At 39.6% G+C, this 72,089-nt stretch overlaps 1 protein-coding gene across 1 annotated transcript; it reads left to right on the forward strand.

Moving 5' to 3' along the window:
• The first annotated feature begins 1,031 nt into the window (after window positions 1–1,031).
• On the forward strand, window positions 1,032–58,375 carry adcy1a (adenylate cyclase 1a). Its single transcript, XM_067383480.1, has 20 exons — window positions 1,032–1,796; window positions 6,845–6,994; window positions 13,127–13,245; window positions 15,510–15,621; window positions 28,878–29,005; window positions 31,651–31,809; window positions 31,919–32,060; window positions 33,095–33,250; window positions 37,471–37,665; window positions 40,379–40,476; window positions 40,663–40,747; window positions 41,742–41,831; window positions 42,333–42,586; window positions 42,777–42,903; window positions 44,763–44,879; window positions 48,467–48,613; window positions 48,743–48,841; window positions 52,165–52,279; window positions 53,342–53,466; window positions 55,544–58,375. The coding sequence occupies exons 1-20, from the start codon at window positions 1,179–1,181 to the stop codon at window positions 55,850–55,852; spliced, it is 3,345 nt and encodes a 1,114-aa protein (XP_067239581.1). The 5' UTR covers window positions 1,032–1,178; the 3' UTR covers window positions 55,853–58,375.
• The last annotated feature ends 13,714 nt before the right edge of the window (window positions 58,376–72,089 follow it).

Raw genomic sequence — 72,089 nt, forward strand, 5'->3', positions numbered from 1 at the left:
GAGGGAGGGGAAGATATTTTGATTAAAGATTTTGGAAAAGTGCACAAATAGCCTAAATAATAATAATAATAATAATAAATAGCCTGTATTTCATTAAAAAAGAATAAGAATTGTCAGTTTTGATGTCATGGTAACTAAATAGCAATAACGCTTATGTTTATTAATAATGAAATGATTATTTATGACAGAATTATCTGTTGTCAGAGTTCGCCCCGCGGGGGCCGCGTGTAGAAAGTTGTCAGGGGCCCTAACGACGCCCGTTGTCTATTTCTATTCTGGGTTTAAGGTCCGAGTGGGACTCGAGCGCTCTCTTGACGGGCCATTTAACAGCAGCCAAATGAGCGCAAGAGTCTCGTCATGAATGGAGGAGCGGGCACACCTCCTCAACCCCTTTGTCCCAACGCAAAAATCCACTTAGGCACCCGGCGGTAATCAATTTAGACGCAGATGCGCGAGAATAAAAGATGAATGCGATCTGTAATCCGCAACACCTGCTCCGCTCCGGATCGGTAACGGCACTCCAAACAAAGGCTCGAGCTGGAATTAAAGTGCTTAATTAAAAGGCCACTGATCAGCGTGCTATTTATAGGCGCACGGCGGGAGACTCTCCTGGGTTATATCTGTTTGGGTGAGTCGAAAGGAAAACATCATTCGCTCGTTTCATACACACAACCGAGCGTCATGCATGAAGCCTGCCCTACTGCTCGCCGTTTTTCCATTTAAGACGAGCCCTGTCAGAGCTGCGCTGCTGTCTTGTCTTATCTTTTTTGAGGACTGGGAGACGTGCTTGGTTTCTCAATCTCGGGCTGACATTGCGCATGCGTGATCCGGCCGCGGCGCTGAGATGCAGTTGTGGGATGCAGAGAGGGGAGTCCCGGCTCTGCGTGGTCGATGTTAACCTCTTTCTGGGGCCGAACAAACGCTACGGGTGGTCTGTTCCCTGGAGACCGCCTTGAGGAGGGAGGAGAGAGAGAGCGAGGGAGAGAAAAGAGGAGGCGGGTGCTGTCTGCGCTCGTTACAACAGTCACCAACCTGTGGATGGTGGCGGCGCGTGCTGCGGATTAGATCTCGCGCTGGGGTCAGTGTGCGCGAGCCCGTCTCGAGGCGCGACAGTTGCCGCCAGGACCGCGACAACAAGTGCTGGACATGCGGTGCTTGTGAAGAAGAGCTCTGGTTGTATGAATGGCCCCGCTATGGACGAAGTTCCGTTTCCCAGAGTCCGCACGCGGCGGAGGAAAAGTCGCTGCTTGGCCGGTGCGTGCGAGCGCGAGTTTGACTGCAAGGAGCTCGAGACTCTCTTTCAGAAGTACAACCTGAAGCTCGAGCAGAACGCCACGCTCAAAGCGCTGGCCATCCTCATCCTCGCCGCGTCCGCGCTGGCGCTCGTGGAGCTGCTGTCCGCCGGCTCGCGCTTCACCGTGTCCAAGGGCTCGCACCCGGTCCACTGCGTCATCTTCACCTCACTCTTCATCGTCACCAACGTCAAATATCTGCAGGTCACGCAGCTGCAGCAGATCGCGCGACTCGCGCTGCTCTTCAGCTTCACGTTCGCGCTGCTCTGTTGCCCGTTTCCTCTCGCGCTGGGTCACGGGACGCAGGGCGCGCAGGGGCCTGACGCACCGAGCACAACACCTGAGCAAGGTGTCTGGCAGCTGATGCTCGTTACTTTCGTTGCCTACTCTCTGCTACCGGTCAGGACGCTCTTGGCGGTTTTGTTCGGCATCCTGGTGGCGGCGTCGCATTTCATCGTGACGGCGACGTCGTTAACGGCGCGTAGACCTCGAGTGTGGACACCGGTAAGTTGTGTCATTGAACATTCCGTCCATAACTTTTCCGTATTTCTTTTTTTTTTTTAAATTTGGCGTGTCATATATGGTAAAGCACTGCTGGAGCATGGGGGGCGGTGGGCGCACGCACTGCACGTGCACACAGGTGGCGTGAAGAGCGCGCGAGGGCCTGTTTGACTTCAGCACCAATGAGGATGGACAGCTCCTAAAGAAAGCACAGCGGATGGAGTCAGTCAGAATGAACTTCTTTTGTGGAAAAATAAACCACAATATCATTCAGAAATCATCAGAATCATTCAGGAATAATCTGGTAACTTAAAAATGTGAGATGTGTAACTTAATTATTTGTAGCTTAGGAAACATAAAATGAAGGAGCTATCTGAATAAACTATTGTGTGCATTTTAAATGCATATTTTAACTTTTAATTGCATTGAATTGAATTGAATTAAGAATATCAGAACTGAGGTTATTTGGATGTTTCTGCAGCTTGCAGGATCTTTTGCCAAACATAGTATAAAAATACTATGAAACTGTTTAAAAATTGATTTGATCAGATTTAGCAGTTAGAGTTTTACTGTGAAACCACTGCAGGCTGTCATTTTCTGACATGGCACAACAAATGACTGGAATACCCAATAGCAGAATACCCTTGAGTTTGAATAATATAATTATACATGCTTGGAGATTCATGAAGACATGAACAAAAGTTTTAAGTGCTGTTTGATTTTTTTGAAGTTGGAAATTGTTTTCATTTGAAGTTTCTCTTTGACTGGGACTGTAGTCCTTCCCTTCTTCAAATGACTTTTCCTCCAGCCAGCGTGATAGTGATACAATCAAGCAATATCGACTGTGTACGAGTGCTGTTGTGTGGAATATCAGCACAGCTTTAACACTGATTTTCAGTATTACAATTGTGAGTCTAACATTAGAATGTTTTAAACAGTTGCGTGCAGCTATAGGGATTAACTTTTACCACAAAAGTTAAAAAATGCCATTGTACGTTTTAAATATCATTTTACATTTAACACAGTAAACCTAATGTTGTTTGGGGTTGGAGGTTTTCACACAGACCTTTCTTACAGACCTGCCAAACCTTTTCTTTTTAGTTCTCATCTAGGTTATTTTCATAGCTCAAAAAATATGCTTCACGTTTAAGCATCAGACTGGAACATAGAGATGAAAAAATGAAAATTCTGTCAGCATTTACCCTCATTCCAAAATGACTTTCTGTGGAACATGAAATGATTAGTTCACTCCAGAATTAAACTTTCCTGATAATTTACTCACCCCCATGTCATCCAAGATGTTCATGTCTTTCTTTCTTCAGTCGAAAAGAAATTAAGGTTTTTGAGGAAAACAATCCAGGATTTTTCTCCATATAGTGGACTTCACTGGGGTTCAACGGGTTGAAGGTTTCATTGCATCTTCAACTGGCTCTACACGATCCCAGACGAGGAATAAGAGTCTTATCTAAAGAAACAAATGGTCATTTTCTAAAAAAAATTAAAAATTGATATACTTTTTAACCACAAATGCTCATCTTGCACTGCTCTGCATTCCGCCACGCATTACGTAATCACGTTAGAAAGATTAAGTCAAATGCCCTTTACAAAAAAAGGTAAAACAGCAATATCGGACAATTTTAAACTTTGAGGAGGAAATGACCACGCGTGATCTTTCCAACGTGATTACAGAATGCGTGGCGCATCGCAGAGCAGTGCAAGATGAGCATTTGTGGTTAAAAAGTATATAATTTTAATTTTAAGAAAATGAACAATCGTTTCTCTAGATAAGACTCTTATTCCTCATCTGGGATCATGTAGAGCTCTTTGAAGCTGCACTGAAACTGACATTCAGACCTATAACCCGTTGAACATATGGAGAAAAATCCAGGAATATTTTCCTCAAAAACCTTAATTTCTTTTTGACTGAAAAAATAAAGACATAAACATCTTGGATGACATGGGGGTGAGTAAATTATCAGGGAATTTTAATTCTGAAGTGAACTAATACTTTAATTAAGATATTTTTAGAAATGTGTTTTTATATTCGTATAGTGGAAGTCAGTGGTAACCAAAACTGTTTGGTTACCAACATTCTTCATTACATCTTCCTTTGTGTTCTGCAGAAGAATGAAAGTGATACAGGTATGATGGTGAGTAAATGATGACAGAATTTGTGATTTGACCTATGTTATGTGTTTTTGCTGTGGTCACATTCATTCGAAACAAACAACACTACTGAAATAGATACTAGTCACATTTTTGGAAAAAACAGAGGGATACAGCTTGAAATGACAGCAGTAGGTTTTGAATTAGGTCAGAGGAACACACTCTAAAAAAAAGCTGGGTTAAAAACAACCCAAGTTGGGTCATTTTAACCCAGCAGTTGGGTTAAATGTAACTTTTATTTAACTCAATGACTGTATTGCTGGCTTAAAATGATCCCAAAATATGTTGGAAATAAGTTTAATGATTAATAATTAAACAATAAACATTTATTAAATTGCTTATTAATAAATGTTCACCTTTTGATTATTATTGCTGAGTCTAGTAATTATGTGTCTGATTTTTAATTTCCAACCTATTTTGGGTTCATTTTAAGTCATGTAGTAATTTTTAATCAATAGTTGGGTTAAATAAAACTTCCCAGGAGGTTGGACAAACATTTAACCCAACCACTGGGTTTGTCCATTCTCAACCCAACTTGGGTTGTTTTTAACCCAGCATTTTTTTTAGAGGTGCCCTAGAATTGAAAATTTGAATTTACCTCGGCATAGTTAAATAATTAGAGTTCTGTACATGGAAATGACATACAGTGAGTCTCAAAATCCATTGTTTCCTCCTTCTTATGTAAATTTAATTTGTGCAAAAGACCTCAGAAGAACAGGCGAATCTCAACATAACACCGACTGTGACGCAACAGTCGGGATCATTAATATGTACGCCCCCAATATTTGCATATGCCAGCCCATGATCAAAGCATTAGACAAGCCAGTATTAACGTCTGGAGCTGTGCACAGCCATATCAATAGACTTTATGCAGGTAAGCAAGCAAGGACAACAGCGAAAAATGGCAGATGGAGCAATAATAACTGACATGATCCATGATAACATGATATTTTTAGTGATATTTGTAAATTGTCTTTCTAAATGTTTCGTTAGCATGTTGCTAATGTACTGTTAAATGTGGTTAAAGTTACCATCCTTTCTTACTGTATTCACGGAGACAAGAGCCGTCGTTATTTTCATTTTTAAACACTTGCAGTCTGTATAATTCATAAACACAACTTCATTCTTTATAAATCTCTCCAACAGTGTGTAATGTTAGCTTTAGCTACGGAGCACTATCAAACTCATTCAGAATCAATGTAAACATCCAAATAAATACTATTCTCACATGATCCGATATGCTGCATAACGAACACTTTGTAAAGATCCATTTTGAGGGTTATATTAGCTGTGTGAACTTTGTTTATGCAATGTATTATAGAGTCGCGAGCTCGGGGGTGGGGAGCGTGAGCATTTAAAGGGGATGGGCGCTGACTTGGCGCATTTATAATTATGCCCCAAAATAGGCAGTTAAAAAACTGAATTAAAAAAAAAAATCTAGGGGGTATTTAAGCTGAAACTTCTCAGACACATTCAGGGGACACCTTAGACTTATATTACATCTTGTGAAAAAGCGTTCTAGGGCACCTTTAGAATATGAAATGAGAATAAGGTGCTGAGGCCAATAAGGCCATTAAATGCATTACATCTCAACAGAACATGAAAGTTAAAATGAAACCCAAACCTGTAAGGTTTGATATTCATATGCATTTTTATGCATTGACCTTTCATTTAATCTGGCATACGGACACATTGACACACATGTCAGTTCAGCTCATAACCTCTGCACTTCTGATTTACCAAACGCCGTGACAGTTTCACATGTCTCACTACATACTCGCTGGATGCTAAGTGATGTTTGTGACAAACACTCGCACAGGAATTGTAGCTTCCATCATCAAAAACCAAACCTGTGAGAACAGGGACTGGATTTGTTGACCGCTTAAGCCTGGATTTGTGTGAAAAGACCGACAGAGTGCCTACAATCCAATCAAAATGCTCCAAAGACCTTAAGAAAAGAGGATCGACATAAACTCATTAAAATCACCTGATCTAAAAATATCAGTGTGCCACTTCACATTAAAACAGCAGCATCTCACAGAACACAGCATATACAGTATTTCATTATTGCACTCCAAACTTCAAGAACACTTCACATCTAGACACAAGTGTCACCGTTCACATGCTGAGTTAATGAGGTTTTTTTTCACAACCTCTCACTCAGACTGTCACAGCGTAACCTTGGTGCACATCAGACATTATAATACAGGACGGTCAGCCGTGTATAAGCCACTCGCAATGGCTCTGATTGTGCAAAGCCTTTCAGTGATTACCAATCAATAGCCAATACTCTTTAACCAAGCTGGCCACTTTGTTTATTAGCCTTGTTACCTAATTTATAAGCCTCGTAACCTTGCTAAGGATTTGTAATAATGCCACGGCTTTGTGCTTTTCAGCAAATGGCCTTCACTTTCAATTACAAAGGCCTGTTAAAAGAATGCATAGACCAGTTGAAGGGATTCTGGGTAATCTAATTTTCTGTTGCTCTATGAATGAACAATACAAAGCCCTTAATTGGCGCCTCTTTGAAGTGACATGTCTCAAAAGCCAGGCAATTGCTGATTCTTTCGAGTCACAGAAGCAAATCTGCTGAGATTCTCAGGCTATCTAGCGTGGGGGGTTTGCGTCTGTCTCCATACTCAAGTTTATCATCATCTCAGGATGGATTGAAAAAATGAACTCCCTGCCCCCTCTCTTGGCATCTGTGTCCGTCTCTTCTTCAAGCTACTTTCGCTCTGTGCCCCCGTTTTTCTCTCTCGTTAACACACACACAGTATGCCACTCTTAATTACTGAAAGTTCGTATTCAGTCTCCGAATGTTGCATAATTGTCAGAAGCGATGGTCACACAAACCCTGTAATTTTTCTCACTCTGTGTGTTTGTAGCTGGTAGCGAACGCAGTGTTGCTGGTCGGTGTGAATCTGTCGGGTGTGTTTGTGCGAGTCCTTACTGAGCGCGCCCAGAGGAAGGCCTTCCTACAAGCCAGAAACTGCATCCAACAGCGCCTGCAACTAGAGGACGAGAACGAGAAACAGGTCAGACTTGCATGACACGTGCGTTGGCATACACGCAAACGAGCAGCTGCATGTTTTAGATGAAATGATCAGCTGTTTCATTTTCTCCCTCAAGTTAAAGTTGCAGTTTTGACAGGCAATTACCTTGCTAGATTGCTTTCATTCCCCCCCTGACTAGCTTAAAGGTCAAACTTTCTTAGAAAACACATACGGTTACACGCACACACAGATGCATGTACTCTAAGACACACAAAACAGTTGTGAGATCGGGTCTAAGGTCAGGTGGTTGACTTAGTTGGTATTCAGGCTGTATACAACTATAAACCTACCAAAAGCACCTCAGAGCATTAGCATTTTCATTTGGCTTACTAGCTTCAAATGTAAACTTCTAAACCAACATGACATCAAAATGGACCCTGATTATATTCTTTATTGTGTTATCAGTGTATGTTTCTGAAACAGAAAAAACACAGAAAGTTAAACTGGAATTTGAAATGGAATTTTTTGAATTGAACAGGTATGGCTTTCTGGGAAATTAATTGTTATTCGGTTATAAATCTTTCTGTCTGTAAGACAGTTCAAAAGATTGGGATCAGTAAATATTTTAAAGAAATTAATACTTTTATTCAGCAAGGTTGCAGTAAATTGATCAAAAGTGACAGTAAAGACTCACATTTATACAAAAAATTTTACTTTTTACACTGATAATAATAAAAAATGTTTGAGCAGCCAATCAACATGTTAGAATGATTTCTGAAGAATCATGACACTGAAGACTGGAGTAATGATGCTGAAAATTCAGCCTTGCCATTACAGGAATAATTGTCATTTTTACAATATATTCAAATAGAAAACACTTATTTTAATTTGCAATACTATTTTGCAATACTGTTTTTACTGAATTTGTAATCAAATAAATTTAGCCTTGGTGAACAGAAGAGACTTCTTTCAGAGACATTGAATAAAGTATTTAAATATAAATTAACACCGGCCAGTCTTCACTGTATAAAATAAACATAGATTAATCCTTATTAAAGTTACAAAAACATTTCAGTCAAGATTTTAGTGTGCAGTGTAGCTATAAGGATGATGCTTCCAGGTGGAGCTGAGGGAGGGCGGGGCCGACATGTCGATGGGCCAAGGTGGAGTGACAGGATCGAGGTCTGGAGGCAGAGCCAAGGCATTCCTCTTTACTGGGCAGAGATGGAGACCTGAAGACCCGAGGCTAATCCACACAATAGAGTGGTGTCAGAGGAGGAGCAGAGGGGCTGAAGGGATTCAGCAGAGGTGAGCAGAGGACCAAGCTGATTCTGGAAGAGAAGGCAGGAGAGGGAGGCTGGGCGGGAACTCTGGAGACACAGGAGACTTTGAGCTGGGTGGAACCAGCAGGGACACAGGAGCCTTAGAGATGAGCCGAACCAGCGGGGGCATAGGAGACCTTGAGCTGGGTGGAACCTGCGGGGGTACATGAGACTTTGAGCTGGGAGGAACCTGTGGGGGCATGGGAGACCTTGAGCTGGGTGGAACATGCGGGGGCATAGGGGACCTTGAGCTGGGCGGAACCTGTGGGGGCATAGGAGACCTTGAGCTGGGAGGACCCTGCGGGGGCACAGGAGACCTTGAGCTGGGAGGACCCTGCGGGGGCATAGGAGACCTTGAGCTGGGAGGAACCTGTGGGGGCACAGGAGACCTTGAGCTGGGAGGAACCTGTGGGGGCATAGGAGACCTTGAGCTGGGAGGAACCTGTGGGGGCCTAGGAGACCTTGAGCTGGGAGGAACCTGTGGGGGCATAGGAGACCTTGAGCTGGGAGGACCCTGCGGGGGCACAGGAGACCTTGAGCTGGGAGGACCCTGCGGGGGCATAGGAGACCTTGAGCTGGGAGGAACCTGTGGGGGCATAGGAGACCTTGAGCTGGGAGGAACCTGTGGGGGCCTAGGAGACCTTGAGCTGGGAGGAACCTGTGGGGGCATAGGAGACCTTGAGCTGGGAGGAACCTGCGGGGGCATAGGAGACCTTGAGATGGGAGGAACCTGTGGGGGCACAGGAGACCTTGAGCTGGGAGGACCCTGTGGGGGCATAGGAGACCTTGAGCTGGGAGGAACCTGTGGGGGCATAGGAGACCTTGAGCTGGGAGGACCCTGCAGGGGCACAGGAGACCTTGAGCTGGGAGGACCCTGCGGGGGCATAGGAAACCTTGAGCTGGGAGGAACCAGCAGGAACACAGGAGCCTTAGAGCTAGGCGGAACCAGTGGGGACACAGGAGCTTTAGAGCTGTGCAGAACCGGCGGGGGCACAGCAGACTTTGAGCTGGGTGGAACCAGCGGGGGCACAGGAGACCTTGAGCTGTGAGGAACCAGCAGGGGCACGGCAGACTTTGAGCTGGGCAGAACCAACGGGGGCACAGGAGACCTTGAGCTGGGAGGAACCAGCTGGGATGGTAGAATCGGAAATATTTGTAGAAGCCAGCTGCAGCTCACCCTCATTGGCGGGAGTGTGGGCATGGCTTTCCTTTATGCCCATGAACTCCACAAGCACACCCACTGGGACACATGTTGTTGCCGGCTCACGCACCTTGTCAGACTCACTGTGGGACTCGGGTTCCGAGGTGATGGTTGGCTCAGTCCTCTTATCTGGCTTGTGCATCGCGGCATACTCAAGCTCTTTGTCTGCGGTGAGTCCTGGCATTTGCTTCGTGCAGTCCGGAGGCTATGGGTCTAGAGTGGGGCTGGTGATGTCGTCCTCAGCAGGGCAGATGGTGAATACCAATCCGTTGTTCACCAGCACCCACTCCACAAATCCTTTTGGGGACTGTTAACTGGAAGGCGTGCCTTCTGTAGAGCGAACGGTCTGGATAGTTTGTTAGCCATATCTAAAAAGTCCTGAGTGTGGTCCTCCAGTGAGCAGTCTTTCTGCTCAAAGCGGGGTTAGGTTTGGGCTGCTAGCAGGACCATGGGTGACAGGGAGAAAGAGAAAAAAGTAAAACACAGCGAAAATCTGTTATGTTATGTTACGTGTTGCAGCAATGAAGCGCACGATCATGAGGAATAGAATAAAAACAGTCTTTAATCTTAATCCAAAAATGAAATATGCTGGAGATAACCAGGGTATAACTCACAACAAAACGTTAATGACGCGGAACACAGAAATCAAGCTAAAACAGCACAGGTGTAGAGCTAATTAACAACCAAGGAGAACACAGATGGCCAGACACAGAGGAAAAAACACTCAATGAAAGTAAAACAGAGCATACACGTTACAGTATCATGTTTCATGATTTTATTTTTTTTTTTTTTACAGTAAAATGGATTGCAAATTAAATTCATGTTGATTTTAAAGTAACAAATGTAAAAGTTGTAAAATTAAAAGTTACCTGTAAATAAATGATTTTTATTTTTATTAACCCAATTAATATATTTAATATATATTAATAATATTATTAATATATTTTTAAAAAATCTACCATGTATCTGACTAGATACACAGCACTTCTATAAACCCAATCCTGAAAGAAAACTTTTCTATACTTAGATTAAATGATTAAATTTTTCGCTATATCTGTTAGCATATTTGTGGGATGGACATTTTTGGACAAAACTGCACACACAGCAGATTGTGATGCACTTGTTTAAACACTTCCTTGCAGCAGCAGTCTACCGGAACAAGCAGATCCACCATCTCACTTTATTTCTTAGTGAGACCTTCCTTTAGCTGTCATTGTGGATTATATCAATGATAAAGAATGTGAATCAAATAGCAACATTAGCATAACTTATCTCCCTTGCCGAGCTCTGGTTAGATTGCAGTGGATAATTACTGAATGATTTATAAATGAAGTGGAGAGGGGCCTAAGATGGAAAGATGCAAAACACACTCATACAAACTAAAGCGGAGAGGACACTTTCCCCTTGTTCCTTAGCGACTGAAATTGGTTATAATTGTTTGCACATGACTCATCCACCTCCTACCCAACAAACTCCCTGAATAGAAGGTAACACCACCCACTCTATACATCACACCAGGCTGTACCACACAACTCTCTATCTGATACACAAAATATCACACTCGCTGCAGAGATATGGACCAGTCTATAATCTTTCCATTCGCACATTCAGATGATCTATAATTCACATTCAGCAAGAGTGGCTGATGTATTGATTTCAAAAGTTTGAGCGTTTCCGGGGCAGATGAAATGAATCACGAGGGGGAGAGTATTTGAGATGTATGTTTTGGATTAAATGGAAAAACTAAGTGGGATAGTGGTGACCAGAGAGACTTTATTGTCATTGTACAAACATACGACAAAATTATGGATACACTACTTGCCAACATATACAGTAAAGAATAGGTAAAAGTACACAATTACAAACCAAAATAACCAAAATAAAGTGCTCATGTTACTGCACATAAATGGTTCTTGCATGTCAAGGATTTATTCAAGAGCCTTTTATGTGCAATAACATTAGGCATTTTATTTCATTTACATGCAATATGGCCTTTGCTTATAATTGTGCACTTTTAACTATTCTTTAATCAGCATATTAGAACGATTTCTGAAGGATCATGTGACACTGAAGACTAGAGTAATGATGCTGAAAATTCACCTTTACCATCACAGGAATAAAGCATTTTTAAAAAGTTATTTTTGACCAAATAAGTACATACAGTAGTATAGATATTAAAGCACATATTCAGATATTCAGGAACAGCTAACTTTATATTTTGTCAACAAGGAAAAACATGTTATCTATATGTTGCAGATGCTAATGTTCAATGGTTTTAAATTCCACAGTCAATGAAAGACATTTACAGTCATACTGCTAGTTATACAAAACCCTCAACCCAACTCTCAGCTCAAACGTTTGACCGACCCATTGGGCTTTAACACAGGTGGCATGTCTCGCTGGGGTTTGCTCATCGAGAAGGCATTTATCACCTGCTTTTAGTAACGCATGGCTTGGCAATGAACTGTATGCGTTTCCACGGAAACTTACCTTTGCCATGCCAACCAACTCCAATGCTCAAAACTGTGATCTCTCACAGAAATTGGCCACTTTATAGCTATCAGTAAGTTCATTAGATAAAACTCATAGAGATAACAGAAGTGGACAGTTTTAAACTATACAGTACCCATCATACAATGGCCAGCACAAAACTTTTAATGGTTTTTCTTTTATAAAGATGTTCAATCATGACGTCAATTTAAAGGCCACCCTCAAGGCCATGGATTTCCTTGGAAATTTCCATGTCTGTGGTGAACATTACTTGAAGAGACTTTCACATTTGTTCTATAACATAAATTACATTTTGTTGCATGTCCAATTTGTTATTTATTGGATAAAAAAATTCTCATTGGAGCTATGTTGGAAAAGCATCCTTCATAAAGTTGGTTAAATGAATGTCAAAAATTCATGGAAGCTTGTTTCTATCATTGAATAAAAAATAAAACTTTTGTGTGACTTTTTTCTTACATTTCTGACTTTTTTTTTTCTTGCAATTGTGATTTTTAGATCTGACAATTCTGACTCTCAGAATTTGCAACTGCGAGTTATAAACTCTGAGATATAAAGTCGCAATTCTGAGAAAAAAAGTAATTTTTTCCCCAGTCAGAACTGGACTTTATAACTCGCAATTCTGACTTCATATCCCACAATTCTGACTTTATATCTCGTAATTGGAAGTTTATATCTCAGACTTTTCTCAGAATTGTGAGATATAAAGTCGCAATAGCGAGTTATAAAGTCAAAATTATGTGATTTAATGTCAGAATTGCAAGTTATAAAGTCGGAAATCTGACTTTATAACTCGCAATTGCAAAAAAAAATCACAATTAGCTTTTAAAATGTTTGATTCTGTGGTGGAAACAAGCTTACATAAAAATCAAATAAAGGGCAGCATTTGTGAATAATTTAGTGAGTTTTGAATGGTTGGTCATATTTGGTCACTCCAAAATTTCTACAATTCCATTTGTGTTATTTTGTAGTTTTAATGCTTTATATTATTTTAAAATGTTTTGATGATAGTGATAAAAAATTAGTACATGAACTCTAATGAGTACTATAACAATTTATTCTTTAATTCATATTAAACTTGACTTATGACACTCAAAAAAAAACTTGCTATTTATCCTAAAATGTATTGGACATTTTCAACAGGAACGCCTCCTAATGAGCCTACTGCCCAGGAATGTTGCCATGGAGATGAAGGAGGACTTCCTGAAGCCACCAGAAAGAATCTTCCACAAGATATACATCCAACGGCATGACAACGTCAGGTACAGAAAGAACGAGAGAGAGAGAGCGTTTCAATAATCAAGCCATTCATGTTAAAAACCCATTCCATGAATGAGAGAGAAGAGCACTACATTTATAGGGTTTTTTTTCCCAGACAGTGTCAATTCAATTGTACTTAAATTGTGATTGCGAATACTGAATCAGTAAGTCAATAAGAGTCAACAACTCTCCACTCACGCGCAGTCGTCTAAGTTCCTGAGTCTGGCTCCCAACCAAAGCTCGCACAGCGTGTACGGCGCCCACAGCGCTAGCGCTATCAACTCAAGAGCTGCTCAATTAACCCACGCTGCCCACACATGCGGAGAGACGGAGAGTGAGAGATGGAACAAGTGCTGGGGGGCAAATTCACACAATAGCACATACACACATATGCCATCCCTAAAGACCTGTTCCAGCCAAGCGATTTGTGAGTGAAAGATGATGCATACAAGTAACTTTTCCATGACCAACTAACTGACTAAAAGATGAGGTTAATCCAGGCCCAGCTCCAGAGCAAGGATGAAAGGTGGGCTGTAGCTATGAGCTCTATAAAAGCTGTGTTCGTACTCTAATTCATCTCTTTGGCCCTGTTTACACAAGGCATTAAGATCCATTTTCGTTGATCAGATCACAAGTAGACGATGCTAAACACAGGTGTAAACAGCGTCTAAATCATTTTGAGCTTGTCCACTTTTGACCACTTCCAGAGGTAGTCGAAAACTCATTCAACCGGATTGCTTTCATAGTGTAAAGACTCATGTGGTTGAATGTGTTTGAACAGCCACAGAAGACCACCTACTCTCCGCATACTGACCTAAAGGCACAATATGTAATTTTTTGCCTATTCAGTTTACCTATTCAAAACAAAGGCGTAGCTTGATGACGCTGAGATTGAGCGCAGAATCATGGGAGGTGTCGTCTTTACCTCATAGCCGGTGCAAATTAATCCGACAGGACTCGTGCAGAAATCATGTTCATGGATGAGATTATTAACATTACTGTAGTATGAAGCAGAGCAGGGCTGAAAGCTGTGGGAGCTGAATGAGGAGCTGGAGCGATTGTTAATGAGAGACGAGCACGACACACGCCTTGAGCAGCAGAACTTTTATTATGCCACAGTCGCCACTTCCGCTTCTTCTAGTCAAGCGTATGTGGAGTAACACAGCTCTGTTTATCATATTAGTTATATTTGTTGAAAATGATGTTATAACGTTACTCTGAGCGTTCGCTTGGTGGCTGCTATGAGACACTTGTTACACACTGCTGTAAGATAGATCGATTTTACAATATCATATTAAATGCTGGATGGCTTGTGATGCTAAATGGTATGCAATTAAAACGTATTGTACGATGGATAAAATGCTGTATTACTGTTACTAAAAATAAAGCTGCATCTGATTATGCTATGTTAGCTACTTGACAAAATAGTGTTTTTATCTGAGGCATAAAAACACGGTACTCGCGGAAAATCAAGAAAACAAGATTCAAACAATGAGACTAAATGTGTTGAGCTATATAACAATGATTAATTTTATGTACATAAATGTATTCAAACAATTGTTCACCTATCTAATAAAATCCATAATATATTAAAGCGTCTTTGTTTCTATGGTTTCTACAAAATAAAACAGGAAATCGAGGATAACGCAGATATGACGTCATTGATAGGCTAAAATTGCTTATTTCTCTGGATTTTAACATTCTCGGAAACATATGGGATGATGTAAGTACACATGTCAACAAAATATGTAACACTGTTCTAGTGTTTTTTTGAAAATTGTATCCAAAAATCTTACATATCGTGCCTTTAATGTGTAAACATTGCCGGACGGGATTTAAACTTTGTGGGCTGGAAACGCAAGTTTGGTTTGAAGATGAAAAATGCACCAAGTTCACAATGTTACAGTGTTCAGCTGGTCTTGCGGCTATCAGAGCAGAAACGGAAGCTGATGCTCTCTGTGTGTTTTTCTGTCATCTCCGGCATGTTCACATGTAAATTGCGTGAGCTTATTTTGTCCATTAGATCGAAAGATCTGAAAAAAAAAAGCCATGTACACCCTGGACCCCTGGCCTGGGTTAATCTACCGACTCTAATGTTTTAATGGATAAAGGCTAACAGATGCTGGTTGATTCATATTGCTTTTATAGTCCTCCTGTGCATGTTTCTGATAAAACACAGTTTTTGGCTTGTCTCCAAGCCATTACAAAGAACAGTGTAAGGTCTGTTGTGAATCACCGTAACCTGTTGTCCTCTCATTCTCTGCAGCATCCTGTTTGCAGACATTGTCGGGTTTACCAGTCTAGCTTCCCAGTGCACGGCCCAAGAGCTGGTCAAACTACTGAACGAGCTCTTTGGGAAATTTGACGAGCTCGCTACAGTAAGTAATACTATTGGCATGTATGTGTTGAGAGGAAGGAATGGGGGAGCAAATCACATCAGAAAGCTTGATTCAATGGGCGTATGTGGTAACATATGATTGCTCACAGTCTGGCGGCAATATGCTAATCAGCATTATAATCATAATCCCCATTAGTGGCCACAGCTTCTCATAGAGTCCTTTTGTGCACTCCGGAAGAGAGGAAGCATTTGAGTTAGAAACGCTATTATCCTATAGTATCCAACAGTGGACAAAAGACTTCTGACTGAGAAAAATGCAACACGCATTTTGGTAGAAAAGGATTTGGTAGAAAAAATACCACTTCCTCTAAAACAACTTGCCAACTGTAAAATAGCATAAAAAACTAAACAGGAATACTAGGTATCTGTTGGTGGTTGCTAAAGCATTGCTGTGTGGTTGCTAAAGTTTTCTTACGCTGCATCCCAAATCGAATACTATTTAGTTTGTGAAAAATACTACACCAGCAAAGTAGTATGTAGTATGTAATACATAGTATTCTAAAAAAATTAGGCGGAAAGTACCCGGATGACCTACTACCTCCACTTAGATTCTGAAGTGTGCGTTTGATGGACACTTTACTTTCCCATGAGAGCACGGGAAAGGATTTCTGAATGGCAGTGAAGTGACACAACGAACGCTGGTTGGTCATGTGTCAGTAACAACATGGAGGATGTAGTATGTCTGTATTTCATTCATACCACCCATGTTCATACTATATAGAACATACTATTTTAATGGTCGCAAAGTAAGATCAGATTGTACTTGAATCTGATGAACTTAAAGGGTTAGTTCCCCCAAAAATGAAATATATCCCATGATTTACTCACCCTCAAGCCATCCTAGGTCTATATGACTCTTCTTTCAGATGAACACAATTGGAGTTATATTAAAAAAATATCCTGGCTCTTCCAAGCTTTATAATGGAAGTGAATGGCGCTCCTGATTTTGACGTTCAAAAGTGCATCCATCCATCATAAATGTAATCCATACGGCTCCAGGGGGTTAATAAAGTCCTTCTGAAATGAAGCGATGGGATTTTGTAAGAAAAATATCCATATTTAAATCTTTAATCGGCAGACAGCCTATGCAAATCGACTTACGCCAACAGAGTAACCCCTGACATGACGCACTGACGAACGCTGAAGCACTGAGGATAGAGCAAAACAAAACACAGGTCACAAATTAGAAGTCTGTTAGAAGATTGTTGCCCAGCCCTCTTTTGGCGTAAGTGGATTTGCGTAGGCCGTCTGCCGGAAGCTAGTTAATTTAGTTTATAAAGATTTAAATATGGCTATTTTTCTTACAAAAATCCATTGCTTCACTTCAGAAGGCCTTTATTAACCCCCTGGAGTCATGTGGATTACTTTTATTATGGATGGATGCATTTTTTGGGCTTCAAAATCAGGAGCACCATTCACTACCATTATAAAGCTTGGAAGAGCCTGGATATTTTTTTTAATATTACTCTGATTGTATTCGTCTGAGAGAAGATGGTCATATACACTTATAATGACTTAAGGGGTCCGAAACATTACATTCAGTTCACACTTAAAGGTGCTCTAAGTGATCCTGGGTGGAGTAACTTCTTATTGACGTTCAAAGTGTTGTCAAACAAAACAGAGGCTAGCTAGACCCTCCTCCTCCTCCCCGTCCCCTCTGTGCTTCCTGAAACAGTCACGAACGTGCATTTAAAGAGTTAGTTCACCCAAAAATGAAAATTATGTCATTAATGACTCACCCTCGTGTCGTTCCAAACCCGTAAGACCTCTGTTCATCTTCAGAACACAGTTTAAGATATTTTAGATTTAGTCCGAGAGCTTTCTGTCCCTCCATTGAAAATGTTTGTACGGTAGACTGTCCATGTCCAGAAAGGTAATGAAAACATCATTAAAGTAGTCCATGTGACATAAGTGGGTTTGTTAGAAGTTTTTGAAGCATCGAAAATACATTTTGGTCCAAAAATAACAAAAACTATGACTTTATTCAGCATTGTCTTTTCTTCCGGAATCATTTCCATTGAATTGATTCCACTGAATTGATTCCATTGAATCCTTTCATCTGTCGGCGTTCGTAATGCACTTTTACGTCGTTGTTTTTGGCGATTAGGACATCCGCAACATGCACACTTATGCACCATTTTAAAAAACATAGCAATACCAAAATACAAACAATGTAGAATAGCTTAAATACAGCATGCATCTCCCTCAGACTGAAAACAAAGCTTGGGCGCACCGGATAACATGTCAGCAGCGTCACTGCGGAGTCGTGAACCACACTCCGGAGCAGAAGGGGGCGGTAATGCACCAATAAGCTGGATGCCAACCGCCGTAAAACAGGAAAGAAGAAGAAGAAGAAGCAGAGTCAGAGAAGACAATGCTGAATAAAGTCGTAGTTTTTGTTTATTTTTGGACCAAAATGTATTTTCGATGCTTCAAAAACTTCTAACAAACCCACTGATGTCACATGGACTACTTTGAGGATGTTTTTATTAACCTTTCTGGACATGTACAGTCTACCGTACAAACATTTTCAATGGAGGGACAGAAAGCTCTAAAATATCTTAAACTGTGCTCCGAAGATGAACGGAGGTCTTACGGTTTGGAACGACATGAGGGTGAATCATTAATGACATAATTTTCATTTTTGGGTGAACTAACCCTTTAAAATCATTCTTGTCGGTTATTGGCTGGAGCACTGTTCATTATGTTTTGTGGTCCAGGCTGCACCAGTTTGTTTTTGTTGCCGTTTTTGGAGCTTGTGGCGACTACAGAGACCGCGTTTTTTATGGTGTGTTCAGGGGACAGGCAGCTAGGGGATAGTGAGATGTTTGCTGTATGTGACAAAAATGTTTTGGCCTAAAAACGCATGACATCGCTTAGAGCACCTTTAAGTATATTCTGTTAAAGTATATTATTTATGTAATTAGTAGTTTAGAAGTTCACTAAAATGTACTTCTTATGCCCGTCCACCAGATAAAAACTCTAAGACTGATCTCTCAGAAAAGCATTTAAGTCAAAAAGTATTTGCCCACTTGTGCTGAACAAACCACATAATTTGAGATGTTATCTGGTATCTTTCATGTTCAATAGACAGGTTGCTCATGGAAGTTTGATAGAATGTTAAGGGTTTGTTCAGATCCCTGACAATAGCAATAGAGATGCTTGTCTTAGCGAACACCAGTAAATATTTCAGCAGCCTCTCACAGTAAATGCTAAATTACCATCCTGACAGCTGTAGCTGTTTGCACTTTTCAAAGGTGCTGTCTAAGATCATAGAGAAGTAGCTTTGATGTACTGTAAATTACACCTACAAATTTTACTAGAGGCTTTTGTGTTATTTGGATCCTCTTTGTGGACTGTAATTATTTTCCTCCAATAAGTAAAAAATGTTTAGTGTGCTGGTGTTAGAAAGAGATAAAAGCAGATTAGCTGCAAATTTTCACTTTCATCAGTTTCCTTTCTTTGCTCAGTTTGTCTTTCTGTATCCCCAAGTCAGCAAATGTAAGTATTTATTAAATACAGTCTGTTCCAGAGAAAAGTAAGGCTTCTGTGAAATGCAGCTCTGTCACAAAAACACAAAAATCAAAACTTTTTCCAAGTTCAACATTAGTTTGTAATTCAGGCAACAGTTGGAATTGACTGGCACAGATGGTGTGTGTGTGTGTGTGTGTGTGTGTGTGTGTGTGTGTGTGTGTGTGTGTGTGTGTGTGTGTGTGTGTGTGTGTGTGTGTGTGTGTGTGTGTGTGTGTGTGTGCTGTGACAGGGGGTTTCCCACAGTCTCCTCCTGCCCTGTGGTGCCAGATGGTGCATCTCTAATGAAATAGAGCAAATGATCTGCGAAGAGTTCCTTTTTTTCTGTCTTTCTGTTTGTCTCACTCTCTTTAGTCTAAAGTGTCTCATTGTTTTGTTGATTCAATGTGAGTGGTATTATCCTGATAATGTCTTTGCAAAAGGGCCTATTTGAATCAGTATCTATAGTTCAAGGACCAATTTGTGAAGTGAAAATTCCAGATGTGAGCTAAATCTGACAACGCTTCCTTTTCATTACAACTCAATTGGAAAAAAATGAATAGTGACTACACTACTGTTGTCTCATGCTCACCATAAGGCTGCAATTATTTGATCAAAAATACAGTAAAACACAGTAAAACAGTAATATTGTGACATATTATTACATTTTAAAATACAAGCTTTTGCAATAGGCTTATCTGTTAAGGCCCATTCACACCAAGGATGATAACTATAACAATAACTATACAGTTTTAATAATCATTCTAATATGAGAATAGGGAATTCCATATCACAGCTATAAAGATAACACAGAGGAACAATATTGCTGGAATAACTTTTTTTTTGAGCTGATGAATGATAAAAACATTGACTAATGTTTGGCCAATCAAAATTCAGCCAACTTTAAAGAGCTCAAGCATTTAAAGCAGCAGACGACAAAACTGCAACGCACTTATAATAAACAAAACTTAATTATCCATTGGTGTGTATGGAAGCTTGTTTCCGCTATGGAATTAAAAAATAAAGGATAATTGTGACTTTTTATCTCACAATTCTGATTCACTTTCGATACTGCACTCGTACTGCGTATGGGGAAAAGTCTCCCTTTTTCCCCGTTACGGAAGCCTTTTTCAATAACGCAGTGTAACTGCATCGTCATTGGTTCACTCATAGACAAGTCGTTGAACCAATGACGGCGCGGCATAGCTGCGCGACCTATGGCAAGAAAGTGCGCGAACTTTCCCGCTGAAATGGGCGGGGTAAAGGGCTATATAAGCAGGCGTTTCGCCATAGGATTTCTGTCCTTTCTCCTTCAGCGCTGACAACGCATCTCCTCGCTGATCTCCGCCTGAAGCCTGAGGAAGCTCGCCGCCTTCGAGAAGCTCCCGCCACAGTCTGAAGAGGCCCCGCAGCGGACCCAGCTGAACTCGCGTCCTCGAGACGCCCGCCTCCCGCTCCCGCTTCCGGCCGCCTTCTCAGCGTGTCTCCTGCCGCCAGCCGGTGCGCTCCTTGAGAGCTTTCCCGCGGCTTATTCCCGTTCTAAAAGAGCATTTCCTCAGCGGTTCTGCCATTGGCTGGGTTCTGCCATCCGGGTTCTGGGTCAAAACAACCTTGTGGTTCGTTTCTTAAGGGGTTCTAGGCGATTAAATCCTCCTCGTCCCCTTACTGTTCCCACTTGGGACCTTTCTTTGGTCCTTAGGGCTCTCAAAGGAAACCCCTTCGAGCCGCTGAGTTCAGCTGACCTCAGCTGACCTCAGGCCTTTAACCCTGAAAACCGCTCTGCTACTTGCACTAGCATCAGTCAAGCGTGTTATAACGGCGACGGCATTGCTGCAAATGCCGCGCCACTCTTGTGGCACGTGCAGAGCCCCTCTGCACGATGATGACGAACACAGCGAGTGTGTCGCGTGCCTGGACAAGTCCCACGGCGACGGCGCGCTCGCTGGAGCCTCATGCCCGCACTGCGAGAGCATGAGCCTCTGTTCTCTGCGCTCGCGGGTCGCCTTCTTCACTGAAGGTGATCTCGCCGCTCGCGCCCTCCCGTCTCCTTCCTCCCGCGAGCCGGCCAGGAAGAGACTGCGGGGTAGAGGGACTCAGCGCCCGGAGTTGTGCGAGCTCACGTCGGCCCAGCCCCCGCGTGCCTCGCCTTCTCCCCCGAGAGAACATTCTCCTGTCATGTTCTCCCGACCAGAGCAGCGTCCCTCTGCAGATGCGAGTGACCTCATCTCGTTTGGAGGATCTGACGAAGAGCCGGATGACTCCATGTCTCTTGCGGCTTCTGAAGCGGAAGGATGGGCTGGCGAGCCGGACGAACCTGCTCCCCCGCCTCCTCTGGAGCCCATTGATCACGGCCAGGGTATGGATGCCGAGCTCTTCCGCATCCTATCCAAAGCAGTGGAAGAGCTAGACCTCGACTGGGCCCCTCCGGAGGAGCCATCGCGTAGCCACCTGGATGAGTGGTTCCTGCAAGGCCAAACCTGCCCCATCCAAGCAGCGCCGCCTAAGCAGCATCGTCAGCGCCCTCACCCTGCTAAGCGCCAATCTTCCTTCCCGAGACGCCAGGGACCCCGGCCCAAGATTGTGCTGGACCCGGTGACTCCAAAGACGTCCTGATCCAGCAGGAAGGAAGAGGGTTGGGGAATGTCCCGTTGCGACCGGACCACCTCCAAAGCTCCCTCGTGCAGTCTCCCCTCCGCCTCGTTTAATTCCGGGCGTGGGAGAAACGCTCTGTGTTGTAGCTGGGCCCACACGTTGCGCCCAAACAAAACGCTGTTTTCACGGCGAACACTATTTTACTTCCTCAAAAAGAGAGCAAATTTCCTCTTCCACCTCCCTCGGTGTACGGCCCCCTACCCGGCGGCCTGTCATCCGACATTATTCAACCCCTTGTCACTCGGGCCGAGGCCTGGCAGGCCATCCCCGACGTGTCAAGCTGGATCCTCGGGATCATAAAGCAGGGCTACTCGCTCCAGTTTGCAAGACGGCCCCCTCGCTTCGGAGGGGTGCTTCAAACCTTGGTGAACCCGGACGACGCTCCCGTCCTCCGGGCCGAGGTCATGACCTTACTGAAGAAAGGGGCTATAGAAATAGTTCCCCCTTCAGAGAGCGAGTCAGGCTTTTACAGCCGTTACTTTCTGGTCCCCAAAAAGGATGGCGGCCTCAGGCCCATCCTAGATCTCAGACTTTTGAATCGCTCCCTCATGAGACGAAAGTTCAAAATGCTGACGCTGAAGCAGATCCTCTCACAGATTTGCCACGAGGACTGGTTCTGCTCGCTGGATCTGAAAGATGCATATTTTCACATCCAGATAGCCCCCCTTCACAGACGATTCTTGAGATTCGCGTTCGAGGGAGTGGCATACTAATATACGGTCCTGCCCTTCGGGCTGTCTCTGGCTCCTCGCACTTTTACCAAGTGCATGAACACAGCGCTTTCCCCTCTGAGACAGATGGGAATCCGGTTTCTGGATTACCTCGACGATTGGCTCATTTTGGCCCATTCGCGAGTTGAGCTGGAACACCACAGATCCGTGCTCCTCAGACATCTCCAATGCCTGGGTCTCAGGGTCAACCTAGCCAAGAGCTCACTGCTCCCCAGCCAACACATTTCGTTTCTGGAGACAGTTTTCGACTCAGTCCGCATGACGGCAGTAGTCTCGCCAGAGTGCGCCCTGGCAATACAGCAGCTCTCGGCTTCCATCCAGAACAAAGCTTATCTTCCTCTGAAGCTCTTCCAGAGGCTCTTAGGGCTGATGGCTTCCGCCTCCCCAGTTCTGCAGCTCGGCCTTCTTCGGATGCGGCCGCTACAGTTCTGGCTGAAATCCCGGGTCCCCCCACATGCCTGGCGGCACGGCCGCTTATGTCTCAAGGTCAATCGGGCCTGTCTTTTAGCCCTGAAACCTTGGATGAACCCTGCTTGGTTCAGTCTTGGGGTACCCCTACAGGCGGTGGCATGAAGGACGGTGCTCTCGACGGACGCATCCAACTCAGGTTGGGGGGCTCTGTGCGAGGGCAGACCGGCCTTCGGCTCGTGGTCCCACGAAGAAAGCCATCTCCATATCAACTGCCTCGAAATGTTGGCAGTGATGAAAGCCCTGCAAGCGTTCCAGGTTCACTTCTTAGTCCAATCGGACAGCATGACTGTGGTATCATACATAAATCACCAGGGCGGTCTTCGTCCAGCCGTCTATGCGCTCTGGCGAAACGTCTTCTGGAGTGGGCAATACCAAGGCTTCGGTCGCTCAGGGCGACTCATATACCTGGCAAAACCAACCTGGGTGCAGATATGCTATCACGGAGCAACGTCCCCTCAGATGAGTGGATGCTCCATCCCCAGATGGTTCTCAAGATTTGGGAGCTCTTCGGGAGAGAAGAGATAGACCTCTTCGCCTCAGAAGACAACTCTCATTGCCCAACATATTTCTCAAAGGAAGTCGATGCGCTGGCCCACACCTGGCCCAGCACACTCATTTACGCATTTCCCCCGATCGCACTGATCCCGCAGGTCATCAGGCGAGTCAGGGAAGACAGACACAGAGTCCTTCTAGTGGCCCCGCTCTACACCTCTGGTCCCTCGATGGGAGCCGACTGACCGTCCCAGGGACGTACTAGAGACCATATCTCAGGCGAGAGCCCCGTCCACGAGACGCCTCTATGCCCAGAAATGGTCGGTCTTTGTTGATTGGTGTTCCACACGCAACATAGACCCCGTGGGGTGTGACGTATCTCCGATACTGTCCTTCCTGCAAGAGCGTTTGGACCTGGGACGCGCCCCTTCAACGCTCAAAGTATACGTAGCAGCCATCTCAGCGTTTCATGCTCCTATCACTGGCCAGTCAGTGGGTCGAAACAACCTTGTGGTTCGTTTCTTAAGGGGTTCTAGGCGATTAAATCCTCCTCGTCCCCTTACTGTTCCCACTTGGGACCTTTCTTTGGTCCTTAGGGCTCTCAAAGGAAACCCCTTCGAGCCGCTGAGTTCAGCTGACCTCAGGCCTTTAACCCTGAAAACCGCTCTGCTACTTGCACTAGCATCAGTCAAACGTGTTGGCGATTTGCAGGCCCTCTCTGTGAGCCCTGCGTGCCTCAAATTTGGGCCTAATGACTCTAAGGTCATACTGAAACCTAGGCATGGCTACGTCCCCAATGTGCTCTCTACTCCGTTTAGAGCTCAGGTCATTTCGCTCTCTGCTCTTCCTCCTTCCGCGGATGAACAGGAGCTGGAGTTACTCTGCCCTGTCAGGGCATTGTGGACCTATGTAGAGCGATCACAGCCTTTCAGGCAGTCAGATCAGCTCTTTGTCTGTTTTGGTGGCCGCACCAAAGGGTCTTCGGTCTCAAAGCAACATCTCTCGTGTTGGATAGTCGACGCGATTAATCTCTGTTACTCCTCCCTGGACATTGAATGCCCCTTAGGAGTTAGGGCCCATTCCACTAGAGGAATGGCTTCCTCCTGGGCCTGGTCTAATGGAGTTTCCATTAAAGACATCTGAGAGGCGGCCGGCTGGTCCTCGCCGTCCACTTTTGTCAGATTTTATCATCTGGACGTTCCGGCTTTACAAGCCTGGGTCCTCTCGGTGTAACCAGGCGGCTTCTTCGAGTTCCGCCTCTCGCCGATCAGGAGTTATCTCCTCTTGTGGTGCAACAAGGGTTTACGACAGCTTTGCCTTCTTACTTGCTCTCTTGGTCCCCTCTCGTTGTCCAAAACAAGTTATGTCGTTCCCTGCCATGGCACGGCCTGGTTGAATTCGTTCCCCATACGCAGTACGAGTGAAGTATCGAAAGGGAACGTACTCGGTTACTAAAGTAACCTCGGTTCCCTGAGATACGGAACGAGTACTGCGTTACTTGCCGTGCCACGAGGCTGCGGCTTCAGTGTCGTCGCCTCAGTCGATTGGCCTGAAATCCTATGGCGAAACACCTGCTTATATAGCCCTTTACCCCGCCCATTTCGGCGGGAAAGTTCACACGCTCTCTCGCCATAGGTCGCGCAGCTATGCCGCGCCGTCATTGGTTCAACGACTTGTCTATGAGTGAACCAATGACGATGCAGTTACACTGCGTTATTGAAAAAGGCTTCAGTAATGGGGAAAAAGGGAGACTTTTCCCCATACGCAGTACTCGTTCCATATCTCAGGGAACCGAGGTTACGTTAGTAACCGAGTACGTTTTCTTCTCAGAATTGTGTGATATAAAGTGAGAATTGCGAGATATAAACTTGCAGATTTTAAAAAAACTAAAATATCCCGCAATTCTGACTTTATAACTCGCAATTGACTTTATATCTCGCAATTCTTACTTTATAACTCACAACTGTGTTTATATCACACAATTCTGACTTTATAACTCTCAATTCTGACTTTATATCTCGCAATTCTTACTTTATAACTCACAACTGTGTTTATATCACACAATTCTGACTTTATAACTCTCAATTCTGACTTTATATCTCACAATTCTGACTTTATAACTCATAATTCTGACTTCATACCTCACAATTCTGACTTTATAACTCGCAATTCTGACTTTATAACTCGCAATTGACTTTATATCTCGCAATTCTTACTTTATAACTCACAACTGTGTTTATATCACACAATTCTGACTTTATAACTCATAATTCTGACTTCATACCTCACAATTCTGACTTTATAACTCGCAATTCTGACTTTATAACTCGCAATTCTGACTTCATATCTCACAATTCTGACTTTTTAACTCACAACTGTGTTTATATCACACAATTCTGACTTTATAACTCGCAATTCTGACTTCATATCTCACAATTCTGACTTTATATCTCACAATTCTGACTTCATATCTCACAATTTTGACTTTATAACTCGCAATTCTGACTTTATAACTCACAATTCTGACTTTATAACTCGCAATTCTGACTTTATAACTCACAATTCTGACTTTATAACTTGCAATTTTGACTTTATAAATCACAATTGACTTTATAACTCACAATTCTGACTTTATAACTCACAATTCTGACTTTATAACTCACGATTCTAACTTTATAACTCGCAATTCTGACTTTATATCTCACAATTGACTTTATAACTCGCAATTCTGACTTTATAACTCACAATTCTGACTTTATATCTCACAATTCTGACTTTATAACTCACAATTCTGACTTTATAACTTGCAATTTTGACTTTATAACTCACAATTGACTTTATAACTTGCAATTCTGACTTTATAACTCACAATTCTGACTTTATAACTCACAATTCTGACTTTATATCTCACAATTCTGACTTTATAACTCACAATTCTGACTTTATAACTCGCAATTTTGACTTTATAACTCACAATTGACTTTATAACTCGCAATTCTGACTTTATAACTCACATTTCTGACTTTATAACTTGCAATTGTGAGTTTATATCTTGCAATTCTGACTTTATAGCTTACAATTCTGATCTTATAACTTGCAATTGACTTTATTACTCGCAGTTTTGACTTTGTCACAATTCTGAGAAAAAAAATCTGAATTGCTAGATTTAAACTCGCAATTGTGAGTTTATATCTTGCAATTATGACTTTATAACTCACAATTCTGACATTATAACTCACAGAAAAAAAAGAAAAGAAAAGAAAATTGTGGGATAAAGTCGCAATTACATTTTTTATTTTTATTCTGTGGTGGAAACAAACTTCCATAAGTGTGGACTCTAAAATAGTTATCATTGAAGTAAAATTTATAGTTATCATCCTTGGTGTGAACAGGCCTTTAGACTTAATGCAAGTTCCACATAAAATGACAAGCACACACACACACACACACACACACACACACAAAGACTTCATATCTCGCAATTCTGACTTAATATCTCACAATTCTGACTTTATAACTCGCAATTCTGACTTTATATCTCACAATTCTGACTTTATATCTCACAATTCTGACTTTATAACTTGCAATTTTGACTTTATAACTCACAATTCTGACTTTATAACTCACAATTCTGACTTTATAACTCACAATTCTGACTTTATAACTCACAATTGACTTTATAACTCACAATTCTGACTTTATAACTCACAATTCTGACTTTATAACTCACGATTCTAACTTTATAACTCGCAATTCTGACTTTATATCTCACAATTGACTTTATAACTCGCAATTCTGACTTTATAACTCACAATTCTGACTTTATATCTCACAATTCTGACTTTATAACTCACAATTCTGACTTTATAACTTGCAATTTTGACTTTATAACTCACAATTGACTTTATAACTTGCAATTCTGACTTTATAACTCACAATTCTGACTTCATAACTCGCAATTCTGACTTTATATCTCACAATTCTGACTTTATAACTCACAATTCTGACTTTATAACTCGCAATTTTGACTTTATAACTCACAATTGACTTTATAACTCGCAATTCTGACTTTATAACTCACATTTCTGACTTTATAACTTGCAATTGTGAGTTTATATCTTGCAATTCTGACTTTATAGCTTACAATTCTGATCTTATAACTTGCAATTGACTTTATTACTCGCAGTTTTGACTTTGTCACAATTCTGAGAAAAAAAATCTGAATTGCTAGATTTAAACTCGCAATTGTGAGTTTATATCTTGCAATTATGACTTTATAACTCACAATTCTGACATTATAACTCACAGAAAAAAAAGAAAAGAAAAGAAAATTGTGGGATAAAGTCGCAATTACATTTTTTATTTTTATTCTGTGGTGGAAACAAACTTCCATAAGTGTGGACTCTAAAATAGTTATCATTGAAGTAAAATTTATAGTTATCATCCTTGGTGTGAACAGGCCTTTAGACTTAATGCAAGTTCCACATAAAATGACAAGCACACACACACACACACACACACAAAGACTTCATATCTCGCAATTCTGACTTAATATCTCACAATTCTGACTTTATAACTCGCAATTCTGACTTTATATCTCACAATTCTGACTTTATATCTCACAATTCTGACTTTATAACTTGCAATTTTGACTTTATAACTCACAATTCTGACTTTATAACTCACAATTCTGACTATAACTCACAATTCTAACTTTATAACTCGCAATTCTGACTTTATATCTCGCAATTCTGACTTTATAACTCGCAATTCTGACTTTATAACTCGCAATTTTGACTTTATAACTCACAATTGACTTTATAACTCACAATTCTGACTTTATAACTCACAATTCTGACTTTGTAACTTGCAATTGTGAGTTTATATCTTGCAATTCTGACTTTATAGCTTACAATTCTGATCTTATAACTCACAATTGACTTTATTACTCGCAGTTTTGACTTTGTTACAATTCTGAGAAAAAAATCTGAATTGCTAGATTTAAACTCGCAATTGTGAGTTTATATCTCGCAATTCTGACTTTATAACTCACAATTCTGACATTATAACTCACAGAAAAAAAAGAAAAGAAAAGAAAAGAAGTATATAAATCTATATAAATAACAGAAGTGGTATTTTGATAGCCAAATAAACTCTCATCTGCTCATTTCTTAACTGTCAAAGCAGGAAGTACCATAATTATTCTTTTCTTCACTTATAAATTGTGTAAACATGTCAGAAATCAGATTTTGTATAACCTGGTAGATATGTGATGTTTATCAACAGCATTACTGACTTGCTTTCAACTGCATATCCCTTTTATTGGCTTTGTGTGTCTCTTGAAAAACTCCCATCGTGCTTTTGTGTGTCTGATTGGCAGGAAAACCATTGCAGGAGGATTAAGATCTTGGGAGACTGTTATTATTGCGTGTCCGGCCTGACCCAGCCCAAAGCAGACCACGCTCACTGCTGTGTGGAGATGGGTCTGGACATGATCGACACCATCACGTGAGTCAGTGTTTGTGGCCAAACCTCATTTTGTTTTAACAGCAGTCACTGAGCCGACCAGCAGCAGCTACCATCATCTGACAGACTGTATTTGAAAGCTATAGTGATTTCATTGTGTGGGAATGTGTGTGTGTGTGTGTGTGTGTGTGTGTGTGTGTGTGTGTGTGTGAGACCTGCTCCACTATATTCACTTCTCTGCTCTGAATTCTAAGGCGGCTTTCACTGCTGCGGTCTCTTATCACCTCACACAGGTGTTAGAATATGCACACACACACACACATAGGAAAGCACAGACAAAAAATCGCACAGAAACACATCTCTCTCTCTCTCTCTCTCTCTCTCTCTCTCACACACACACACACACACACACACACACACACGCACTTTTGGTCTCACATTAGTGTAGATCTCCTGCTTTATGCTGGTAGCAAACAGAAAAGAAATTCCTCCTGCCAAAGCCCCCTCTCTCTCTTCAATCATCAGATCCAGCATTATAGTGAGGGATGAGGTGAGAATAAGAAGCTTTTGAGAAAAAAAAAGGTTTTCACCTTTAGTTTTCTAGATGACAATATAGGGTTCCCATACTTTTCACCAATTAATTTATATGATTTCACCAATTAATTTTTAGGACCTTTTCTGTTGTTTACAATATTGTTTGTTATAGTGATTACAGTACATGAGGATTTAAAATCAATTTAAAGGGTTAGTTCACCCAAAACTGAAAATTCTGTCATTAATTACTCACCCTCATGTCCTTCCACACCCGTAAGACCTTCATTAATCTTCGGAAACACAAATTATGATATTTTTAATGAACTCCGAGAGGTTTTTTTTTTTTACCTCCCATAGAAAGCAATGAAATTACCACATTCAAGGTCCAGAGAAGTAGTAAAGACATTGTTAAAATAGTCAACATGGCTACAGCGGTTTAACCTTAATGTTATTAAGTCACGAGAATACTTTTTGTGCGCAAAAAACAAAACAAAAATAAAGAGTTTATTCAACAATTTCTTCTCTCCCCTGTCATTCCCCTATGCAGTTGATGCACTGCAGAGCTTCCGTGTTTACCTCCAAATGCTGGCTCAGTATTGGCTGGCGCTGTACATGTGAGCAACATGATGCATGTGTGTGATTCTGATGCAGGATCCGGCCAATAATGAGCCGCCGTTCTGACATAAACACAGAAGCTCTGCAATTTGTCTTCAATGTAAACTGAGTTGAAGACTGACAGGGTAGAGAGTAAATAGTTGAATAAAGTCGTTGTTTTCTATGGGAGATAAAAAAAAAAAACTCGGATTTCATCAAAAATATCTTAATTTGTGTTCTGAAGATGTACAAAGGTCTGACGGGTGTGGAACGACATGAGGGTGAATAATTAATGACAGAAATTTCAACCCTTTGAGGTCTATTTGTCTTATTACAGCCACACAATTAATTGTTAAAAGATCACAATCTCAATTCAAACAGCCACACAATTTCATTTCTAAATGATAATGCTTCGCCTGTGTCTATTAAACCTTTGACAAAATCAAACAGTAACAAACATTCACATCTGTGTTCGCGCTGCCGCTGAGCTAGAGAGAGCAGTTATCATGTATAGGTATGAAGCAGCTCCACAAATGGCCTTTTCGACCACACAATATTGTTATTTCCATGTTACAAATATTCAGATTATCACAGAAGTACTGGGATAAAAGTTTATAGCTTGGATATAATCATTGATGTCTACGGTAACGATTAAAATCCTTCTGAAAGTAACTTGGCGCTTCAAGGAAAGATTGTATCAATTACATTGTTACACCAGTAGGTGGCGACAAGCGACTTAAAAATGTTAATACTTTATTTCCCACGTTCCATTCCGTCTCGCACACAGTTGAGCGCGCAAGTCTTTCTAAGATACTCCTTTAACCCCTGAACGCGGAAATAACATTTTGTCAGAACCTCTAGTGAATTTCAAGTTATTTTATTTTAGTTGTCTCTTGCTGTTCAGAATCGTGGGAGAATCGTGCAACTCTACGCCTTATTGTGAATGATTTATCCATGCATATATTTTATTTTATTTATTTATTATAACCGATGGATAGAACCAAGTCCCACTTTTTGTTCCTTTTGGATAATTCATTTTGCTTAGATGTACGTCACTATAAGGAAGAAAAGATCTTTTGCTACTTCTGTTCCATTGAAATTTAAAAAAACAAAAACAAAAAAAAAAACAGTTCAGACATAACTATGGTTTACAAGCAAGTTTTACTATAGTAATATTTAGCCAATAAGATATTTTACATCAGATTATAACTAAAAGTTTACTATTTCCATGACTTTCCTAGTTTATATGTCTGGAAATCACAGTTGTACAATTCCCTAATATTTCTACATATTTTTTTTTTTTTTACCTTAAAATAATTAAAAATTATTTATCATATTTCATTATTTTAATATTCTTATCGTACAGTAAATTTTACCGTCAATTATAAATGGGTGTCGAATGTGCCTGCGGAGAGGCCATTTCTGCAGTTGCATCTGTAACCAAAAACTTTTGCTCGTTTGTGATGTTTCATCCACACCAGTAGGTGTCAGTATAAAGACTACTAATGTGCAAAACTTCAACAAGATGTACCTTTTTGTGAATATGTGTGTGCAATCAGGTCTGTGGCGGAAGCGACCGAGGTGAACCTGAACATGCGTGTGGGTTTGCACACGGGCCGCGTGCTGTGCGGGGTTCTGGGGCTCCGAAAGTGGCAGTATGACGTCTGGTCCAATGACGTCACACTGGCCAACATGATGGAGGCAGGAGGACTGCCTGGGTCAGTCCCACACCACATTTAACAACATAATCAGATATTAAACCTTCATGTAGCGAGCACTATATGAGCAGAAAGGTGATAGTGTGATTGTTTGCCCCTCCCCCAACAGGAAGGTTCATATCACCAAGGCAACGCTGGAATGTCTGAATGGAGATTACGAGGTGGAGCCGGGCTTCGGCCACGAGAGACACGCTTTCCTCAGCAAACACGCTATCGAGACGTTCTTCATTGTACCCTCACACAGACGCAAAGTACAAACACATCATCATCACATCGTACACAACATGAATAAACTCTTGTAAAGCATCTGTAATGAGGCTTTTTCTTGATAATACAAGCTATACTGTAAATAATGTAAGAGGGAAACTTGACTAGATTGTGAAAAGTGGACATATCTTTGCCTCTATTATTGGGTAGATTTTTTATTTTTTGGTTACATTGACAGTAAAGAATTAGAAAAAGTAATTTTAGTGGTACAGGAAATGATGGCATTTGATTAACAGTTATTGAGAACGAAACCGTGTCCATTTGGCTTTTTTTTAATGCTGTTTTTAAAGAGCCACAGATGATGAGCAGTTTTCTTTCCTGTGTTGACTGATTTCCTGTTGAAACAGGAAGCATTTAAATAGCCAATAGACTTTATTTACATTACAGTCAGCCACAGTCTTACAATAAAAGGTTCTGAAAGGGGGTTTTCACAGCGATGATGCCATTTTGCTTCAGCAAAGAACCTTTCTGCGTCTTAGTGTGAATAACATTTTTCAACAATAAAGAACATTTTGTGGAAGGGAAAGATATAATTAGACAAACATTTGTTGTGAACTTTGAACTTTCGATTCATTAAAGAATCCAGAATTTTTTTTATCATGGTTTCCACAAAAAGCAGCACAACTGTTTTCAACATTGATAAAAATAAGAAATACTTTTTGACACATATTAAATGTTACTTATTAATATTTCTATCGTCATATTAGAATGATTTCTTTTTTCATGTGACACTGAAGACTGGAGTAATGATGCTGAAAATTCAGCTTTGACAGAATACATTTTAAAATCGAAAACAATTATTTTAATATATTTAATATATTTTATTTAAAAGCCTTACACACATCCTAGTCCATTTGGAGTTCAAATGGATTAGAGGCATCTTATTCATATTCACATTTTCTTCTTTTTTTCAGACAACAGTTACTGTAGCCATTTTCATACATTCAGTTAATCTTTTCTCTTTTCTCATTCCACATTTCTTCCCACCCCCATCCTCTCCCTCTCTCTCTCTCTGCAGATTTTTCCTGGGCTGATCCTATCAGACATAAAACCAGCGAAAAGGATGAAGTTTAAGACAGTCTGTTACCTGCTGGTGCAGCTCATGCACTGCAGAAAGATGTTCAAGGCTGAGATCCCTTTCTCCAACGTCATGACCTGTGAGGATGATGACAAGGTGCATGATTTCTGCATACGTCCTTCTTAATGTTATATATTGTGGAACCAGGACCACATTTTCGCATTAACCAAATTCAATAGACTGATATTAAATAGTTTTATAGTTATAATCAGGGCTTGACATTAACTTTTTTGTTCATCAGTCACTGTGGCTAGTGGTTTTCCAAAGTTTCTAGCCACTCAGCTTTTTCACTGGACACAATTCTGACATCAATACCATGGGGAGAACTGCCATATAGATATTTTAATATTATCTCATAAATCAGCAGCAGGTTTATTAGGCTGCTGTCACTTTAAGACATGACACATAGATCCATTTTACTGTTACACATGCGTTTTCTTTCTCAACTGTTTACGTTCACTTAAAACATCACTGAATATTCGCCAAGACCAGCATTTTGACATTATTTTGTGTGTATTTGACTGCTTAAGCACAATAAACCCTGTTGACAATGTCAAGCCCTGCTAAAACATTCAATATTCTCAAGTTTTAACATCTGATATTACTTCAAAGAGTAACTATGTAACACCAGCGAAATGAACAAAAATGATCCTTAGTCATACAAATGACTGTGTTTATGTGAATACTCGCCAAGACCAGCATTTTAACATTATTTTGTGTGTATTTGATTGTTTAAGTGCAATAAGCCCTGTTGACAATAAGTCAAGCCCTGCTATAACATCCAATAGTCTGAAGTCTGATATTACTTCAAAGAGTTAAACGTAACTGTTTAACACCAGGTATGGAGATTAACTGAACATATTTATCTATGTATACAGATATTTATGATGATGAGTGTACATGTGAAACAAAATGCTGATGACTACAAAAGTAATATCTATATTTAAACCAACAATGAAAGAAAACTTTGAAATCAATATGTTTTAAAACCATTTCTTTCTAGTTCTCTTGATATAAAAAAAAAATACCGATATGGGCATAAAACATGGCCACAAAAAAAGCTACCACTGATGCTGCAGTTTAACCCTTAAATGCATGACTGTTTCTCCAATCATTCTTACATATTCGGGTTTTTAGCAACCCAGATCTATAACACGGAAGGATCTCTACCTGTCGCGATAATATAAAACTCTTCTGATATTAGAGTAACAATTACAGAAGAATAAAATAAAGAATATTTTGTTACCTTTTGGAGTTTGAAAAGGCTCCGCTTAAGCAGATGTTTTACGCCATCATCACGGTGCTTGTCAGACCTCATTTCCCAGTACATTCAGCAAATAATGGGTTAGTTTTATGTTTGAGGTCACGAATATGAGCCCATTCGCGATCTCAAACGTATTCTCAAAACTATACAATTTTCAATATCTTCAAAATCAATATTTCGATCGCTAACAGCTTCACCAGATCCATCCAGTGACAGTTACAGTCATATTTGATTGCGTTCAGTACTTGCTCTACTGTAAATCGCTGAGCCATTTCATGTTTGTTTTATTATTTCGTTTTCTGTCTGAATGAGTCGTCACTTCAGCATTGTGTATCAGACATTGCCACCTTGTGGAATAAAGGTGAATCGCACTTATTCCGTCATCTAAGATTCAATTATTGTTGTGCAGAAAAAATATACTTACACTCATACACACCTCGGGTCGTTTGTGACCCTATCCACCTGTTTCCGCGGGGCGCTACTGTAAAAGAGAACGTGGGTACAACTTCCGGTGATGCGGCGGAAGCAGCATATCAATGGTATTTTGTGTGCTAATTAGCGAAGAGGCTAAGTGTTTTTTGGATCATTGTTTACTTTGTAAAGTTGCAAATCTTTATTAGAGATGTCGTTATGGTGCCCAGGGACAACATCTCAGTTTACTACATTATTAGTCAATAATATCACAATACAATAAACAGTTTTCGTGCCCTTAATTGCTCTTTACTTTACTGACCTTCCACAAAAGTGCTGCTGCATGACTAGAGCATCCTGACCCTGTAATACATGAACAACCCGCTGTCTGTACTTCACCCGTCACTGATGCACCAAAGCCTTATGATGTGATATTTTACTCCTAACGTGTCATGCGTGCCAGAGCCAGTCACGTTTCCACTGTCATATATGCGATGCTAAAGGCTACTTATGTTAACCATTGCAATAATAAATACACACGTTTATGGAAAATATCAGAGACTGCTTGAGGAACGAAGTCAATTCTTATGTGATTATAATCGTGTATTTATTTGGTTTTATCAATCTGTCTCTTCGCTGTGCCTGGTGATTCCTGACAAATGCGTATCTTTCACAGATTCACACTTCGGTTAACTCGTATAACTCATAACTCCTGTTGTCATGAGCTCCCTCTGTTGCTCTGGCTGAAAAGATCAGGATACATAGACGGAGAGATCGTGCAAACATCCTCGGATAGCAATCATCGCATAATTTAGAGGAAAATAAATAGAAATGCTCAGAAAAGTGACATAAACATAGGGTATGTTATCAATATATTTCTAAATATGTAAGCCTTTGGATTTAAAAGCCTTAGTGGAGTTGTTTTTTGCGTTCTTGTGATCGCAAATAAATGGAAGCATGCGCAACTGAATAGGTCTGTTTTCTTTTTATGTCAATATAAATATCAGTTAGATTTAGCATAATTGATGTGCACTCCTGACATAAATTAATACATTACTTTTACTGTAACATTTTTTTATTGTAAAACATTGTTCAAATATTGATGCCGGAATCTTAAATCTTTAAGTAAAAAACAAACGTTCGCAAGTTTGGATCGTTAAATCTTGAATGATTGTCAACTGTTGAATGAATGAGTGTCACGTCCAGCTTGTTTACTTCGAACCGGAAGACGCTCCCACGTTTGACGCAAAGCCTCATGGGGCGTAGGAAACTTGTGGATACAATTTTTTACAAAAAATGAATACAAAAGTAGGCATTCTTTTATAATTTTATGATTTTTTTTCTTGTTATATTCTTTATAATGAATTGATTGAGGAATACCAAGATGGTTGATGTCTAACTTTAAAAAATGAATGAGGAGGAGGGTAGTGAATGACGGGTCACTAAAGACCCGAGGTATGCGTTTAAGGGTTAAGAGGGCATTTACACAACACCGCTTTCAACTAAATGTTTTATGCATTTTGGCTGTTAATTTACAGAACAACAGCATTTTATGGGCCTGAAAATTTTTTGAAAACTATACCATTATCATGGTGACTTAATTCACTTGCTTATTATGTTTTCACTCTATAGGCGCATTTCTTTGCAAAGTGATATTGCCAACTACTGGCCTGGCAGCAGAATACAGCATTTTTAGTCTGAAAAACTTTTCAGTTTTTAGTACATTGTTCTTGTGTAAACATACCCTAAAATAGGTGTTTATAATGCTTAAATTATTAAGTAAAATATCATAGAAAAATATTTCAATCATGTCAGACCTGATATGGAATCGCAGTGGAAAATCTGAGTAGTGTGCCCTGCCGGTCTACAGAAGAACTAAAAAAAAAGGAAGGTTTGGCTCATCATTATTGATTACATAATTATTAATCATGAGCTAAGACATCACCGTGTAATGATACCAGTCAACCAGTCAGTCAGCGAAAACTGGTTCTGGTTCTGCTGATATATTGTGATTGCTGCTTTATGTACATTGACAGTCTTCCAATACTTGCAAAGCCAAAATCACCTTTCACACCCACAAAAAATCACATTCACTCTGTTTTAATCCAGTCCACTCTTTAATGCCACTTCTTGAGATGAGTGGAGGATTGCACACAGATCCAATCACCACTGCAGATTTACTGTTCTCATCATGTGTGACTGTGTGTGTGTGTGTGTGTGTGTGTGTGTGTGTGTGTGTTTTGACTTGTATCAGTGCATAATTAAACATCTTATCACCATTGCATGTGTGAGAAAATATGCTGAGATGTGTTGAATTCCCCATCTGTCACCATGTACTCTAGATTTGTGTCTAGATGAGTTTAAAAGGTTCTTTCCTTATAATCATAAAATGATAGTTCACCCAAGAATGAAACTTTTGTCATCATTTACTCACCCTCGTGTCATTCCAAAACAAATATACACAAAAAATATGTCACTCTTCCTATATTTTAAATCTTTTGAAGTCATATGATAGCTTTGCATAAGCAACAGATCAAAATTTATGAAATTATTTATTGAAAATCTTTCCTGCTGCTGAACTGAAATTTATTTGTATATAAACTTGAAATTTTGGAAACTGAAATTTTCCCTGGGTTTCCAGAGACGAGCGTTGCGAACAGCTTCTGAGAAACTGCGCAATCGGACGTCATTTTCAGCGGGAATGGTACAGAACTCTCCAGGGACCAGAGTGAACCGTTACATCGGCCGTCTGATAGAAGCACGACAGACGGAGTCTGAGACGGCAGACCTCAACTACATTACCCTAACATACAGGAGCAGAGAGAGAGAGCAGAGAGTGAGTACACACAGCTGCATGATGGTGTGAGCGGGGCTAGATCTTACATCTCACAAAGACTGTTTTGAACCTCTTAAAATGGAATGATTTTTTAAAAATGATGTGTCCAAGCTAAAATAACATATTATATTGTCATATTTTTGCTATTGCTGCTGGGTAAATAAGTAATCATGTTAAAACCACACTGAAAAAAGTTTTAAATATTTTAATTTAAAAGTTTTTAAATTAAAAAATAGATACATTTTTGTGTTTTAACATTTATAAATTTATCTAAATGTATTAATTACAATATTTGTTGGATATTTTTAAAGCAAAGTTACCTTTTACAGTTTTGCTTTTATTTTATTTTTCTTTATTTTTTGTATATTACTGTTTAAATATAGCTGAAAAATAATAATAATAATAATGTAATATGTTTAATGGCAAGTTCCATTATGACAACTTACCCCACTATTGGCAACCATGTGGTCAACTTTATCAAAGGCTTTATTATTATTATTATTATTATTATTATTATTATTATTATTATTATTATTATTATATACAAGACTTTAAGGTAAATTACCATTCAAAATTTTGGAGTTTGGTATGATTTTTTTTTTTTTTTAAGATTTTATTTTTTAAGCTCTTTTCTACTAACCTGCATTAATTTGATCAAAAATACAGTAAAAACAGCAATATTGTGAAATATTATTGCAATTTTAAATAGCTGTTTTCTGTTTTAATATTAAAATGTAATTTATTCCTTTGATCAAAGCTGAATTTTCAGCATCATTACTCGAGTCTTCAGTGTCACATGATCCTTCAGAAATCATTCTAATATGATGATTTATTATCATTGTTGGAAAGTGGAAACAGTTGTGCTGCTTAATATTTTTTATAACCTGCTGTGATACTTCTTTTCAGGATTCTTTGATTTAAAAAAGTTAAAAATAACAGCATTTATTCAAAATACAACAATAGAAATCTTTTTATTCATCAAAGAATCCTGAAAACGTATCACAGGTTATAAAAATACTGTTTCCAACAATAAATAAATCAGCATAATAGAACAATTTCTGAAGGATCATGTGATACTGAAGAATGGAGGAATGATGTTGAAAATTCAGATTTTCATCACAGAAATAAATTATACTTTGAAGTATATTAAATAAAAAAAATAAAAAAAAAGCATTATTTTAAACCGTAATAGTATTTCACAATATTACTGTTGTTTTTTTTCTGTATTTTTGATCAAATAAATGGGCTTGATGATAATTTTTTTTATTTATTTTTTTTACATTGCCCTTTTTTACATTTGAACCCCTGCCCCTCAAGAACTCTCTGCATGTCCCTGCATATTATTCTCAATGTTTTTCAGGATTCTTTGATAAATAGAAAGTTCAAAAGAACTGCATTTATTTGAAACCATAATCTTCTGTAACATTATAAATGTCCTTAAAAGTTTTTGATCAATTTAATGCAATTTAATGCATTAAAGTATTTATTTATTTATAAAAATATCATACTGACCCCAAACTTTTGAACGGTATAGTGTGTGTCTATGCAGAAATAGACTTTAAAAACCCTGTGAAATATTCACTGGAGTGACAAGTATGACAACATGCCCCAGTCTCCCTAACACAGCAGTAACCAATCCAGGGCATTTGGCAGTAGTGACTTAGCGAAATGTGAGAGAGATGGAGTGAAAAATTTCCTCAGACACACACGCCGCATCCCCCGCATTGTTCCGTTGTGCTTCGTGACTCCCTGTCTCCTCACTTTCAACATCCTCTCTCCCCCTCATCTCTCTCTCTCCCCCGTTTCTCACTAGCTCTCTCCATAGCTCTGTTCTCTCTGTCTTTGCCTGTATTCACTCCTCTCCAATCCCTCCCATCTTCGATTCATGTGAGACATCTGCCCACCCTAACAGAATGGGGGCAACAGTAATGATTTGGGAAAATCTGTCAGACTCACGATATGTATTCTCTTTCTTACACACACACGCACACTCATGCATGCAGGAGCGTGGTGGCTTTCCCTGCTCTCTCTGGGAGTATAATGACATTGCATCTGTCTCTTGTGAAGAGGGGGATGCTGGCTTTATACTCTAATGAAGCTGACGCACAAAGCAGTGTGTTGCATTGATCTCTCGCAGTCTGCGCTGGAATGACACAAATACACGTTGCCTATGACACCTACAACAGATACAACAAAACATATGTTTACATGAACACACACACGGCTGTTTCTTCAGCTTTCAGAACTTTTATGTATTGATTTTTGTTAATATGAAATTATATAAATATAATACATAATTAAAATTGTCTCAGAAACTTATTACCATGTCTTCTTTGTTTGTTTTTGCTACTTAAAAATGCCTTTTATTCTGTATAAGCTGTAGATTTATTCATTTTTCTCATGTCCCAGACATTCCAAATATTTAGAAAATTAATTTAATTGTGTGTGTGTTCGGGATACATGAAATGTGAAAAATTGTGAAATTAGGCTTAGCAAGACAAAAGAATCACCATTTTATTTCAAAAAATGTTTAAAATGTAATTTCTTTCATCATTTCCATCACAAAATAAATGGTGATTTTTTTTTAATGACATTGTGCATGATGGTTCAGACTATATTTTCTAAAAGTGCAAATACAGTGGATAAAAATACCTTTACACACATGTAACTGCTACGATCTATCAAATTGTTTCTGTCTCTCTCTGTCACACAGTATCAGCAAGTGTATGACGAAGCCTTCATCAGTGCGGTGGTTATCTCGCTTGTCCTCACTTCATTTTTTGCAGTGGTCTATTTTCTCATCATTCCTCAGTATGTAAATCACACGTGCACACAATACCTGACACAACAACATAACACACCTTGTTTTATTTGCCAGACACACTAAATTGAGCACATATTTTACTTGCTCAGGTCACTGCATCACACAACACACATCCATATAACATGTGGGAAACCCCTCTATTTCCCTCTCTCTTTCTCTCTCTCTTGCTGCAGAGGTCTTCTGGTTGTGATTCTTCTGGTTCTCTGTTTGTGTTTCCACATGGCAAGTGTGATGTACCTTCACATCACTCATGTGCAGGTAAAACACACACACACACACACACACATGTACCCTACGCATATCCTACAAATACCCTTGCATCCAACCAGGGCACCCTAGCACCACCTAACAACCACCCAGAAGACCCTACAAATACCTTAGCAACCACCCATAACATCCTAGTACCACCTAACAACCATCAGAGACACCCTAGTACCACTTAGTAACCATGCAGAACAACATTGAAGCAACTTTGTAGTAACCACAGAGCAACACCCTAACAACTATCTGGAGCACCCTAGCACCACCTAGCAACCATCCTAACAAAACCATAGCAATCACCCAGAACACCTTAGCAATGCCCAAACAACCATCCAGAACACCATTAAAACACTCTAGCAACCTCCCAGAACACACTGGCACCACCTAGCAATGACCCAGAGCACCCTCCTATCACCTAACAACTACTCAGGGCACCTTAGCAGCCACATAGCAACACCTTAGCAACCTCCCAGAGGACCCTAGCACCGCCTAGCAACCATCTAGAACATCCTAGTAACTATCTCAAATATCCCTGGCACAGCATAGCAACCACCCACAGCACCCTGCCATTACCCAGCATCAACTACTCAGGACACCTTAGCAGCCACATAGCAACACCCTAGCAACACCCACGGCACCCTAGCACCACCTAGCAATTATCTAGAACACCATAGCAACCTCCCAGAGCACCATAGTACACCACCTAGCAAACACTTCGAGCACCCTGCCATCACCTAACAACAACTCAGGACACCTTAGCAGCCATAAAGCAACACCTTAGCAACCTCCCAGAGCACCCTAGTACCACCTAACAACCATCAGAGACACCCTAGCACCACCTAGCAAGCACCCACAGCACTCTAGCATTGTGGAGGTGAGTTTTGCACAGGCAGACACCACTGTGATTTTCTTCATCAAATGTGAAACTGTAGTCTCTGTGTGCTTTTGCTCAGCAGGTTTACTGACTCCTCTCTCCTCTCTGTCTTCTCAGTGCTCCCCTGACTGTCTGACCCTGCAGATCAGAACAGTTCTGTGTGGGTTTCTGGTTCTGCTGATGTACTCCGTGACCCAGGGGTGTGTGGTGAGTGTGTGTGTACAGTAGAAGAGAGTATGAGGGTGTTGCTTATCACACTGAAAAAAAAAAAAAAAAAAAGAGTGCAAAAGATTTTAACAGGTTGACCCATTTATTTTTGTCATGCATTAGACCTTGTGATAGCACTTTACTTGAGCTCTATGAAGGCTATAATATTAAAAAAAAACAATATTTTAAAGATTATAATAATATTCATTATGTACTAAGCTTTGAAAATACACTTTGTAATGCATTTTATCATTGTATTAATTTGTTGCAACCAAATTAAAGCTTTCTGGGAAAGTAATTATTCTTCTGCTCAGGTTAATTAAATGAAAGTGTAAGTGTGTGTGTATGTGTGTGTGTATATATATATATATATATATATATATATATATATATATATATATATATATATATATATATATATACACAAAATCATGCAGTTGTTTCTTTGTATTTTCTTGTCTTTGTGCATTTGAATGCGTATTTCTTACTGTACCTGAACAGGTGGGATGTGTACCGTGGTCACTGGAGGGCAATTCCAGTGTCTCCATGGTGACAGTTGTCACAGTGAACGGGACCGCTGTGGGCTCCGGGGTGTGCAAATACACTCCATACATATTTTTATCATGTGTGATGGCGTCTCTATCTGTGGCCCTGTACCTTCGTGTGTCATCACTACCCAAGATCCTCCTGCTTCTCCTTCTAAACATCCTCCACACTGTCGTCATGGAGACCAGTGGCTATCGGAAGGCCATAGGGTGAGTCAAGCTAAATGCAAAGGTTATAGTAATAGATTTCCCAAACTGAGTTGGTGAAAAGATTATAAAAATAAAATAATTATTGCAATATTAATTTAAAATCTCAGCAAGTTGAAGTCAATGTTTTTGGTCAAAAGGCTGAATTACTGAATTATCTGATATTCTGATGGGTGTCATTGTGTGTGTGTAGAGGTGGATTCTTTCACACACATGGCTATGACCCGGTTCTGGCAATGCTGTTGTTTTCTGGAGCTCTGGTGCTTCACTGCAGACAGCTGGATCTCAAACTCAGACTGGACTACCTCTGGGCCACCCAGGTGAGCGTACTTGTGTGTGTGTGTGTGTGTGTGTGTGCTTGTTTTCATGATTTATGATGAGGACACCAATTTGTATAATGACATGGGTTTAACACTGGTATTATGACTTAAACATGAAATAAGAGGACATGAGTCTTCATATTTAAAATAGCTTTAAAAACATAGTAAACAATGTTTTATTAAAAATTTAAAAATGCAGAATGTTTTCTGTGATGGGTAGGTTTAAGAGTAGGGTTAGTGTAGGGGGAGAAAATATACAGTTTGTACAGTATAAAAACCATTACGCCTATGGAATGTCCTCAATAAGATAGCAAAACAAACCTGTGTGTGTGTGTGTGTGTGTGTGTGTGTGTGTGTGTGTGTGTGTGTGTGTGTGTGTGTGTGTGTGGGTCTGTCATTTGTTACAGAGAGCTAAAATACTTAATAAGCTCACAAGGAGCAAAATGATGCATAGAACTGCGTGAAAGCTTTGCGCACATTGACCCTTCAAAAGTTTTGGGATGTTTTAATGTTTTTAAATTAAGTATCTTATGCTCGAGGCTGCATTTATTTGATCAAACAACATACTGAGAATCATTATTAATTTATAATGTAAAATTAATTTAAAATGACTGTTGACTGTCTATAAAACTGTTGACTGGATATTTAAAATATATACAGTACAGTCAAAAAGTTTGGAACCACTAAGATTTTTAATGTTTTTAAAAGAAGTCTCTTCTGCTCACCAAGGCTACATTTATTTAATTAAAAATACAGTAAAAACAGTAATATTGTGAAATATTATTACAATTTAAAATAACTGTTTTCTATTTGAATATATTTCACAAAGTAATTTATTCCTGTGATGCAAAGCTGAATTTTCAGCATCATTACTCCAGTCTTCAGTGTCACATGATCCTTCAGAAATCATTCTGATATGCTGATCTGCTGCTCAAGAAACATTTAATGTGTACAATTGTACAAAATATTTGTGTACAATATTTTTTTTCAGGATTATTTGATGAATAGAAAGTTCAAAAGAACAGTGTTTATCTGAAATCTAATCTTTTGTAACATTATAAATGTCTTTACTACTTCTTTAATTTCTTTAAAAAAAAAATAAAAATAAACATTCTTACTGACCCCAAACTTTTGAATGGTAGTGTATAATGCTACAGAAGCTTTGTATTTCAGATAAATGCTGTTCTTTTGAACTTTCTATTCATCAAGGAATCCTGAAAAAATAATCATAAATGTTTCTTGAGCAGCAGATCAGCATATTAGAATGATTTCTGAAGGATCATGTGACACTGAAGACTGGAGTAATGATGCTGAAAATTCAGCTTTGCATCACAGGAATAAATTACTTTGTCAAATATATTCAAATAGAAAACAGTTCTTTTAAATTGTAATAATATTTCACAATATTACTGTTTTTTACTGTATTTTTAATTAAATAAATGTAGCCTTGGTGAGCAGACGAAACTTCTTTTAAAAACATTAAAAATCTTAGTGGTTCCAAACTTTTGGACTGTACTGTATATTTTAATTTATTCCTGTGATGGGGAAAAGGCTGAATTTTCAGCATTTTCAGTGTCACATGATCCTACAGAAATCATTCCAATATGCTGATTTGGTACTGAGGAAACATTTCTTATTACTATCAGCTGCCTAAAATTTATGTGGAAATCGTGAAACCGAAAATGAATGACCTACACCTTTAACCGAGAACACTAAAATATAAAGTGATAGACAAACTACTTCAACAGAAACAGTGCCCTCTGGTGGATTCTTATTTTCAGACTGTAATTATAAATATTTTATTATTAAACTCTCCAGTGACTGTACAGATATTGTTAATATGTCTATTTCATCCTCAGGCTGAGGAGGAGAGAGATGACATGGAGAGAGTGAAGTTGGACAATAAGAGGATTTTGTTCAACCTGCTGCCTGCACATGTAGCTCAACACTTCCTGCTGTCCAACCCACGAAACATGGTCAGATTTCATTTACAGGTCACAGAGAACAACCTTGAAGGGTTAAAAACAACACGAGCTGTTGTGTGATAGGGTGACCATATGTGCCATTTTCCCAGGACGTGTCCTGTCCAGGATTTCTAAGTTGCATAAAATGTAGTTTTGGTTTTGTTTTCATATTTGCAAAAAAATTATTTTACCAATAGCGTGCATTATACATAATCGACCAATGGTGGCTTGCGAGAAGGCTGGATCTACAGAGAACGGTCAAAGCATTGAAAATACGACAACATTTTAATGCATTGCATGAAGACTGTCAATAAGAACAGTAGCTTGCACAGACCTCCGTTTAGAAATCGCGTTCGATATGACCACTTTCATGATTAAAGAGGCAAGGGCTCAAGCCATTTTAGGCAATTTAGAAATCCTGGACAGGACGTGGCACATATGGTCACCCTATAGTGTGACATATTTATAAGAAAACCAGCATATTCAGTTGGAGTGAAGTGGGAAGTGGGCCTTGATTTATCCATTATGGTCTGATTCAATAATATTTGGTCAACTGGCTCGATATTATTGGTCTTTACTCACATCTTATGTCGTTCCAAGCATGAATGACATTCTTGAATGACATGAAGAATGTTGCGAACCAAACATTTGAGGCTGTTGAAAAAAAAAAAAAAAATCTTAAAATATCTTTTGTTTCACAGAAGGAAGAAAGCCATGTAGGTTTGGTATGACATGAATTAATTTTTGGGTGAACTAACCCTTTAAGTTAGTCCAGGGGTAGGCATGTTCGGTCCTAGAGAGCCGCTGTCCTGCAGAGTTTAGCTCCAACCCTGAAAAAAAACCTTCAGCTGCCTATAGCCTTAGTAATCCTGAAGAGCTTGATTAGCTTGTTCAGGTGTGTTTGATTAAGGTTGGAGCTAAACTCAGCAGGACAGCGGCTCTCTAGGACCGTTTCATAGGCAGAAAAACACATTTTTTTTCTTCAGAATGATGTGCACCGATAAGCACAACAAGACCATTTACATTTATGTAGGCTAAACTAGATCCATTTTGAATTCATGCTGTCTAATAATGTACATCTCAGTTATTGTAATTCCCGAAGTCACCACTTCATGGCAATGTTGTTGCGATCCAGCTGCTAATTAGGTGAGAGGTCAGCGCAGATGTTTTGAGGATAGCTTGTGTTTTGATGATGTAAATGAGATAACATTATGAATGTGTGTAGTGTAAATGCTTTGTGATCTCACTGCCAGGCTTCGCTGTGAGGTCTTATGAACACAATGAATGTGTGATGACACTCCCGTTATGCCGTTTGTTATGCTTTTTATGTTTGCTGCATGCTTAACACATGCCACTCGCCTCTTTTCCTGTCCAAGATCATTTCCAAGGAATTGATGCAATCAGACATCCTGAAATCTGTTACGGTTGCTCTGAAGCAAGCATCCTCTGCTGAGCGTGGAATTGTATTGTAAACAGTGGCACAGAGAAGTGAAAATCTCGGACAGTAAACACAAAAGTACACACAAGATGTAACCATCACTGGAATTATTTCCTTGGATTCTTTTCCATTTCCTTTTATTTACATTTCATTTAACCTCAATTTTATCTTCTTTTACTACAACGAAGGCTTGGAAAAAGTGTACATTTGTAGTTTACAACTGTTGCAGAGGTCCACTTGTTTTCTTACTTCGAAAACACTCTAAATTAGTTTTGCATGATTTTTTTAACGTTTTTCTTCGACTGTTATGATGAAAACACTGTTTTTCTTAAAACGTTTATATTTTATCCATTCAAATGTTTGGGGTCAGTACGTTTTTAATTAATACTTTTATTCAGCAAAGATGCTTTAAATTGATCAAAAGTAATAGTAAAGTTGTTTATAATTTTACAAAAGACTTTTTTTTCAAATAAATGCTGTTCTTTTGAGCTTTTATTCATCAAAGAATCCTGAAAAAAATGCGTCATGGTATTAAAGGGTTAGTTCACCCAAAAATGGAAAATTCTGTCATTAATTACTCACCCTCACGTCATTCCAAACACGTAAGACTTTCGTTCATCTTCACAACACGAAGATCTTTTTGATGAAATCTGAGAGCTTTCTGTCGCTCCATTGACAGCTATGCAACTGACACTTTGATGATTCAAAAAGTTCATAAAGAGATTGTAAAAGTAATCCATATGAATTGAGTGGTTTAGTCCAAAATTCCGTCTGTTCATCATACAAAGCGATCATGTCTCTTCAGAAAACCACTCAATCCATATGGATTTGTTTTACGTTCTCTTTATGAACTTTTTGAAGCTTCAAAGTGTCAGTTACATAGCTGTTAATGGAGGGACAGAAAGCTCTCAGATTTCATCAAAAAGATATTTGTTTGTGTTCAGAAGTTGCAGGTTTGGAACGACATGAGGGTGATTAATTAAAGGTGAAGTACGCAATTTCTGAGAAACGCTGTTGGTTTTTAGAAATCACCAAAACAATCCAAAACCAAAACTCCATCTTGATAGCTCACAAATTCACAAACATACACAGGCACCTCCCCCCTAATGAGTGGACACGCCCCTTACTGCTGATTAGCTACAACTGTTTTTTTTGGTGATCGGCCCGATCCACTTTCAACAGTGTTTCTCAGAAATTGCTTACTGCACCTTTAATGACAGAATTTTCATTTTTGGGTGAACTGTCCCCTTAAGCAGCACGACTGTTTTCAGCATTGATAATAAAGAGAAATGTTTCTTCAGCAGAAGGATCAAGAAACACTGACGTCTCAAGTAATGATGCTGAAAGTTTTCAGAATGCAAATTAAGATATTTTTGTTGAAATCCGATGGCTCAGTGAGGCCTACATAGCCAGCAATGACATTTCCTCTCTCAAGATCCATTAATGTACTAAAAACATATTTAAATCAGTTCATGTGAGTACAGTGGTTCAATATTAATATTATAAAGCGACGAGAATATTTTTGGTATGCCAAAAAAATTTTAAAAATAAAATAACGACTTTTATAGTGATGGCCGATTTCAAAACACTGCTTCAGGAAGCTTCGGAGCATTATGAATCAGCGTGCCGAATCATGATTGCTTTATTCCGACTGGAATCAAAGATTCAAAGTGAATGTACATGCTACTATTAGTTTGGTAAACAAAATACACAGTTATCCTAATCTTTTGGCACCATATTTCTTGTTTACATCCACAAGACAGCAAATTGTTGCTATGGTTATGACCAAATCATAACTTTGGGAGTGACTCCTGTACTCCATACATTCACAATGATAAATAAAGGGAGTCACTTCTGCATTTAAATGTGGTTGTCACTCCCAAAACCTTGCAGTGTGTACATGTCTACATAGTAAATTAACCACTTCTCTTTCAGAAGACCAAGAAAAGTCCCATTTTAGATGGACAGTCAATCTAATGTACTCTACTCTTCAATATCGACATTAAGATTTGATTTGACCACAGTCAATCCATGCGTGTTGTAATTACTGTAGTCTTACCTTCTCTAAGTGCTGTTATATTCAAAGCTCAGAGTGGATCAGTGGTATCGTCCCCTGAGGGTCTCATTGTCTTTTTCCTTTCCTGCTCTTTCACTGTTCCAGGACCTGTATTATCAGTCTTACTCTCAGGTGGGCGTCCTGTTCGCCTCCATCCCCAACTTCAATGACTTCTACATTGAGCTGGATGGAAACAACATGGGTGTGGAATGCCTCCGGCTGCTAAACGAGATCATTGCTGACTTTGATGCGGTGAGAATTTCTTGTTTCCCAGTCCGAGAAATGTATGTTTTGGCTCAGTGTGTGAGTTACCTTAATCCCACTCTAGGCTTTATTTATTTCTCCGTCACACCATCTCTCTGTCTCTTTCTCTGTCTGTAGTTGATGGATAAGGAATGCTACAGAGACATTGAGAAGATCAAAACTATTGGCAGTACTTACATGGCTGCGGTCGGACTCGTCCCCACTGCGGGATCCAAGGTACACTGAGTGTGTGTGTGTGTGTGTGTGTGTGTATATGTGTGCATACACCGCAAAAATCATTACATAAATCAGAATTTTTGCCTTATTTTCAAGATATAATTACTTGAACTTCAGGTCTTGAGGCAAAGAAAAAAACAACAACTTGTTTTTAGGAAATATAAACTTCCATTCAAAAGGTCGGTAAGATTTTAAAAAATATTTTTAGACAAAGAAGTCTCTAATGCTCACCAAGGATGCATTATTTGATTAAAAATACAGTAAAACTGTAATATTGTGAAAGATTACTATAATTTAAAATAACTGTTTTCTGTTTGAATGTCTTAACATATATATATATATATATTTTTTTTTTTTTTTAGTTTTTTTTTTCAGGATTCTTTAATGAATAGAAAGTTTAAAAGAACAGCATTTATTAGAAATGCTATATATTATGGAAATTACTGTCACCTTCAATCAATTTGCTTTGCCTTGCTGACTAAAAACATTAATTTATTCAAAATCTTACTGACCCCAAACTCAAAGTTTGAATTTGTCTTACCCTATTATTTATTTGTTTATTTTTAAGCATAAATCTAACAAAATAGGTAAGGTTTACACTTACAAAGAAGAAAACTTTTTAAAATTATTTATTAAAATAGATATATTTTATGAAAACAGGTCTTCTTTTTAAGGATGTAATATATATTTTACATGAAAAAAACCCTCAAATGAATCAAATGCTTTCTTGCAGTGTATGTGCCTGTGTACATCATGTGGGCCTCGGTGTGTGTGTACACACGTGTGTATTTGTGTGTGTGTTTAAGTGTGCGTGTGAGATCTTGAAAAATGAGAGCATCAAGAGAGAACTTGTGTGTGTGTGTTTGAGCTAAACTCAGATTGGGCGTATTTGCATTTGGACTTAAAAGGTGAATATCTCGTCATGCTATACCAGTCAAACCTGCCATTGCTTTTGAAAGCAAAACTAAGATTAAATGCGAACACACATGCTTTCAATTGACTTTGACAGCTATTTTTATACAGAACTAATGATATTTTCTCCAAACCCTAAAGCTAACATAAACACACAGCTCACATTAATTAAAGGGACAGTTCACCCAAAAATGAAAATTCTGTCATCATTTACTAACCCTCAAACCTGTATGACTTCCTTTCTTCTGTAGAGCACAAAAGAAGATATTTTGAAGAATGCTTGTAACCTAACAGTTTTAATGTCCATTGACTTCCACTGTTTGGACCAAAAAAGAAAGTCATACAGGTTTGGAACGAGATGAGGGTGAGTAAATTGTGACAGAATTTTTTGGGTGAACTGTCCCTTTAAATCTCAGATTGCTGATGTAATGTTTCACTGCAGTTACATAATATGACGTGATCAAAATGATATGAAATGAAAAGTAAAGTTCTGTCATCATGTATTCACACTCATATTACTCTAAACCTGTAGGATGGAACACAAACCTCCACAGAGCACAAAAGAAGATGATCAAATTGTCCAAGTTTCTCTTTTTCATAAACTAAAAGCAAGTTACTCTGAATTCCCATTTGCAATTCCTCATATTTAAACTTTTTAAAACAGCATTCAAGATTCCGAGAGAGAAGCAACTTAAATATCAGTCTGTTTTGAACACAAAGTTATCATATGACTTCAAACAAATTGGTAGGAAGTACAACCCGAATTTTTTAAATTTGAATAAACTGTAAACTAAAAGACTTTCAAATCACTTGAGTCAATATTTTATTCATAATACAACATAGATAACATAACAAATGTTTAAAGGGAGAAGTTTCAATGAGCTCATTTCAAATGTAATGCCTGTTACAGGTCTCAAAAAAGTTGGCATGGGGGCAACAAAGGGCTGAAAAAGCAAGACATTTGGAAAAGATTCAGCTGGGAGAACATCTAGCAACTAATTAAGTTAATTGATATCAGGTCTGTAACATGATTAGCTATAAAAGGGAAGTCTTAGAGAGGCATAGTCTCTCAGAAGTAAAGATGGGCAGAGCTGTGAAAGAGTGCATAAAAAGATTGTGGAATGCTTTAAAAACAATGTTCCTCAACGTCAAATTGCAAAGGCTTTGCAAATCTCATCATCTACAGTGCATAACATCATCAAAAGTTTCAGAGAAACTGGAGAAATCTCTGCGTAAGGGACAAGGCTGAAGACCTTTATTAGATGCCCGTGGTCTTCGGGTCCTCAGAAGACACTGCATCACTCGTCGGCATGATTTACTACATTACGACATTACTAAATGGGCCCAGGAATACTTCCATAAACCACTGTCGGTAAACACATCCGCCGCGCCATCTGCAGATGCCAACTAAAGCTCTATCATGCAAAAAGGAAGCCATATATGAACATGGTCCAGAAGCGCTGTTGTGCCCTGTGGGCCAAGACTCATTTAAAATGGACTAAAGTGGAAAAGTGTTCTTTGGTCAGACGAGTCCAAATTTGACATTCTTGTTGGAAATCACGGGCTAAAGAGGAGGGAGGCTTTCCAGCGTGTTATCAGCATTAAGTTCAAAAGCCAGAATCTCTGATGGTATGCGGGTGCATAAGTGCATACGGTATGGGCAGCTTGCATGTTTTGGAAGGCACTATGAATGCTGAAAGGTATATAAAGGTTTTAGAGCAACATATGCTCCCCTCCAGGCGACGTCTATTTTAGGGAAGGTTTTGTGTATTTCAGCAGGACAATGCAAAACCACATACTGCAGCTATTACAACAGCATAGCTTTGTCATAGAAGAGTCCGGGTGCTGAATTGGCCTTCCTGCAGTCCAGATCTTTCACCTATAGAGAAAAATACGTCAAAGATGACCACGAACAGCAGCTGGAAGCCTATATCAGGCAAGAAACATGCCCCCGTCCCAACTATTTTGAGACCTGTAGCAATCATCAAATTTGAAATGAGCTCATTTTGTGCATAAAATTGTAAAATTTCTCATTTTAAACATTTGTTATGTGTTTTATTGTGAATAAAATATTGGCTCATTTCATTCATTTTATTCCCAGAATTCAGGTTCTAATATTAATTACTTTTAAAGTGCTTTTGTATCCATTTTGGATCTTGACAGCTCCTGGTCACTTAATGCAAAAAGCAGCATGATCATTCTGCTAAATATCTTCTTCTTTGTTGACAAAAGAAGAAAACGTCCCACAGATGAGTAAATGATGACAGAACTTTCATTTTTTGGGTCAAATATTCCCATATTCTGATTAGAAAATCACCCAACACACTCTCTGTTTATTATCCTCACCTTAAAACAGGGATAGAGGTGGCAGTATAATGTGTTTCTGTTTGCTCTCTCTTCTCCCTGAACAGGTAAAGAAGTCCATTTCTGCACATCTGTGCACAGTGGCTGATTTTGCCATTGAGATGTTTGACGTTCTGGATGCAATCAACTACCAGTCCTACAATGACTTTGTGCTTCGAGTTGGTGAGTGACCTTGTTTGAGTGAGGTGTCAGCCATGTGTTTGTGTGAGTTAATGTGCGTAAATTAGTGTGTGTACTTGTGTACGAGTAAAGGAAATACGTCAGTAAGTGTACACATTGTGCCGGACATCCCGCATCCAGTAGGATGTCCTGAGTGTAACATATTTTGTAGGGAACAGATTACATATAACAAACACTTAATTGCACTAATGCACAATAACGAATAATCTACACTAAACGTCATTAAAAAATGCAAAACATTCTTGTCAGGAATTTGCTACAAATAATTTTTAATGAGAACGGCAGAAAGAATGGAGAACGGGCACAATCCTGCACAACTGGTCCAAATGAGTAATCTGTAATTACATTTTTTAAATCTCTTGACAAGACGCATTTGCAAAATATAAACTTGCAGTTATGAGAAGTAATTATACTACTTGAAATATACTAGTAATGTAGTAATATATCTTCTGCTGATGTTACCATGGCCATATTTTCAGTAAAAAATAATAAGATAAAATTATACTATTTTTATAAACATTACAGCTCAAAAGTTTTTGGTTCATTATGTTTTTTTGGAAAGAAATTAATCAAGGACACATTAAATTGATCAAAAGTGGCAGTAAAGACATTTATAAAAAATAAATATTTCTCTTTCAAATAAATACTGTTCTTTTAAACTTTCTATTAATCACAGAATCCTGACGAAAAATGCATCACAGTTTCCACAAAAATATTAAGCAGCACAAGTGTTTTCAACGCTGATCATCAAATCATATCAGAATGATTTCTGAAGGATCATGTGACATTGAAGACTGAAGTGATGATGCTGAAAATTCAGTTTTGATCACAGGAATAAATTGCATTTTTCAAATATGTTTAAATAGAAAATATTTTTTTATTATTGTAGTAATTTCACAATTTGATCGTATTTTTGATCAAATAAATGTGAAAAAACCTAAAAAAACTAAAAAATCTTGTTAAAATAGGAGTCTGTTTTTCATGGAAAATTGAGAGATAAGGGAAGTTAAATCTGATTACTGACTGATTTGATTAATTGATCAGGTATCAACGTGGGTCCAGTGGTTGCTGGAGTGATCGGGGCTCGCAGGCCTCAGTATGACATCTGGGGAAACACAGTCAACGTCGCCAGCAGAATGGACAGCACTGGAGTTCAGGGCAAAATACAGGTAACACACTGTGACTTACACAACCCTTACAAAAATAATTTTAAGTACACTTAAGTGAAGTTCAAGTATATTTTTAGGTATACTTCATGTAGTAAGTGTACTAATATTAATGCACTACTTGTAAGTGTACTATTTCAATACTACTTGAGATTGGCCCACTTTTTAAGTGTATAAAAGTATACTTTTAAGTATAACAGTAGTAAACTTTGAGTACACAACTAGTTTACAACTACGTTTTTCTTTTGTAGTGCAACTATGCAACATGTGAACTTATAGGTATATTGATAGTTTTTAGTTTAGTTTATAAAACTACACTTGAAGTATACTCTCAGTAAATTTAGTAGTTTTATACTGCAAGTATACTTGTAAGTTTTCTTTAAGTGAACTTAACATCATACTTATAGTTTTTATATATTGTTTTTGCACTTTAAATATACTACTATGTTCCTATTTAGGTATTTTTATACTTGATATACATCTTTAACTGTACTTTAACTCTTCCTCCGCCAGTGTTTATTTTTTTTAAGTTTCCAGACAGCACCAGCATTTTTGATCATTTTCACTCTGCAACTACAACTTTCATGGCCCCAGAGTATTGTTGAATGAATATCTGAACATGCAATATTTATATATATATATATATATATATATATATATATATATATATATATATATATATATATATATATATATATATATATAAAAAAAAGGAACAGAGCTTCTGCTTTAAAAAAAAAAAAAAAAAAAAATCTAGCTTCATGCATTTGTTTTTTATCAACACTTGAATGTCGATAAGTTTCATAAAAAAGCAACATTTGAACAAAAAAGTTACGAAAATCGTATTTTTGTCAAAAACTTCATCCGGATCGGATTCAAAGCGATGATCAAAACTTAGATGGAGTAGATTGAGTCCATCAACACCCCCAAAGCTTGTACCTCTTCAAGGGTTCGACATTTCATTCGGTAACGTTTGACAGTTTTGATTTATATTGTGTTTAATGTTTGATGGCCGCGTAATTTTCTATGTGCATAAGCAATGCTTCTATCGTTTGTCTTTGCTTCTTCTTCGCCTGTGTTTTGATCCAGAGATTCTGTACTCTTTCAGAAGATGCATAATAGTGCCCCCTACTGTATAACAGTGAAAACATGGATTGACGGAAAATTCCGTCAATGGCGGGGAAAGAGTTAAGTAGCTTTGAAGTAAATTCCTATGTACACTACCAGTGGACTACACAAAAATTCACATACTCAGAATTAGGAACATAAATGTTTTCTTTATAAATCAATATTTTTCAGCAATGTAAATTTATAAGACAGTATGTAAAACTGTGGGGGAAAAGTATTTAATAAGATACTTAATCAAAAGAGTAAACACAAGCCAAGTATACTTAGAATACTTAATTATGCTTTTAAGTGTATCTCAATCAAATGATTGAGTACAAGTATAAGCCAAATATACTTAGACTTTTCTGTCAGTATAAGTCAAGTATACTTAAAGGCTTAGTTCACCCAAAGATGCTGTCATTTATTACTTACCCTCATGTCGTTCCACACCCGTAAGCCTTTTGTTCATTTTCGGAACACAAATTAAGATCTTTTTGATAAAATCTGAGAGATTTCTGTCCCTCCATAGACAGCTACGCAACTACCACTTTGACGCTTTAAAATTAATTGAGAGGTTTAGTCTTAAAATTTTCTGAACAGACTTGATTGCTTTATATGATGAACAGATTTAATTTAGGCTTTTATTCACAAATAAACACTGATCAGTGACCATAAACATAAGCTCAAACGTGCTGCGACACACATGAATGAACCTCATTGTTTTCGCAAATGTCAAGCAAACATGCTTGAGCTTCCATTGGTTTACCACAACTGATGTGTGAGTTGCTGAATGTGAATAAAAGCCTAAATTCAATCTGTTCATCATATAAAGCGACCGAGTCTCTTCAAAATGTTTCATTTTTGGGTGAACTAACCCTTTAAGTGTAATTTTAAGTATATTTCTGAGAAGTACATAAAGTACCAGCATGTCACTCCAAACACATCTGAATTTACTTTGCTTCTACATTCCCAGGTGACAGAGGATGTCTTCCGCCTACTCTCTGGTTATTATCACTTCCTGTGTCGTGGCCAGGTCAGCGTGAAGGGCAAAGGTGAAATGCTCACCTACTTTCTGGAGGGCAGAACCCCGCAAGACACGCTCCACATGCAATCCAAGAGTCTGGAACGCGGGTCGAGCCCCTGCATCCGGACCAAGCTGGGGTCCGCGCCCGCCATCAGCAGTTACGGTGTGAAAAGTCACACCGTAGGGCACATTAGCACCCCAAATAACAGCATTCTGTACCTGCCCTCCGTATCCGTCGACATGGAGATGGAGGTGTGATCGCCAAGTAGACGGGTTCGACGGTGATCAATCGATGCATTAGTAAATCAGAGGCAGGGAGGGAAACCGAACACAAGGTAGGAAGTGGGATGAAGAACGCGGAGAGACGGGACAGTTTTGCACTGAGGAGAGAAACATTCAAACTTGCCAAACGGAGAAAGGCCCTGCCCCTTCACGCAATTACATAATAAGCATGTATGTCTTTACGTCTGCACGTATGCGTGTGTTTTATTGAGTCTTCCCCAGACCAACAGGATATCAGGGTCTCCTACACGGGAGCATGCGATCTACTGCAAAGGCAGCTTCACACCAGCCGAGGAGACATGTATCAAGCGTGTGTGTGTCTGTGTGTGTGTGTTTTATCTTGCAACTGAAAATGTCAAGAGATGCCACGGTGATGAATACTTCGAACACGTGAGCGGTGAGGACCAAACGTTCCGATTCAAAACAGCGCTGTATTTTGTACGTGACTGAGTCAGGTGACGAAAGGGAGAAACACGTGTTGTTGTTGTTGTTGTTGTCGTTTTTTTAAAAGACAAAGGGAAAAAATGGCTCCTCATATTGAGATGTGCTTTGAATAAATTGTTTACATGAAGAACACGTCACGGGTTTACAGACCTGATAGCAAAGTTATTCCCAGCTCTTCAATTTACAGGCACTCGTCTGCAGTTGCGGAGCGAGGGAGAGAGAGAGAGAAACAGATCGGCAGAAATACTAAACAACCGCAGTGAATCAGAGACTGCAGTGATTTACTAAGAAACTCTAACGCTATGCTGTTTTGTAATCATTTACAGAAAGTCGGTCGAGTCTGTGACGTGGGTAAATGTTTAACTTTGTGTGGGTTGAATCAGCACAGTTTTCCTGTATGTGATGTGAGTACGCACTTGGTGCTTGGACAAAACATCTGTATGCATTTGCTGCTGCCCTTTGCCCTCTGGGATATCCTTTCCAGTAATAACATGACAATAGAGCCAATGTGAAATAATCTTGTGTTTGATAAGCATCAAGGACACAAAATATCGATACAATCGCTTCACTGCTTGAGAAGCCAGCACAATCGAAGCTGATAAGAGGCTTCTAAAAGCAACCAAATTGGCGTGATATAAGTACATCTATTCCACATATATTTTGTCGGTGGTTTTTCAAAGTGGCACTTAGATTTCAGATTCTCCTATCAACGGTAGCATCTCTCACTGTGCTTGCGGAGCGATCTTTGACGCGCGGTTGAACATGCATGATAGTTTAGTGCTGGGTGTGTCATGTGCTCTGTAGGTCTTAGGTTTAACATCTGGATTTTAGTGCATCTGTTTCAGAGCATGCTCTCGGTTTCGAAAGCCTCACGAACCTCATTTCATACGAGCTAAGAAATATCTTTTGGTTTACTTTATGTGCTATTACTGTATCTTTGATAGATTTCCCACGATGCCTAGGGAATGAAGTTTGGCTTCAAGCATGCCGTTCTGCATGTCCCTCTCAGCATGCCGTAATTCCGTCACGTCGCTCTATTTGATGACTGATTTGTGTCTCTAATGCATGCCTACTGCAAAAACAAACCAAGGGTGAAAAGTGTCGAAGATATGTTGCGAAACATGCTTTAGTAGCACTGCATGAGCCCAGAATAATGGCCTTGATGAAACGAACCATCTTTTATTTTAATCATAATCTTTATCCGCTTACCTTTTCCATGCGTGGTGCTGTGGGGAAAGCTTTCTGGGAGTTTTGTAGCATTGGCGCCTTGTCGAGCTCTTGACGTGACTGCCTTTTTATCCAGGGTCTGTAAGAAAAAGTGTATTTCTTTGAATATGTGCCAACACACATGGTTACCAACATATCAATCTGTGTTCTTTTATAGCGTAACTTTGCGACATTGTGTGCATTTCCAACTGTACTCTCATATAGACGTGGGGCTTAATACTGACTCGCGAATGGGCTATTCCTTTTTATTTCGATGTTTCTTTCATGTATTCAGGAATGCTCTCTCTCCGATTATACTTTTGGCCACATTTAGCTTCATTCACCATCCATACGGAATTCCGCATATTTATTAACGCAAAGTAAGGAGCTTTCCATTCGAATTCCGTATCTGTAGTTTTTCGGTTTTCATTCAATGAATATGAATGCCAAAATGCTTATTGTAACACTGAATATTTCAGATTCTATGATCCAACAAATGTAGCCAAACAGCTAAATGGTTCTATTTGATATGGCTTAATATGATCTATTTTGACTACAGTGGCCTAACTTACTGATGTTATGAACATTAATGATATATTAACTTTAATAATGCATAAAGTGTGCACAGTAAAATCATAGAATAGATTTTCATGTCGATTAGATATTTTCATATTTGATACGGGTCAAAATTATTGTACGTATTAAATATATTGTAGAGTAAACAAAAAGAGTATTTTATTGATGATTTGTAATATTTGTGCTATTTTTGGGGTTGCAATGTATTTATTGAGATGGTTCTATGTGAATGTAAATTTCATATTGAGATCTTTTATACTTGTGTTTGCACTGTTCGGGAATAAAATAACAATGAGAGATGACGTCGGGCTTCTGCGTGTTGTTTGCGACGATCTGTGTTGTCGTGGCCGTGGCCTTGACCTTGAATAAGGAGACGTCAATCTATGGACTGATTGTGAGAGTGAACGACCGGCGAGTTATGATCTTGCATAACTCGAGAAAAACAACTGGGGCAAACAAGGAAGTCAGTTTGGGCAGTTGAGTCAATTTGGTAATAATTATTATTTTATTTTATTTTACCAGTTTCCTCTCCTGCAAAAGTCCATGCCTTCCTGCCGGGGTATTTGCATTAGACTAGGTGCTTGTATATTTGTGTGAACTAAACATCAGTGATTCAGAACACTGAGGCTTTAGGAACTGCCGTAGATCCGGCCTATTGTCCCACTTCTCTTTTCTGCATATTTCCTCAGTTTTCAGACTGAAAGCGATTTCCCATATACAGGATGTACCCGTTCCGAAGCATTTTGGGGAACGGGGGAAAACAAAAGAGTCTTATCAAGCTGGCATGTGTAAGCAGCAAATAGACAGGATGTGGCATATCATACTGCCGGAAACAACTGTAAAAAAACACATCAGGCCAGGGTGTCAGGATGGATGGACCTTTCAGCATGACACAGAGAAAACCACTCTCGTTGCCAAAGTTACCGATTATTGTGGTCTTCTGAGGTCAAATGATCGCTCTTAACTTGCAATAGTGTCAACCTGACATGATCCTATTAAAAACAACCCTCCACAACAACAGAGGAAAAATAAATGCTAAAGGAATTTTGCCCCAAAAAAAGTAATTATTTACTCAACCTCGTGTTGTTTTAAACCAGCATGACATTTCTGCACTCTTAAAAACCCTGGTTCTGTCAGACACTTCCTGTACTGTACAGTATAGAACCTTTTTAAGGGTTTTAGAACATTTTATGGATTTAGTTTTAATTTATTTTTAATTTTAATACAATTTTATGAATGAAACTATTTGTAAACATACTTTATCACTAAAAAAACTGAAATAACCGTTAAACACAAAAGTATTGTGCACTCATTTAAGACATTTCTCCTTCTTGGCATAATAAAAGGTTTTTTAAAATTGAGTCAAGAACACTAAGGTTCTAAATAGAACCCCACTGAGAGAGTTTGTGGAACAAAAAAGTTGCAATAATCTTGACATGCTTTATTTGAATCAACTTGAATACGATTTGAAAGTTACAGCTGAGAGGAAGAATTCCAGTTAGAAATTACTTTTTGGTCTGTTCTTCACTTCTATCAGATAACTTGGAATACAGCACACATTTTGTGTTAGCTGCTCTTATGGTGTTTTTGTCATGCTTAGACTGAGAAATATGTGACCCCTGAGAAGGGGTTTGCTTTAAACTAAAAATTCTGTCATTATGCCTTGTGTCACGCTGAACAATTTTATTCAATGGAAAAGAGGCTCTTTTTCATACAACAAAAAATGTATGATGGTCACTGGATGTGTGTCACATGATCCTTCAAAAATCATTCTAATATACTGATTTGATGCTCAAGAAACATTTCCTACTAACAATGTTGAAAACGTTGTGCTGCTTAATATTTTTGTGGAAAGTGTTATACATTTTTTTCAGGCTTCTCAGATGAAAAAAGTAAAAACAGCATTTATTTGAAATTTAAAAAAAAAAAAATTATAACATTTATAAATGTCTTTACGGTCATTTGATTTAATGCATCCATGCTGGATAAACATTTTACTGAACCCAATTTGATCCACTTTTAAAAACGTCTCAGGTCTACGACTGTAACCATGATTCCCTGAGAAGGGGAACGAGACACTGAGTGTGTTTACATGCACACTCATACTCATAATAGGATTTTAGCAATATTGCGATTAAACTTTACCTCATATAAACACAATACTTTGATCAAACTAATGCGATTAAACTCTTATTCGTAATAACCATAATTGCATTAAACTAGGTGTTGTACGCCAATTTTAATCACAATAAACAGGCACGTAAACACCTTGTGCTCAAACGTACACGGATGCCGTGTGTTGTTCACACAACTTCATGAATGAACTCTGTGACATTATTCTGAAGATTTCTCTTCACTAAATCACTAAACTCAGTCAACACAACTCACTGCACAGTCTCTGCTCCATATCTTCATCCAGATGGCGCGAAGAACAAGATGGCAGCGTAGACAAACCCCGCATTGCGCTGTTCATCACGGCGCCAAATAATATCCAGTACGCCCATAAAAATTTATTTTGAATTTGATGCGAGTAAATTAAGCTGGAAACATGCATACTGTATGCCTATCTGAGTGTGTTATAACCATACTTATTAGCAAATAATTAGAGTAATGAAAATTGCATGTAAACTGGAGTGAAGAGTTCTGCTCGTGTCATGTAAATTATTTGTGCAAATGTAAATGTAGTCACTGTGTCTTGGATTGGCACTATGGGGCAATGGCATCAGCATGACCGGTGTCTGAAGCATGTGTGTCAAACATGTCAATTTTATTGGCCTACGTCAGTCCATGACATCACTAGCGATGCGTCGGTGTGTATAAGGCGTGGCAACGAGACGCAATGACTGCTATCAGGATTGCATCACTATGAGTGCCTCCAACTCCCTCAAGAGGTGAACGTGCTCATGCAAAGGCTAGACTACCATCCCTCGGGAGAAAATCATCGAAGAACAAAGTTCCTTACCGTAAATTCATCATGATGAGCACATCTAGCTTCCTCAGGGAGTCAAACGCACTCCACCGGAGTGTTTGTCTTGCGCACATACAAACAAGCCACTCTTGAAGACGAAAGCGCTGATGACGTGCATTACAGGAACCCTCTTATATGCGTGGGCACTCAGCTAGTGACATCATTGACTGTCAATAAAAATTGGTGTGTTTGGCACACGTGCTTCAGACACCGGTCACGCTGATGGCGTTCCCCCATAGCATCAATCCAAGATGTGTTGAGTTTCTACTTTGAAAGGGAAGTAGACTAAAGCATTTTACGCTTGAATAAATAATTATAATATAAAAAAGTGTTCTATTTTTGGTCATGTCTTTTCTCACTAAGGCTCTGTTTACACCTGTTATAAAGATCAGATCACAATCGGACTAGACAGACACATACCTATTTACACCTGGCATTTTATATCTGGGTAAATGTATGGGTTTTTTTCAAATCTTTTGATCTAATGATGTTTTATTAACAAAGTTCGGGAGAAACACGTACAAATGATCTATCTAATCATCACATCTTTCCAACCAGCAGTCAGCAATCAACACGGCTACACAATCAACACGGCTACCCAATCAGCATGAGTGGAGACCTATATATATATATAGATATTTATATACATATATATATATATATATATATATATATATATATATATATATATATATATACACACACAAACAGTTGACTCACTTATGTTTCTCGACAGTTTTCAGCATCTCCTCACACTCGCCTGGTTACTTTCCTAACCAGAAATACGGGGGAAATATTCTTGGTTTGGGCCAAAATACTGAGCTCGGAGCCATCTCCTCAGACATCACACCAAACACGCATACTACTTTATCTGATTATTTGTAAGTGTAAACTCATGAAATGGACAAAAAAAAAAAAAATCACATATGAGGTGCATGGAGATGATGGAAACACACAGAGAGCAGCAGCTTTCATTTCTGATCTGATAGCCATGTATGTTAGAAATCAGGAATGATGAGGGAACATTGTTGCTGAATACCCAAGTTTGGTTTGAGGATGAAAAACATACCAAGCACAAAGTTTAAATCCCATAACGTTTACGCATTAGGTCAGTAAGTGGAGAATAGGTGGTCCTTTGTGGCTGTTCGAGTGCATTCGACCACATGAGTGTTTACGGCTACCTCTGGTCTGGAAGTGATCGAAAGTGGACAAGCTCAAAACGTTTAAGTTCCCATTTACACCTGTAACCGACCAAAACACATCTTATTAGCAGGTGTGAACAGAGCTTATAATAAATTGGTGCATGACGCCAACTCGACAGCACCTGTCCCCATCAATTTTCATTCTATGGAAGAGCAGGCAAATTCTCTGAGTTTCTGTGAGTGTTCAACAGAAGAAAGAAAGTCAAAGCAAGAGGGTGAAAAAATGATGACAGAATATCTTTTGTGTGTGTGTGTGTGTGTGTGTGTGTATGTGTGTGTGTGTGTGTGTGTGTGTGTGTGTGTGTGTGTGTATGTGAACCATCCCTGCTGCCACTATGCAGGAATGAACGCAATGGAATAATCAGCCCTGCCTATCGAACCTGTTGTGAGTTAACGAGCTTTGCTTATGGAAAATCTCCGGTCTTTATCCCTGTACCTGTCGTGTAGCTCACATACTGCAGCAGTGTCAGATCAGGCCTGGGCTTGCCTTTCTAGCACTTAACCAAACCCATTCCTTTCCTCATCTCTCAAATGATAATCTCTGCCCTCCAGCACATCAGCGCTCACAATGACTTTCATATGAAGATGCTCTCTCACACTCCCATTTTTCCTCCCATCAAACAACTTGCCAGAACTTGTCTTTTCCCCCTTTTTAACCGTCAGTCCCCTTTTACTGGAAACTGTAAATGGTTCCTGCTAAACGAAGATGTGTGTGTGTAGACTGTGTATATGCTGATGAGTAAGGCGTAGGAGTGTTTATTACCTGAGGGGAGGAAATGACTCATGACTTTTTTATGGCTGACATACCAAGATAAACAACAGCGCTAACAGGCCATCAGCTTGCACACTTCAAACCCAGCCGCTGTTTAGATCACAACTACGCAACTACTTGATTGGGTAAGACGGCCTCAGATCAGCGTGGGGCTAATGATCAATTTCCACTTCAAGTTAGCCAACTGAACAATCGTGACAAAACACACAAAGCTTTCAGGTGTACAGTACAGGCGATTCAGTATATCTGATAAGAGAATCCAAGTGGACCCAAAGCTGCCAAAGACTGGATTTGCACTGATTGTGTCATAGTTTGATTTTACTCTTGAGTGCTCTCATTTAAGATCATAAAACACACAAATAAATCATAAAAGCTGTCATAGCACCGATCGTGTTAATCAGTGTTCAGATTAATGGCTGTTGAATGCTGAACACATAATATGCAAAATACATTGGTTTCATATGTTGCTATTTGATATGTTGATAGACTTTTTACTTAAAGGATCTGTTCACTTCAGAAGTAAAATGTTCTGATAATTTACTCACCCCCATGTCATCCAAGATGATTATGTCTTTCTTCAGTTGAAAAGAAATTAAGGTTTTTGTAGAAAACACTTCAGGATTTTTCTCCATATAGTGGACTTCACTGGGGTTCAACGGGTTGAAGGTCCAAATTTCAGTTTTGGTGCAGCTTCAAAGAGCTTTACATGATCCCAGACGAGGAATAAGAGTCTTATCTAGAGAAACGATTGGTCATTTTTAAAAAAAATAAATAATAATAAAAATATACTTTTTAACCACAAATGCTCATCTTGCACTGCTCTGTGATGTGCCATGCATTACGTAATCACGTTGGAAAGGTCACACGTGACATAAGCATGAGTATCACGGTAGGGCGAAAAACTCCATCTCATTTTCTCCAACTTCAAAACCGTCCGATACCATTGTTTTACTTTTCGTTTTTTTTTTGGAAAGGCTGCTAGTCTTTGCATGTTTGTAAACACTGGATCGGTACTTCTGCCTATGTGACGCGATCTGTATGTCCGTTTATGTGACTTTTCCAACGTGATTACGTAATGCGTGGCACATCGCAGAGCAGTGCAAGAGGAGCATTTGTGGTTAAAAAAAATATATAATTTTTTTTTTTTTTTTTTTTTTGAAAATGACAGATCGCTTTGCTAGATAAGACTCTTATTCCTCGTCTGGGATCGTGTAGAGCCCTTTGAAGCTGCACTGAAACTGACATTTAGATCTTCAACCCGTTGAACCCCAGTGAAGTCCACTATATGGAGAAAAATCCTGGAATTTCTTTCTGACTGAAGAACGAAAGACAAACATACTGGATGACATGGGGGTGAGTAAATTATCAGAAAATTTGAATTCTGAAGTGAACTAATCCTTTAACATAAAATGTTTTTGTTCAATTTACAGAAAATGTAACATTTGTCAATAACAAAAAACAACATATAATTGCTAGTCTTTTCTGAGAAACAGCTTTATTTTAGACTAAGGGGCATTCATGACATAAAAACTGAAAACTTTATGTGTTTTGGCCGTTCATTTACACAACAGCAGTGTTTTGGGGTCCTAAAAAACACCGACATTTGAAAACAGATTTCAAAGTGCAAGTTTTTGAAAATGATACTGTTGTCATCTCTGTGTAAAGTACAAAAGTGCAAATTTGTAAAACAGTGTCAGCATGCGCATGTGTATTGCATGTTCAGTCTATAAGCGCGTAGTTTCTTTAAAAAGTGACATTGCCATCTACTGGCCTGGCATGAATAATACAGTGTTTTTTAGTCTTTTTTCGGATCCGTGTGAACAGGGATCGTTTTGACAATGTTGCCGTCTGTACGCAAAAGGAACTTTTCCTTTTTAGTACATTTTTGTTGTGTAAATGTACCCTTAATTTGCAACCCTGTTACTCATTCTAGCATATATATATATATATATATATATATATATATATATATATATATATATATATATATATATATATAATATAATTTTTTTTTTTGATTTTTTTTTTTTTTTGATTTATAATTGCTTTTTATTTCATTTTTATTTAATAGTTATTTTTTGTTTATTGCTATAACTTTGTTTTGAAGAAAAAAAAAATCACAAATCAAGGTTTTGGACAAAGGATTTTGGTAACAGGGTTGAAAAAAACCCACTATAAATGAAGATAAAAATAAAGCAACTTATATAAACTAATATCCAACTTTGTTCAAAGTGAAGCACCTCCTTTCACAGACCATTTGCTAAAAAAGGATTTTCATTTACTTCTTTTAATTTTTCAAGAGTTTCCATTTTGTGAAATGTGCCACATGTTCCAGTTTGCCCTCAAAAATACAATGAAGCCTTTCGTTGGTGTCTCCTTGTTAGAATCTGCAATCTGCATCATCAATCACACTCTCAAACAATGAAACTCAGTTGCAAGGATTAACAAGCTCAAACTTGGCAACATGAAAGAAACCAAAATAGCAGCAAAACAGACTCCACCATTCATTTCACAATACGATGAGTTTGGCACAGCAGGTCGCAATGTAATGGGCTTTTGGCAGATCATCATCCACTTTACTGCCACCAACAAAAAGCATGACTCACCAGTATAGTAATTAAATTAAAGTATTAACTATAAGACGTTTAGTTGTAAGATTTTACTGAAGCAGGTGATCAGGAATAATCAGTGAACTATGTGGCAGAAGAGGTCATTGTCACCTAAATGGAATGTTTCATGAGGATGCAGCTGCAGTAAAACTGAAGAAATGTCATTCTTTATACAGAAGTCAGAGCTTAAGGGAAGTATTTTTATGGATGAGTAAATTGTCGACTCTTTGGCATTATTTCAAAAATTGTTGTAAGACTAGCTGGGGACAGATGTAACATTCTAATTTATGCAAAAACTTTATTTAAAACTGATTATTCTTTGTTCTTCAATAAAGTGAACAATTTAAACATTATGCACAAAAATGTGCACAAAAATACGTGTGCGCTCAATTTAGGTGGTTAATGTTTGTATTCGATTAAGCATGAGCATAAACGATGATGGAAACAAAAATCTCTGAATGGCCAACAAAAAAACTCATGTGACTTTTCATTAACAGAGGATGTGATTGATAACTGGATTTATTGGAATCATCAAAAGGGATTGGTAACATAATGAACTGTTACAACTATCTCCACCCCCAAACAGCCATAACATAGCTAACTGTTTTAGTATGTGGGTTTGAACTTAGCATGAATGGTAAGCATCAAATTAAACTAAAGAAACGGCTACTTTAGGTTATGTAAGTCAAATAACTATCTACAATACAACGATTGCAATGTCGAAATACTCCATCTCATTTATTCCTCCTACTTAAAAATCGTCCGTGATTACGTAATGTGTGGCGCATCGCAAAGCAGTGCAAGAAGAGCATTTGTGATTAAAAAGTTTTTTTTTTTTTTTTTTAGAAAATTACTAATTGTTTCACTAAATGAGACTCCTATTCCTCATCTGGGATTGTGTAGAGCTCTTTGAAGCTGCACTGAAACTGACATTTGGACCTTCAACCCGTTGGACCCCAGTGAAGTCCACTATATGGAGAAAAATCCTGGCATGTTTTCCACAAAAAACTTATCAGCACATTTTAATTCTGAAGTGAACGAATCATTTTAGATGGTGATGCAAGTGTATGATATTGATGACATCACCACAGCTCTTTTCTGACTTGTCAAACTGACCCCGTTACAACACTCTTCTTCCCCTATGGCTTTTTAATATACCCATAGAAAGTGGTCAAAATCACAGCAGTTCAAAACCTTGGAGTCAGTAAGTTTTTTTTTTAGAGAAATTAATACTTTAGCAATATTTTAAATAAATGCTGTTTTTTAACTGTATTTTTTTTCAAAGAATCCTGTCAAAAAGTCTCAGTTCCCCCCCAAAATATTAAGCAGCACAACTGTTTTCAACATTCATAATAATAATAAATATTTCTTCAGCAGCAAATCAGCATATTAGAATGATTTCTGAAGGATCATGTGACACTGAAGACTGGAGTATATGTGCATTCACGCCATATCGTAATTCCTGTAACTACGAGATTCTGGCTCGTAAAAAGCGTTCACTTGTAGAGCTCGTAATTACAGTGTTACGTACAGAAGGGGACTGAGACACAGGTATAACGTTAATGATGTTTTATTGAACAACCAGATATTGACAGCAGAGTGCAGGTAAGTGAATGCAGGTAAAGTTCGTGGCAAATGATATTCTTGTGACTGATACTTGTCTTGTTTTCCCAGGGATCGTGGATGGCAGGCAGACGTGGAGCAGACAAGACACAGAGACACTCACAGCAGACGAGGAGAACACTAGGGATCTTGGAGAACAGTGAGGCAAGCATAGCAGGTAGGTATGCGTTAATGAGACCGGACAGTGACAGAATGCTTGTGAGTGTCTTTTTTAGTGCAACTGATGAGGAAGGTGATGAGTGTCAGGTGTGCATGGTTAGTATTCTGGTGAGGGAGTGCGTCGTGATTAGTTGAGAGTAGAGCCCCTCCACGGTCTGCTCCTGAGGACTGTGGACTGTGGACCCCGACGTCGTGGTGGTCGGCCTCTGCCATGTGGAGCTGGTCTGTTGGGATGTCTGGCATGGAAGTCATCAAGAAGGCTTGGATCGAGAATATCATTCCTGGGGACCCATGACCACTCTTCGGGACCGTATCCTTCCCAGTCCACCAGATACTCTAGGTGACCACCACGGTGCCGGGAGTCCAAGATGTCTTTCACCAGATACGCCGCTCCGCCATCCACAGTAAGAGGAAAGGGCTTTGGCTTCGCCAGTCTCTGTGAAAGGAATGACAGAGGGATGGTGAGGTTTGAGCAACGACGCATGGAATGTGGGGTGAATTCTGTACTCGGGGGAAGCTGCAGTTGGTAGGTGACGGGGTTGATTTGACAGGTGATGGTGAAGGGGCCAATGAATCTGGGACTCAGCTTCCTGCAGGGCAGACGCATCCTGATGTCCCGTGTTGACAGACCTTCTGTCCCGGTTGGTAAGAGGGTGCTTGAGAATGCCGAAGGTCCGCTTTCATCCTGCGTCTCCGGAGGGCTCGCTGGAGTTGTAGATGGGCTGAGTCCCAGACCCTCTGCTCTCCCGGAACCAGTAATCCACTGCAGGGAGGTCTGATGGTTCCCCATCCCAGGGGAACAGTGGGGGTTGATAGCCGAGTACACACTGAAAGGGAGTAAGACCAGTGGTGGGCTGATAGAGGGAGTTCTGGGCGTACTCGGCCCAACCCAGAAACTGGTTCCAGGAGTCCTGGTGGCCGTGACAGAAGGTACGCAGGAAACGGCTGATCTCCTATATCTTCCGCTTCGTCTGCCCATTCGTCTGGGGATGGTAGCCAGAAGAGAGACTTATGGTCACACCTAGGAGTTTAAAAAAGGATTTCCAGACACGGGAGGTGAACTGAGATCCTTGATCAGATATAATATCTTTGGGTAGTCCATAGTATCTGAAAACATAGTTGAACATTAATTCTGCTGTATCCATTGCTGTTGGAAGTCCTCGTAGCGGAATTAACCAACAGGACACCACTACCATGATACAGGTACATCCATTGAAAACAGGAAGGTCTGTAATAAAGTCCACTACTAGATGTGACCACGGGCGAGTTGGAACGGGCAGAGGTTGGAGTTTCCTGGAGGGAAGATGACGAGGGCTCTTCGAGATGGCACATTCCCTGCACCCTTTCAGGTACTTCCTGACGTCTGAAGCCATGTTGGGCCACCAGTTGGGCATTGTTTAAGCAACGAGGGGGTTTCATTGACCCCTGGGTGGCCAGTGCCTAGCTATGTGTGCGAGGAGTGGATGAGGGGGGTGCGCCGTGTCCGTGGGATGTATTGCAAACCTTGGGGGCAACCCGGCAGGGTGTTGGTGGAGGCATTGGACTCAGGGAGAGTTTCTCCATACCAAGTGATGGGGCTGACAATTAGTTTCTCAGGAATAATGGGCTCTGGGTCATCTGTGTTTTCTTCAGGGCTATTAATTCGAGACAGAGCATCAGCTTTTACATTCTTTGACCCAGGACGGTAGGAAATGATAAAGTTAAATCTGGTGAAGAAGAAAGCCCATCTAGCTTGACTAGGATTCAATCTCTTAGCATCTCGTAGGTACTCCAAGTTCTTATGGTCTGTAAAGGACCACAAACGGATGTTTTGATCCCTCGAGCCAATGCCTCCACTCTTCCAGGGCAAGCTTGATGGCGAGAAGCTCCCGGTTGCCGATGTCATAGTTGACCTCCGCAGGGTTGAGTTTGCGGGAGAAGAAGGCACATGGGTGGAGTCTACTTGGTTTCCCCTGCTGTTTTGATAATACCGCTCCCACTTCTGTGGTCGAGGCGTCTACCTCAATGACGAAAGGGAGGTCTGGATCAGGGTGAACCAGGAGGGGAGCGGTGGTGAATGCTTATTTGAGCTCTTCAAACACTTGTGTTGTGGCTGGAGTCCAGGACAGAGACTTAAGGTGATGATACACGGGGCAACTTTTTGAGCAATGTTGCTCGGCAACAATGGGCATTGTTGCCGAGCAACGTTGCTTGGGCACTTTTTCCACTGAGAATGAGCAACAAATATATATCTGGATACGTTAGATCGGTCGTGGGCAATTTTTTGAGATCCTCCAATCAGAATGTTAGCAGCCGATCACGTGACCGGTTCGGAGATTTCAGAAAAAATTCAAACAAGATGGCGGCCTCTCAGCGGCAGTGGAGCGGAGAAAAGGAGTGTGAACTTTTATCTTTTTACGCTAGTAAGTTGTCATGCGTCAACCCAAAACAGGGAATTTACCTCACATATTGCTTAAAATACCAACAACTGTCCGAAAGTAATGTGCGTATGCTGTAATGAAGCTATTGAAGGATTTCAGTTAAATACCAAAAAGACGGAATTTTTTAACGTCTGTAGTAGCGTAGGCTGTAGGGCGTTTTACATTGGAATAGCTTTTGATGCGATCGACGCGGGTTCGAATTCGCCTTTTGCCGAACTCGCTCTTCTCCCTTTTCCTGTCACAAATCAGATCGGAAAGGCATTTATTTTTAATAAAAATGAAGAAAATATTTGAAAAGTTGAAATAAAGTGCCTAACAAGTGTTTATAATAAAGTATTTATTGAGTTGGCAATAGATTTGCTCCTCTCTGATTAGTTGCTGCCAACTGTCTGTTGCCCTAATTAGTTGCCCTGTGTCTCATCAGGTTGCCTGTTGACGGCAACATTGCCCAGCAACATTGCTCAAAAAGTTGCCCCGTGTATCATCACCTTTAGGCTTACTGCGCAGCAGGTTGGTGGAGTGGTGATGATGCTGTATCCTTGAATGAATCTTCTGTAAAAGTTTGCGAAGCCCAGGAACCTTTGTAGCTCTTTTACAGTGGTGGGAGTGGGCGAGTCCTTGATGGCGGTGACCTTACTGTGATCGATGTTATACCCCAAAAACTGCACTGAGGGCTGATGCAATGTACATTTTTCGGCTTTCAGGAACAGATTGTAGTCCCTCAGGCACTGGAGGACCTCCGCAACATGACGGCGATGTTCGGCCTGGCTCCGGGAGTAGATCAAGATGTCATCGATGTAGACTAATACAAACTTGTGGAGAAACTCCCAGAGCACCTTGTGCATAATGTTCTGGAATACAGATGGGGCATTGATGAGTCCATACGGCATGACACAATACTCATAGTGGCCAGTAGGGGTCACAAAAGCAGTCTTCCATTCATCCCCCTCACATATCCGGATAAGGTTGTATGCGCTGCAAAGGGTCCAACTTGGTGAACACAGTGGCGTCGCGTAGATGTTCCAGCGCAGACGGGACGAGAGGAAGTGGGTACTGGAACTTTACTGTAATTTTGTTCAGACCTTTGTAGTCTATGCAGGGCCACAAGTCTCCGTCCTTCTTAGCAACAAAAAAAAGCTGGAAGCCGCAGGGGAAGTAGACAGGTGTATGTAGCCTTGCGACAGAGCCTTGTTGATGTATTCCTCCAGGGATGGAAAGTGAGTATATCTTTCCTCTGGGCACTGGCTTACCGGGGATGAGATCAATGGCACAGTCCCATGGCCGATGGGGAGGCAGCTTGGAGGCCTTCTTCGGACAGAAGACATCACTGAAGTGGGAGTAACATGCAGGAATGTCCGTAGAGGGATTCTCGAGTGGGCTTTCTACTACTACGAGTGGGGCATTCAGAGATGTAATTCCCAGGGCGGCCACAATACAAACATAAATTCTGGGTCAGCCTCCTCTGTCGCTCAGCAGACGAAAGACGTGACTTTTTGATTTGCATGGGTTCGTTGGCTGGTTCTGGGTGACGGAGGATGGATGGAAACAACCACTGGTCCTGGTTCTCTTCAAGACACAGCTGCATACGAGTGGTGAATCTGATGGAAAGTTGGATAAACTTCTCGAGCCCGATGGTATCATCGTATGCAGCGAGATGCAACCTCACAGGGGGATCCAATCCTTGACGATAAGTGATAATGAGGGCTTGTTCGTTCCAACCATTTGCTGCAGCTAGGGTTCTGAACTGGACAGTATAATCAGACACAGACATTAAACCTTGTTTGAGTTCACATAATCTCTCACCTAAGGATGAATCCCAGGCTGGTTTTCCAAAAGCTTCCTTGAAATGGGCAGTGAAGCTTGAAAAGGACTGCACAACAGGATTATCTTGTGACCAGAGTGGTTCAGCCCAGCGAAGCGCTTTTCCGTCATTGGAATATAAGTGTGGTTGCATCTCCAGGACCAGCGAGCACTGTAAGAGAAACCTGTTGCACTCCTCCGCCAAGCCAGAGAAGGGCGCCGGTTTGGCCATGGGACTGGCGATCACAGGCGGTAAAGGAGATGCAGCGGGGAGTGCGGAAGTGGTCGCTGGTGGTGTTGGTGTGGAAGGGCTGGTGAGAGTGTGGCGAAGTGCATCCACAAGGTCTTGAAAACAGATCCGGAGTGCTCATCGTGGCTGTTCAGACGGTGTTGGTTTGGTCTTCTGTTACATACAGTAGGGGACTGAGACACAG

This window comes from Chanodichthys erythropterus, chromosome 4 (genome assembly GCF_024489055.1).
Source record: "Chanodichthys erythropterus isolate Z2021 chromosome 4, ASM2448905v1, whole genome shotgun sequence".
Taxonomy (NCBI): domain Eukaryota; kingdom Metazoa; phylum Chordata; class Actinopteri; order Cypriniformes; family Xenocyprididae; genus Chanodichthys; species Chanodichthys erythropterus.

What these genes read in the sequence shown, in the direction of transcription:
- adcy1a (XM_067383480.1), top strand. Translation starts at nt 1,179, where the DNA reads ATGAATGGCCCCGCTATGGACGAAGTTCCGTTTCCCAGAGTCCGCACG. An exon ending in GCAGAGAGAGAGAGCAGAGA is followed by an intron (nt 37,666 to 40,378) that starts GTGAGTACACAC and finishes TCTGTCACACAG; the next exon opens with TATCAGCAAGTGTATGACGA. An exon ending in TGTCCAACCCACGAAACATG is followed by an intron (nt 44,880 to 48,466) that starts GTCAGATTTCAT and finishes TCACTGTTCCAG; the next exon opens with GACCTGTATTATCAGTCTTA.